The following is a 72,089-nucleotide window of genomic DNA, read 5'->3' on the forward strand; positions in this document are numbered from 1 at the left end:
GATCGTTAATCTTTTCTGGGACCTGAGTATCAAAAGCAAGAAATATCGACTTTCATTCGGTTTCAGTTCGTACCAAGTGGATGTGTATGCGGCTTCGCCGATAGCTTTCCCCTGCGAAAAAGTATTCGATCGAAAGTTCTATCGACAAATTCCGAAAGAGATGAAATCTTATTCGAGCCAAAAATAAGTGAGCTTAAAAGTAAAAAAGAAACAAATAAGTGTAGGGTCGAAATAATAAGAGAAAAGAAAACCTTTGAGGTGAGATATTCCCCAGCGAAACAAAGAACAAATGCTTCCAAATTGACCACAGTGTAATACGGTAAAGTCTTCGCCAATATTACCAATCCTTGATCAGAATCAAAGGACTATGAATAATAAAAATACCAAAATTATTTGTCTTAGTAATAAATTCACAAATTAGAACCTAATGTTATATTCACCGTTATTATCACAAATCCAGAAAAGCAAATGGCCAAAGTATTGGACAAAAATTGTAACAAAGCGATATAAGTGAATACATTTTCGATGTTGAGAGAAAAATTGACGATCCTTTCGTGAGAAACGATCAACGATTTCAAAGTATCCTTGCATGATTTTCCTTTGATTATTTTAAATGAGATGTCAGTGAGTCTTTGGCACATGATCTCTGCTTGTCCACCGAGATGTAGCATCTAAAACTATGCTCAATAATGTACACACCGTTGATGTAACACTGATGTAACACTTGATATTACTCGTAGTAAAAAATAATTTAATTTAAACTTACCAAGGTCACGATCAGGCCATTTAACAGGCCAGAAGTCGAGGCGAATAATAATTCTTGAAGAAATTGTAATATAGAAATGAACTCGTAAATAGGAGATCGCATCGCGTCGAAAGGTAATTCCATCTTTAATACTGGTACTCTTTCAGGTGCAAAAATTACCGACGCTGAGAAAAGGATAACCGTTGTTGAATATAACAAAATGGTACAACTTGCGAAACGTTGAGATAGCATAACTTTGCTGTACATTCTTTCGCGATCGTTTTCTTCCTCGTTGTTTTCATAATCTTCTGTTATCGTCATTAAAATTGCTTCGAGAATTCTGTCGAACGAGTTCATTACGCGATTTTTAATTGAATATTTTCATTATCAATCTTTCACCACTCTGACTTAAATCAATTTATCACTGAAAACGTACGCTTACCGATCATTGAACCAAAGTATGATGAGTTTAAAAAATAGAAGACCATTTGACAACGTAATGGTCAAGGAATCCATTAGATCAGGCAACTGATCCGTCTTGATATGCTTTATCACGTATACGCATTCAAAAAAGAGAACAAATATCATAGTGATCGTCCAAAAAATTCTATGAATCATCGCGTAAGCATAATTCGGCCAGAGACCTATCAAACGCAGCCCAAATTCGACAGGACTGCATATTGAATTTTCCCTCATCGTTAGAATCATGCTATCAAGCTTACGTTTTCTTTTTCTATATATGTTTGTTCCGATTCCCTTTTTATTCTCGGTTTCTTTTTCTCCGCTTACACTGCGAGAACGTTGATTACAAAATATACTAAGCAACAGACAGTTTTCTTTTCTCCATTGTCGTAAGAAAAATGTATTTTTCATGAAACATGAATAATTTCTTATTTTCGACGCAAGAATATATTGCATATACGTAAAAGGCTATCAAAAGTTCTCGAAAATAGATATCTTCAACTTCACCCCACCTACCTACCCCCACTCGGTCGATATCTCCAATGCAATCAAGAGTTGTTTTCTTTAAAAATTCAACGATCGCGGCCCTCAATACACGCGATCGTATGTGCGCAATAAAATATCAGCGAACGGTGAAAATTGCAACGATACAATATCACAAGGAAAACAAAATATTGAAAGCTTTTACAAAAATATGAGAGAGGAATCGGTCGAAAAAAGGTACACACGCATTACAATTCTCATTTTTTAAACGGTCATTCGCTAATTATACAACATTTTTTATACAAATTTGAATACCTTCACTTTGTTTAACTAATTATTTACAAATAATATCCACGCAGTTTGCAAAAATCGATATAAAAAAACAACGTTCACTCGTGAATAGAATACAGTCTATAGATTGTCCGTTCACATTCCGTTATAAGCTGGACCACCGCCACCCTCTGGTACAACCCAATTAATATTTTGACTGGGATCTTTGATATCGCAAGTTTTACAGTGAATGCAATTTTGTGCATTGATCTGTAATCTCTCGCCATCGCCACTTTCAATTGGAACAAACTCGTACACTCCTGCGAATGAGAACAAAACGTTTTTGTGTGATCAAAACCGTGGTAGAAAATAATAAATAAAAAAGAAAGAACATAATTACGATATCACATAAGCGTGAAATATATCAATTCAAATCATACTTCTTTTTACAGAGGATTTTCAAATTTGTAGTTTGTATCATCGAAAGAACATTTATTAAAATGTACCCAGAGAAAATCTCGACTATGAAAAATCATTCTAATCAGGAAATATAAATGTTTCAGGTGAAATTATTCATCGGAAGCGTGAAAAGGGATGGTTGGACGGATGGTTGGATAGAAGATGAACAAAGAATTCCGTATTCCGAGGTTGTTGGCCCAGCCTACGTGCAGTGTGACCCTCAATTTTGGTGGTTGTGCTTGGTCGGGGGTTGTCTAGCCGAGCGGGGGTGGTTGCCCGGGCGGTTCAGGTTCAAGGACGCTCCGGTCGATAAACTCCCGACGTTGGGGAGCTAGCAAGAGTAAGGGAAGAGAGGGAGAAAGCTCCTGCAAAGGAACTCAAGCCGGAAATGGAAGAGGTATGTAGTCGATCTATCAAAGAGGAAAGGAAAAAGATATGGATAGAAAGAGAAACTAGAGTTACTCGAGTTATTTAAGGATTCCACAGTTCTTACTATCCATAGACCATTTAAAACTCCAAATCTGCAATTACTTCGTATTTGTTGATAAAGTAAAACGAGTAGAAAAAAAGAAAAAAAAAAGAAAATTGCAGGTTTACAATATCGAAAGGAAGTATGCGTTTATAATGAACTGATAAATATCAGCTATAAATATTCGTGGACACATTTAAAATATAGCTATAAGAAAAATTTCTTCGTCAAATATCAAATAACAAAGGAAAATATATTAATATGCGGAGGAAAAAGAAAAAACAGAATAATCCCGGCTATGTCAAAATCCGCAATGCGGATTTCACAGAGTGAGCTTGGCGAATGGTGAATGGAGTTACAAGATAGATAGACTTTTTCTATAGATTTGTCAACGACACAGTACGATTTTGACTTCTTACACGAAAATATAAAAGGCTGAAGTAAACTTTGCATCTAATATTACTGTAAAATATATTTTTACATACCCGCGGGACAAAAACGACCTTCGGGGCCATCGTATATAGCCAAGTTTTTTTTTACTGGCACAGTGTCGTCTTGTAAAGTCAAGTGAGGTGGTTGGTCCCCTTCGTGATTTGTTCCAGTAAGAGCGACCGACGATAATAAATCGAATGATACCTCGTTATCCGGTTTTGGATATTCGATTGGTGTACACTTAGATGCAGGTTTTAATTTTGCATGATCAGGTCCTGATAATAAAATAACACATGATAAATACATCGTGATATCTCTAACAATTTTGATATTATATATTTTCTGAGAGAAGGGAAATATTAAATACCTCCATGAGAAAAGGTCCAAGGTTCTCTTCCACCGATCAACATAGAAAATCCAGAATACATAATTCCTCCATAAAGACCAAGAGTCGTGTGAAAACTTGGTCTCATATTTCTAACAGCCTTTAATTCTTTGTATATCCAACTATTCTTTATTTTTTCAGAATAAGTTTTTGGTTCAAGACCTTTGCTTGACGAAGGATTCGTTTCTGCTTCTATGATAGCTTCAACCACACTCTCTGCTGCTAACATACCACTCTTCATAGCATTGTGCGTACCTTTGATTTTAGGTACATTGAGAAAACCTGCCGTACAACCAACCAAACAACCACCAGGAAATTGAAGCTTTGGAAGGGATTGAAATCCACCTTCTACTAATGCTCTTGCACCATAAGCTATCCTATATTTATCATAATCAGGATCAAAAATCATATTCATAATTATTATATTCATACTATTACCTCTTTCCTCCTTCGAAAGTAGGCCTAATGCTAAGATGTTGTTTGAATCTTTGAAATTCTTTAAATGGATGCAAGTAAGGATTAGAATAATCTAATCCTACAACGAAACCTACTGCAACAAGCGGTGTTTCTTCGTTGAGATGATATAAAAATGATCCACCATATGTATTCTTATCTAATGGCCAACCAACCGTGTGTTCTACTGAACCAGGCTTATGTTTCTTAGGATCAATTTCCCATATCTGAATAATGAAATAAAAGTTATTAGAATTAGAAATTGTAGAGTAGTTTTACAAGATACGTACTTCTTTCAATCCTATACCATAGCTTTGCGGTTCACAGTCCTTCCTCAAATTAAGTTTCTTCGAAAGTTGTTTAGTAAGATGACCGTGACAACCTTCAGCAAAGATAGTACACTTTGCATGTAACTCCATACCTCTTTCAAAAGTTTCTTTTGGAGAACCATCTTTTGCAATTCCAACGTCATTTGTTGCTATTCCTTTCACGGAACCATCTTCGTGGTATAAAACTTCTGAGCCAGCATAACCAGGATATATTTCTACACCTGCAGCTTCAGCTTGTTCTCCAAGCCATGATACAACATGGCCTAATCTGTAAACAACCTACTTCTTTACAAATTTTTAAAGGATATAAGAAAATTCTATTTCCATATACAATGTAAAATGTATTTTTACCTAACTATATAATTCCCATGATTGTACATAGGCATACCCTTGAAAATAGGTATCGATATTCTTCCTTTTTCTGTAAGAAAAGCAAATTTATCTTCCGTCACTGGTGTATGTAACGGTGCACCTAATTCTTTCCAATTTGGAAAGAGTTCAACCAAGGCAATTGGATCTAAACATGCACCACTAAGAATGTGTCCTCCTACAGTAGAAGCTTTTTCCACTAAAGTAACCCTAAGTTCTTTTCCATGCTTCTCTGCTAATCTTCGAGCTTGTATAGCTGCTGACAATCCTGCTGGACCTCCACCAACAATTAATATATCTGTCTCGTCTACGAATCTTTCCATATTCACATCTAAAACATATACAGATATTTATATATGATATATCTGTAATAATAATTAATATTTAACTGATAATTTATAGTTAGAATAATACACCAACCTTTCCATCTTGGATCTGTTTCTCTCGGTACTATGGTATAATGAGTTGTAATTTTTGGATATTTGACATCCGAATAAGCACGATAAAAAATTTGTTGTAATCTCTGCTGCACTATCAAAAAAGTAATAAATAAATTAAATTCTCGTGATTAGATATACATAGTTATATACTATAACGAAAAGAAAAGATTTTCTAATTGCATAATCGTATTGAAAACAAAAAAACAACATTGCATAAGATTCATAAATCGCGCGCAAATATTTAATGCATTAGCATGCAGACCGCCATGTTGCATCAGCCAATCAGAAGGCAGTGTATGGTTGCCATATCAACTAGCAAGCTTCCTATTAGTCGATGCGCGTTCACGTCGAGATGTATCTACGTCGCATGCGTGTACGTCAGTAGTAAACAGACACGATGCAACAACGTTAACCTATACGAGAATTTCTCAGGACTCTTCGATAAATTAAACGATAAAATAGATTATATGTTATACTTGTCTATTTTATTTAGACCGATAAAATACTGTAATCAATTAGTTACATAAAAATTACGAATAGAACAACCTAATGATTGACGATAAATGTGTTTCGATCGATCAAATTGATTCTAATAATCGACCCTGATCAAAGTCCAACTTTCTTCTGTATTATTTTTCGATTTCGTCGCTTTCGAAAAAAACACAATATATTGAAACATGATTTTTTTTAAATATAGAAATATATTTTTAATTAAAACATCTAGTAGATATCAGCATGATAAGTGTAACAAATATTCTACATAGGAAACGATTTTATCACATAGGCATAATTTTTTATTTCTTTGCTTTTATTGCAACAATTTTATTAACAAAAAAAAAAACAATACCGACGATACAATAATCAACTTACCAATTTTTGAAGAGCGAGACACAGAGAAGGCCATGTCTGCACACTGGCAAAGCATGGATATCAAGGATTAGATATAAATAAATGAATAACTTTATTAAACAATACAAAGAGTCGTAATTAATTGTATATCACATAAATCCAAGTTCGTGCCTTGTAACAACAATATTATTTCTCTTTTACTGCAGTACATTTATTATCTGACAACAAGTGATATCTCATACGTATTAAAAAAACAACGAACGATTTCGAAAGTCAAAGAGTTCTATCGTCTTTGATTTATTTCACGAAAGAAATAGTCGTTGATTAACTTACCATCCTGAATACATACAAGTAACGACATCTACAATTGAGTAATAAATACTCTTAATTGCACACTTTATCAATTAATTATTTAATTAGTTATTAATAATTGAAAAATCGAAAACGTTTTTTCTCATTTCAAAGCAAAGCAATGAAATTTTCTATTGTTTTTTGTTTTCAATCAATTGCTGACTTTTTGTTTGTCCGTTTTTATCCGATCTTTCTAGCTCCAATATGATATCGGTTTTTTTTTTTAATCTAGTAAGTCTTTTTCTCTATACCTGTTCCAAAACAATCGTTCTTAACGAGTAAACTCCTTTAATTAATAATCAAAACAAAATATCTATATTAGAATTCTAATTATTGTTTGCTTTTAAATGTATATAGAATTTAATTACACATTCACTTTGTGTACACTACTTACTATTAAAAGTTACTAGGAGATAAGAAAGTTTAAAATTTATTAAAATTCTAGTAACATCGCTAAGCATCATATCGGTAATAGTAGTGATCTACCTTTATCTGATCGACAGTCGGTAATACGACTTACCGACCGAAAAGGTCTGATGATAGCTTACCATCAGATCTCGGCCGGTAAGACAAAGGTAGAGCACTACTATTACCGATATCGGCTTAGCAATGTTACTAGAATTGCAATATATTTTAAACTTTCTTATTTCCTAGTAACTTTTAATAGTAAGTAGTGTACACAAAGTAGTGAATGTGTAATTAAATTCTATATACATTTAAAAACAAACAACAATTAGAAATCTAATATAGATTGTCTTGGAACAGGTACAGAAAAAAGACTTACTAGATTAAAAAAGACACCGATATCATAATGGAGCTAAAATGACCGGAGAAAAACGGACAAACAAAAAGTCAGCAATTGATTGAAAACAAAAAACAAAAGAAAACTACATTGTTTTGCTTAGAAATGAGAAAAAACGTTTCCGATTTTTCAATTATTAATAACTAATTAAATGATTCATTAAAATAAAGTGAGCAATTATATAGATTTTGATTGAACAATTAGTGAGTAATTAAGGGCACTTATTCATTTTTCTGCTGTTGCGGTTCTATGCCAACTTTTTTGTGCTGCATGTTAGTTCTATCTGAAATGGCGAGCAGATTCTTGGAATAAAGTTTGGCAAAGGAACACGAGGGTGTAAAAAACGAAAGAAGAAGAAAAAGAAAAAGCAAGCAAGCAAGCAAGCAAGCAAGCAAGCAAGCAAGAAAGAAAGGAAGAAAGAAAGAAAGAAAGATCAGTAGTCTGCAATGGTAGGATCTCGGAAGGGCTAACGTCCTAATATTCAAAAACCGTCCCTCCCATTCATCCTGTCGTGAGATGCAACGGCAAAGGCAGACATTGCGCCCGTCGTCTAATAATAGAACACCGATTCCGTCGACATATTATACATATGCTCCCTAATATGCATTCGAGTATGTATAGGATGTGTATGTGTACGTTGTCGATGCGCCGCGTACCAAAAAAATAAACGCATCGTGCGTGGGGGTGGGAGGTTTAAAGAAGAAGAAGAAGAAGAGGAAGAATGTAAGGCTGCTTTCACGCCGGACACGTTGGTTGTAGTCCCATCGAATTTATATGTACATACTAAACGTCTTATTCTTTTTCTTAGAAGGACAAGAGAATTCGTTTGAAGATAATGAATGAACACGCGATTAATAAATAATTATGAATATATATAATGGTAACGCTAACACCTGTTCGCTCGCGTAAGTAACATTATTTAATTATATTTACATAAAAAAAGTGTTATAATAAAATCAATGAATTTTATATATACATATATAAACTTATAGAAATTGAATAAGTAATGAAGAAAGGGGGAAATGGGGGTAAAGAAGAAATGAAAGAAAATTCTGTTCGAAAGATGGATACCAAAAATTCTCTCCTCAGTCTTACTTTAGGTTATTCCACTCTTTGACTGTTTTTGAAAAGAATAAGAAGAAGGAGCTTATCGGTTAAACGCGATCCACATTGCCTGGTTCTCTTGAGCGGGCGAGGATACTCGGTGCATTGAGCCGGCTTAAATACGACGTTGCGCAGAGACAGAGGCGTGGGACAGACACTAAAAGAGAAAGAAAGAGAAAGAGAGAGAATGCATAAGATGAAGAAAGAAGAATATAGTAGTGGTTGTATAAGAGGGAGAAAGAGAAGAGGTTGGTGTACTACGCACGCATGCACGAAGTTGGTGAGCGAGCGCGTGTGGCGATTCCGCGGGTCCGTGGCTTTGGTACCAGCCGAGGGCTCCTCAGTCCGTCTCGCGAACTCGGCGCCGAGGGAATGCGGCTCCTCCTCGGAAGGCGCCCTCCCTGCATTACCAGCCTCTTCCGTGATCTACCTCTTAATAAGAACGACAACAATTATACAACTATAAGAACAAAAATAACAAGAGGAAGAAGTAAACCAACGAGTTCTATTCCCTTTTTTCTCTTTTTACGTCTTTTCATTATTTTCATTATATGTATATGTATATATATATATCTGTCCTTCTTCTCCTCTCTCATCATACAAATAGACACATACATACACATATTTGTATTATTTAGAGAAGAAAAAGAGATTGAAGTTTGGAAGAAGATTGAAAGAAAAACTATATATTATTAGTCTCTGAATCTATCTTACATTTTGATCATTTGTTATAGTAGTAGTAGTCTTTTTCTTTTTTTCTGTTACACACACAATTTTAAATTGAAAGAAGATAGTGATCCAGAAGAGGAAGAAAAAAAAGGTGAAGAGGAAGATAATGAAGATTGAAAGATAGACAAGAATTCTCTTTTACTCGTTCTTTTATTTCTATCTTATATTACATTATAAATGCACATTTGTACTTAGAAAAAGAGATAGAGAGAGAAGAGTAGTAGTCCAGAAGAGGAAGAAGAAGATTAGAAGATAGAAAGAAAGAGAGAGTGTATTCCGGCGCCACGATAAAAGCATCATCATCCCTCCTTCTCTTTCTGTTGCTCGTATCATCTCAGGGAAGCTAGCTGGCTAGCTCTGTGTGTTAGGCTGCCACCAACAGCAGTCCAATCGTGACCGTACGTCCGTCTGTCCGTCCGTTTGCCCGCGTGCGGGCGCGAGCGTGCGGGATGCGCGACGCGGCTTCTTCATAAAAAAATAATACTAACTTTTCATCGTATCCTTCTTCTTCTTCTTCTTATTTTTCTTTATCCTGATCTCTATGCATCCTGATTTGTTTCATACTTGTTTTTTATCATACCGATTTGAATTGCATCAAATCGTTGAGAGAGAGTTGTTTGATTAGTTAACGCGAGTGTTGATTAGAAAACAATAAAATAGTTGAAGAAGATTGCAAGGACGCGAAGAGGTGGGAGAAAGGATATTAGAAGAAAATGGGTTGCTCTGAGGCCGATGCCGAAGCTGCCAGCTCCAATGCTGTTGACTCGGATGGATCCGTCAGCTGGGAGGATTTCTTTGGTATGTTTATATATATATATATATACATAAATAAAATTTATCATTAATATCTTTTTGTGATTTTATTTTTCTAAGAAATTTGTGTGTTTCATAGTTTTGTACGCATCGATAAATCTTATTATAGCGAGCACGATGCAAATTTTTTAATCCAATCAAATGATTACGTTATATTATTATGCAATGGGGACTTTTATTTTCATGATATTTTTTTGAGGTGAATTATAACATAGTATTATAATTGTAATGAAAAATGTGCAGTCGGAAATCGGAAGTTCTTATCGTTTACGATTTAGAATCTAATTGATCCGATTAGAGTTTTATCCATTTAATCGATTGAATCATACTGAAAGGTTGACTCATAAATTACCGGCAATGTATTAGAAAATTCATTTTTTTTTTCTTTTTCATTTTGTTCTTTTAGATAAGAAATATTTCAACGTAGTTTGACATCGATTTAAAATTGTTAAAACAATTTTGTAACTATCGTTAACGGGAGACTTCCTTGACTCGTTAAAATATTCTAACTTCTTATCTCTAAGTATACGTATGTGTATTAGTTTTTGCATATCGCGTTAGAAATACCAAACGTTTCGTGCTCGTCCAATATTTCACTTTGGAAAGACATATTTCTCATATTTTGCAATGCACGAACGCGCGTATTGTTATTGAAAATATTATCAAAAAGGAAAAGAAGAAAAAAGAACAAAAAAAAAACAAAATAATAATCAAGGAGTAATTAAAATGTGCAGAAAAAAATTAATTTTTTTTTAATATAAAAACTTATAAATATTTCCAACATAAAAATGCATTCACAGTAATCGAGTATAAATCTAAGATTTCATTTCTCTTTAGAGAATTCTCTGTCTCTGAGGCCATGCACCACAGTCTTCTCTCCGTTTCTCTGCTTGCCACGTGTTGCACGCTCGGTGAGCACGTCTAAAAGATCTTTCAAGCATCTTCACCGAGAGAGGAATAAAAAGAAAAAAAGAGATAGATGCATTGATAGATAGATAGATAGATAAAGTTTATTACATAACACATCTCTCATTTGAAACGGTCATTAATAACAATGAATGTTAAGAATTTTCTTAAACCAGTACGTTCGCGACTTCCGATCGAATGAGATCTCTTTTTGCTACTTTTTTATTTATTTATTTATTTTCTATTTCGTTTGTATATTTTAAAATAGAAGAATAATCTGCGTATAAAATTTACGAGCAGAGATAAAACAAACTTCCGAAATATAAAAAGAATTTGTATTGTTCCTTTTTTCCAAATATTATACATTGATACTTTGAACACAAATAAAAGGGAAAGAATAGAAAAGAAGAAATGATGGGGGTCGGTGATGGGAAACTACAAGCGGCTTTTACTCGGAAAGCCTTTAAAACTTGTCTTTTTAAGCGGTATCTTTCTTCTAAAGAGGATAGACCTTCCACCAAGTCGACAACGACGACAACGGCCGATTATAAAGTGAACAAAAAGAGTGAATTGCTACCTGCTGAAGGAGAAGTTTGCTTTGATATTTTGACGAAATTATTTCACGTTAATACTCGGTGAGAAGAAGGGGCTGCTTGGGAGGGATTTTTTTTTTTTTCAAATTTTAACCCCTTTGTACTCGAACTTTTTCTACTACCTTTTTTTCTTTCAATCATAATGCCAACAACTCAAAATAATTTTAATAGAAAAATCATATTGACATATTATAATTAAATGATATAATGTTGCGCGTATTTCAAAGAAAAGTCATAGTTAATTATGTTGTAGACTAAATTATTGAATTTGCTTGAATTTTTGTTTTTGATTATTCCTATAGCAGAACCCTCGAGTGCAAAGAGGTGGTTAATAAGCTTCTTTTTTCCTTCATTTATATTCGCGTTGAAATAAATATGAGAAGCGAAAAAATGGGGGGAAACAATTTCGTTGAAGGTGGTTCGTTAAGAAAAAATTCTCAAGGCGCAAAGTAAGAATATATCTTTTAAATAGGAATGGCGCAAATAACAGATCCTTCGGCTCATAGAAAATGCTTGGCACGAGTATCGGGAGGATGTGAAAGAACGATTCACACTAATGACTTTCGTGTAGGTGCACTTCGTAGAGATTTACGCGTACACATTTATGCTCGTGATGGCACGTTGAGTTTAAACGGCGACGACGACTATGGCGACTATGGCGACGACGACGACGACGACGACGAAGAAGACGAAGAAAACGAAGACGGCAAAGTCCTTTTCTTTCTCGTCCTATTCGCCGACGAAGGTGCTTCTCGCAGGTGCCTATCCGACACCCTAAGAGAATAAATTATGATCGAGCGCCGCTGACAAGATTATCGAACCAACCTCAAAGCCTTTTCCTTCTTCTCTTCCTGAATTCTCCTCCTCCTCCCCCTTTTACCCATTGGACTTCGTGACTTATCTTACTTAATCAAAAATTTACAACTACGATAATAATAGTAATAATAATAATAATAATAATAATAATAATCTTGTGTTTCTAAAATAGGAAAGAGATAAAGGGGAAGGGGAAATAATACGATGTTTTAAAACAATTAAGAATTTCATCGGAATACTTCTAATTGAACGATTTAACAATGATCGATAGCAATCAATCCGTAAGTAATACTCGAATGAAATGAATTGTTCGACGAAATAACGGATATCTAAAGCACGATCGATAATGTTCCTATAACGGTTTACACACTCGTGATTCCAAAGTGAAATGAGGAATCGTAATAGAATTACTTTGCTAGTATACGTAAGTAAAGATAACGACGTCATTATTGCCACCATTTTGATTATTTTCGAAACCACTGTGCATTATAATCGCGTAAATTCATATATATATATCTTTCGAATAGACCGAATTAATACGAAAGATATGATATTTACGTTTAACAATGAATTTCTTAAAAGATTGATTTGGAAAAATTCATGTATAGCACATATATGTGTAAAGTATGTAGTAAATAAGATTAAATAAGATATACGCGGAGAATGATCGTGGCGTATTTCACGCCATGGAAGAGAAAACGTTTGCTAGGTTCCTTCTACCAATATAAAAATACTCGTAGGAGATACTTATATGTATATAGATAGCATACACATAAACGCGCGCGCACGCATATAAATTTATTTATATATACGAATATATGGGGTATAGATGTAGGATTCGATTCGTCCATAGTATCTTTTATTTTTCTCTTTGCAAGGCACGATTCGTGTGTACTGTGAAAGCGACATTACGTTTTATCCTTCCCTTATCTCGAAATTATCTCGAACACGCTCTCGACGATTCCTTCATTTTTCCTCTTCTCTTCCCTTTTTTTTCATACTTATATATACATATATATATACCATATATGTATATCTGTATCCTATGTGTTTGACGATCGCAAAATTGACGTTCCTTCGTTCTATCGTAGAACGTTTAAGTTTCCTTGATAAAATGTTCGATTAGAAAAGGAAAATGAAAATGATAATGATGAATGAAATTCCATGGAAAATTTGGGAACATAAACACGATAGTTTTCATTTTGGTTGTTGCAAGGAAACGACTGTGATTATAATTAATACAAAACGAGACGTAAACTCGCAAAGAAGGCAACGACTTTGAAGACACAAGTGCTGAACTTAAGGATGCTGGCTTCTAAACAAAAAACTCTCTGTCTTTCTCTCTCTCTCTCTTTCTTTGTGTCTCTGCCGGATGCAACTTATGTTAGAGAAAATGAGAGGAAGAGAGAGGGAATATTCTAAAGGGGAGACAGAGATCGTCTCGTTTCCGTTCCGTCTCTGAATTTCTCCTATCTGTATTTCTGTCTCTCTCTTTTATGTATGCACGTCACGTGAATATATTTCCACAACCTACCCTCCCCCCCCCCTTCCCCATATTACACCCCATACGAGTTTTGCAAGGTGCACAAATGTTTGTCACAAACCCATGTAACCCCTTAAAGTTAGATAAGAGTTCATTATTTCATCACCATTTGGCGATAAGACGTTCAGCATTTTAGTAAAAACATGATGGCTGTATTATAATCCACCTCGAAACACATTCCAAGATATTATTTAAACTCATTTTAAAATAATGAACGAAGAGAAAATATCGAGGAATTCGCTTAGAAAAAGAATAAATTCTCACGAGAAAGAATAAGAAGTAGTTTGTTGCGAGATACTAAAACGCAAAAAGCAAAAAACAAGGGGAAGAAGAAGAAGAAGAAGAAGAAGAAGAAGAAGTGTAGTTACTTGTTGAAGATTTCAGGCACAGGCAAAATGCGATTTCGAAGGGCCCGGCAAATTACTCTGAACGAAAAGAAGTCGGCGGCGAGGTTGTTACTTGTAAGATCGAATGTGCCTACACACCTTTTGTTGCCACCCGTAGGAATTGCCTACCCTCTCTTTCTCTCTCTCTCTCTCTCTCTCTCTCTTTTTCTCTGTTCCTCAGAGTTACACCGACGACCACTTGTGTGGCCTCTCTTTTCCTCGCGTCGGCTCGTTTCGATCGAATTCTTCGAAGAAATTGCCTTCTCCAACTTCCTGGAGAAAGAAACTAAACGAAAAATCCTAAATGGATAGTCTCTCGATGATATCATCTTTTAGTGCGGAAACTTTCAAACAGTTCAACAAGAAGAAACTAACAAAATTTACGTTTCTATTCTCACCACCCCCCCGTAGCGAGGATTTTGTCCCCTCTTTGATACATTATACTAACAATAAGCGAGAACATGAAAAATATTCACAAGTCGAGATTTTCATAGACCCATCGTGGGAAAAAAAAAAACTCGTGGAAAGGGGGAGGGGGAAGCGAAGGAATTTAGAATTTGAGAACAAGCAAGAAGAAAATGACAACAACTAAGGAGAACTACAGGCGTACAGTTTCGAAAAAGAAGAAGATACAATCTTCTTTTTTTAATTCTCAGAGCATTCCAGAAATAAAGGGAAGAGAAAAAAGAAAAGGAAGAAACCTGGTCAGCAGCATTCTGATCGTCGGAGTTCAGTCTCAAATGTGTCTCCCGTTTGTTCGCGTGGGTTTTAGTAAAGCGTAGGCGTATACCTCGGGCCAGCTGCATTTGTAACTCCCGCCGGTTGAATAGAAGTAGGGTATATATACTTGTACACGGTGCAGCCAGCATACAGCTAGCTAGCTAGCTAGTGTATGGTGTTTCAAAGACACGTGAAAGCATCGAGAGCAAGCCACAAATAAGAAGGAGAGAGAAAGGTATATGGAAAGAGAGTATTATCTATCCTTTTCTATATTTCTCTTTCTCTTTCTTGATTTTTTTTTGTCTTTCTTTATTTCTCTCTGTACTTAAGAACAGGTTGCTTTTGTTGAATTGCCTAGTCGTCGTTGTTGTTGGTTGTTGGGTTGTATAGAGGAAAACGTGTCTCGCGTGTGCTAAGAACTCTGATCTTCGTTCGACTTGGAACTTGACGCCATTGAACTTGATTTTCCGAGTGTTGCACGTGCGAAAACTTTAAAAGGAGATGAACGAGACTATCGACTACGTATTCCTCTATGTAAGACTGTCTGTCTATCTATTATGTATGTACAAAACGTAACGTATAAAAACTCGATTTGGCGTGATACATTTTCTTTCAAAAAATTCACGCTAAACGATTTGTGTTTGAAAAAAGAATTCAATTCAATAGTAGAACTGGGTCAACCTGTATAACATAGTTTATATATTTAACATGTGTGAATACGGAAAAGAAAATATCCTTTGGTGTTATCGAACCTGGTATAGTAATCTCGTCGAAAATCACGTTCGTTGCAGTTTACAATTTTTAATTTTATGAGAATGCACAACTTTACTACGAAGTATATACTCGTTAAACGTATTTCCTTTCTTTTCTTATTATTTCTTCCATATCTACTTATTGAACTACATAGCAATACGATAAGATTACGGAATGCATGTAAGAATTATATGTAAGAATCTTTATCGATTAGCTAAGGAGAACAAAAATATTCTTTTCTTTTATGCGAAAAAAAAGATTACTCGTTTGCTTATTGACGTCATCTGGAACACAGAAGAGAAACAGGAGCAAGGCAAGAGATGCGTTTTCAAAGACTTCTGTTATTTGAAAAGTATCTACATTGGAAAGAATTAACTTGAAAAGAGGAATCGATCGATTTTGAAAATAATTTAACTATTGTTTTACCATGTATGCACCGTATTGCACCGTTGTAATGTGAACTTTAGTGACGCAGTCAATGCGAAGGTAGGATGACGAACGAGAGTCGGGTTATCGTAATCGCTTTGAAAAATGTTATACCAGCGATAACATTTCTACGGATAACATTATTTTTTTTGTCTGCCAAACAATTATAACGTTCGGTGATAATAAACGAGTGCAATTATTGTAAGTATTTACCTTGATATTCTTCATCGTCAAACTTCCATTAATTCTTTGCAAATTTGCCAGATGTATAATGCCGAGTGTAGTTTATTTTTTCTTTTTTTCTTTCACATTTATTATTCTTCTCCTCGTTAGGTTTAAAAATTGAGTTAACACGAGAAAAGATAAGCAAGTGTGTGTACATCCTTTTCCTTTCGGTTCTCGCGTCGTCATAAATGGCGAAACATCAGCGATATCATCCACCCCACCCCGCCCCATAATGGCGAGGATGTTTATTGGCTTTGTTCTTCGTCACATTGGAGAGCTCGTATCTCGTGTGAACTTTTTGGTCGTTCGAGTCCACACCCACACAGTCCTGTCCCATTATAAAGGCCTTTCATCAAATCGTATATTATAATATAATAATCGTCGAGAGAGAGAAAGAGAGTCGACTGACACTAAATAATTAAAATTGATCAGGAATATTATGAAATATAACCTGACTAGAAGAAATAATTTTAATTCGCAAAGATGGCGAGCATTAGAACGAACTCCAGTGTCCCAAAAATCCAACCTATTTTTTTCCCCCAACTTTTTGATTATAATCAAAGTAAAGTTCCACGAAGAAAAAACGAAGAGTAAGAAGAAATATAAGAAGGAACACGCGAGTAAATGTCTCGAGCAAGAGTTCTTCTAGTCAGAATCGTCTATGCATTTATCGATTGAGAAAGGGGTCAGCACGAACTACGTTGGAAGGTTTCACAAAGTATGTTTCTATCGGTGATTTCCCTATTAGCAACGAGTTACCGGAAGAAAAGTTCCCTTAGATGAAAAAGAAAAAGAAAAAGAAAAAGAAGAAGAAGAATAAAGGAAAACAAAGAGGAGAGGATCTTAGGAACCTAATCGTGCTTTGGGGGTGGAAGGACTCGGAGGATCCTTTTTTCCCTCATTAACGAAATCACTCGCTAGAAATCGTGCTTAAAGCGAAATAAGAAAAAGAGAATAAGAATAAGAATAAGAATAAGAATAAGAAGATGCTTAAAGAGTTTTCGACGAAGATGGAACGTGTAAAAGGTTTATCTTCGATCCATGAGCTGGTGGTGCAAACACAACGAAAGAGAGAGAAGAAAATATATATATATATATATATACTCGGTGGTGTTACATATAAGGAAATCGTAACGAGTAACGACATTAGGCATCGTTGCTATCACGTACATGGCAGCCAAGAAGTCAGCTTAGACTCCCTCGGATCCGGTTTTCTTCGGCCATATTGGATACACGCGAGTCAATTGTGGAGAGTCTCGAAGAAGTCCACCGTATGTGGCCGGATCGGGATGTACTTTTTTCTGCTGTGCACTTTAAACTCCTCTCCTCTTTCTCTCTCTCTCTCTTTCTCTCTCTCTCTCTCTCTCTCTCTCATTTTAACAGTGTTTTACTCAGTCGGAACGTTCGTGCCTTACCAGGAATCTCAATGAACCCGGAATTCTCCTGATCTGAGTTGCTTTTCAATTCGTGCACGTGATTGTGTTAACTCGACGAGTAGGAACCAACAAACCCTCTTCCCTCTCTCTCTCTCTAGGTCGCGAGAATAGTTTTTAGCACGAACTATGCTGACGTGTTTGAAATGATATTCGAAAAAAGAACTCTTACGATTATTAGTCATAAAGGCCACCATAAGCGAGTGGGTTCTGGTATTATTGATATGGGAATAATATCCTAACTGTGTTACTTCGTAAACACACTTTATTCGCGAACGTGCCATAAAGAGAAAGAGGTGGGGAGGATTGAAAAGTTTTGAGTTTAACTTCAGCATTTACAGATCTTTTATTATTTGGATTTTCTTTTGTAGGAACGTTGAATGCATTGAATCGCAACCGATCAATAAAATTCGATTTTATCTTTGCCGCGATCGTTATTGGTTTATAATCGTTACTATATCGCGAATACGAATAAAATAAAAAAGAAAAATGTAAAAAAAGAGATATTAGTTCGCGACTTAACGCGTATTTCTATTCACTCGGTCTTGTTGAAAGAACACACCATGGAGACGTTAATGTGCATGTCGTTCCTAATATGTAACAGGAGTGTGAACGCACTCGTAAATCGTATTCCTCGTTTCTCTCTTTCTCTCTTTCTTTCTTTCTTTCTTTCTTTCTTTCGTATTCCCTTATGCCGCTTAGGCTCGTTCACGAGTAGGCGAACGAACGAACGAACGCGTTGTGGTAATCGGTGCAGCCAACGGTAATATCGTTACCAAGCTTTGTGACCAATCCATAGGATTTTCTTTCTTAAGCCTGCTTAGTTGCAGAAAAAAAAATGCATTCGAGCTAAACGAAAACCCCATAACGATAACGAACCTTCCTTCACCATTCAGTGATCGTACCGTGGTATACGTGAATAAGTAAGTACTTTAAGTACTATATCTGGAGCTTAGTTTGCAGTTCGTTTCTGCCCATTCAACTCCTCTCTCTCTCTCTCTCTCTCTCTCTCTCAAGTTTTATTTTATTTTGTTTTTTTTTATTTATTTACAATAGCACAAGACCGTAATTATAGTATAACATTTAACGTCCTATTGTATTAAATAATAATGATCGATAGATCATCGAGAGGGGAGGAGGATTTCCGATCGAGTCATTGAATAATTCTAAGAAATATTCTGGAGTCACGCATACATCGTGTTTTACACGTACGCCCAATAATTGTTACATACGAGGATTGATTTAGAACCAGTTGTTATAACCCAAGGCAGATTTACCTGTTGCTCCGTAGCGCTGTATCAGCGTTGTAAGTATGTGTATTCGAGTTACACGAATCATAATGCATTCTCATCGAAGGGAACACGGTAATTGGCCTGTCGTCGAGTACTTAACTGATTAATTCACTGACCGTGGTACACGTACGCTATTTTATTATCTAGCTCCGTTTTATTCTTTTCTTCTTCTTTTTTCTTCTTTTTTTTTATATCAGCCAAACAAATAACAATATTAAATGAATCAAATAATATGGAATAGAAATAAAAGATGTAGTAACGCTGTTATATAAACAGGGGGGTGTTCATAAAAAAAAAACCATTAAAAGTGGAAGATGGACACGTGGTGGACAATAATAAATCAATTATGATAATAACAAACAAAAATGCTTATATTTCAAAAAAAAAAAGGTTGACCATTCGACTTATGTGTATTATAGATTTTTTACTCATTACAGTGTAATCCTATATATATCATATAAATATTGAATGGTTCTTGAACACCTTGTATATATATATAATATGTCGATAGTTGAATCGATCAAGATAGTAAACATTTATGTAATAACGCGTGAGAGGTATAAATATTGTGTGTGTATACGGGGAGAAGAAATTTCTCTCTCCGTGCATTAGCGGCCGCTTTTGCGATGGAACGTTCATATTACCACCGTTATATCACGACTATGTTTCACGTAGTAGTATAAATAGCTTGCGTTACGTCTATCGATGCGCTATTTTCAACCGGTGTCACTGTCGCCACGACGAGTTACAAAGACTAATATAAATAAAAAAAGAAAAAAAAGAAAGAAAAAGAAAAAAAGAAAGTAATCTCCGTGTTATTATTATTATTATTCCGATTTTTATTCATTCTTAAGGGGCATACCTAGTGTGAAATTTGGAAAAAATTGATTTTTTTTGTGTGCATGTTTTGATAGTCTATATTTTTAAGAATAACATATGAAATTTCACATTTCAAATAGTTTTAAAGTTACAGTCTTCTAAATAGTAGCCACTCAGGGATTAGAAAACAATCATTTTATCTTTAAACGCGTTTTTCTCAAAACTACATTTTTCAAATTGGCTGCAGTTGTAACTCAAAGAAGAATCATCCGATCGCATTGATTTTTTTTCTGCTTATTTCGTATATGTTTCTCTATACAATGACCTAAAAGTTTTTCGATTGTATAAAAAGTGTAATTTTGGCGGGCCAAAAATCATCAAAATTTTGAGCAAAATTCGATTTTTTTTTAAAAAGTCTGCCATTTTGTTAAATTTCAATTTTTGTTCACAATTTTAGGTCATTGTATAGGCAATACCTTCTAGATTAACAGTATTTTTTTTTTTATTTCATCCACGGTGAAGGCCGGAATCACTGCAGTCGTTTAGGCCCTTTTTTTATAGTGACTTAAGAGATAGCGAATAACTCGCTGAAAATTACCTTTTTTCGTTTGAAAATTTTATTGAATATCCGTTATTATGTATAAATATATCCTCTAAATTTTAAAATATTTCATGAAGTAATTTTCTTTAAAAAAATTCTTAAAAATCACTTTTTTTTAGGCGGTCACACTAGGTGTGCTCCTTAAATCTATCTCACACATCAGTCGTGTGATTCCACAAATTTCGTCATTTTTTATTTCACATAATTCGTAAAATTTATTTTGTTCCGACTGATTACGCCGGGGGATCGCAGTGATTTCAATGACCGGATAAGAGAGGCTTTATTTTGTATCTTTATTTCGTTATAATATATTTCTTCATTTCTATCGAAATGAGACTTGGAAGTCTCTTTCTGAACAAACGAGCGGCCTGAAATCGTTAGAAATGCATTCGCGTGAGCATCGTCACGCGCGTGACCGACGACAGAGCGCGTTTGTTCCACGCCAAACGTTTATGTGTTTTTCCCTTTTTGAACCGACCGACCGACCCACCAGTCGTCGTTCTTGCTTTCTCCACCGGAACGAACTTATTTATTTCCGTCTCTCATACGTTACTAACCGACTAATATGTTTTAATTTCTATTATCATTCTGCTTATATTTTCTTTTCTTTAACGTTGGGATAAATAACACCGGCCAACATGATTTTCCTTGTCCAAGATATAATTTATTTTTTTCCATTAATTTTGTAGTGTTGATTACGAAATCAGACCTAATTTTATCGTATCACATCAGATTTTTAAATAAAATTAATATATTCGCTATTTTTGATTTTTCAGTAAAAAATAAATTAAATTATTGAATTTTAGCGTTTTTTCCTTGAATTAAGTTACCTCTCGTGAGAAAATATATTAGTTGGAACAGCGACACGCCCATTCGAAACGCGTTACATGGAAATAAGCCGTCATAGTTACTTTGTTTAGAAACATTTTTAGTGAAATCAGTGTGTTTATTTAAAAATATTATTTACGTTTTACTTGTAGTATTTAATATATTTAATTAATGATTTGTGGTTGAAAAACGTGTAAAAAACATAATGTTTTCAAGAAAGTGTCATAATAGTCCAGATACATTTTGTTACATTTGTGGAAACTTTATGACTTCAAAGCAAAAACTGAAAATTACTGAGTTTTTGGAAAATACGTATAATGCTTATTTTGGCTCCAAAATACAACTAAAATCATGGACTCCGCAGTTAGTTCGTTAAGGCATTGGATAAAGAAAATGATAGTTTTGAATACTTGAGTAGAAAATTTCCAAGATTATCAGATGCCAAAATACATTTGCATTTCCGGTCGAATCCAATGGAATTTACGCAAACTTTAATTTGTTTTTCAGATTAAATAACTACAAACTTAGAAAGTTTCGTTTCATTTTTCATCGAAATTATTTAATAATTCTTATTACAAACCTACGCGTCATCGTTTTATAACAGTTAAACGAATCACATTTTCGAATCGTATTCTTAATAAATTTTCCTCATCATCGTCTAACAATTTAACTTACCCCATAAGATTGAAGTCTCGAGATAGATATATCACTCGCAATTAGATCAATATATACTTAATCAAATGTATATAACCCATAAATTTTCATAATATAACCGTACAGACATTAAATTCTTCTTTCCTAGCCTCTTTCAATGAACTTTTCGATCCTCACCTTTGATCTTCTCGTTGAACTCTTTCTTCTCTTCTCTTTAAAGCACATTCCAAATTACATAATCGAACTTAACGCATAAAACACATATATATTTATATATATATATATAATCAAACGTGATTGAATTAACCAACGAAATGTTGGTAATCTTTATTTAATTTGTAATAAATTTAAAAAGAAAATATATAGAACCGTTTTATCGACAGAACGAGATCATTTATTTTTATAAATGATTTATTTACAATGATAGTAAAGTGTTCAAATAAATCATTGGGAGACTCGTGGGTAGTTAATAAGATCGAGCGGAAGCCGTGCCCTTTGAATCGTTTAGAAAGGGGGGGGGGAAGGAGCAGGAACCATGAACGCTGTCAAGAAAAAAAGAAAGAGAGAGAAAGAAAGGTAGGGGATGGGGAGGGATAAATAGATCTTTCACGTGGGAGATTAAACGACCAATTGGTTCTATCCTTTCGATATGGACGCGCACGTGACACACACTTCCAACTTTGCTAACTGGATCGATAGATCCCGATCTATACTTCTAACGTTCGAGAACGTTTCGTAACATATTTAGCCAATTAACGTATCCATTATAATTAACGAGTCATGCATTCGTTTCATGCATTCCTTCCATGTCAATTTAAAAAACACATTTTGTATTATTTACATTTTTATCCAAACATTTTATATATATCACGCGGATGAAAAATGTTATTATAGGTGAAAAAGTACGTGTGTGGTCTTCCACATTTTTGTGTTTTTCTTTTTTTTTTTTTTTTCCTTTTTCTTTGGTAGAATTTGAATGAATAAGAGAATTCAAAAGGGGACGGCCTTGAAAGCATTCGTGCGATTTTGCAGCCACACATCATGCTCGTTCGTTCCGCTTAGAAATTTGTTAAATGCGAGCGTATACCGTAGTCTGTATAGCCTTAACCTTGCAACCATGGATCGTATGTTTAAAACGTAAGAGAGACAAAACAAGCTTTTATACCCGAGGCTATTTCGTATATCATTCTAGTATACTTCTTATATGCACTCGTCTAATCTCAATCAGGCTCGATGTATTATCATAATTATTAACTATTATCGTGTTAAATCGATCTACTCTTAAAGAGAAATCTAATTAAATCTTTCCTCCGTATACGTATATGTCCTGTCCTACGTGTACGTGAATATGTATATGTGCATTAGATTTTATCTAATGTTGATCTTGATTATTATTTCATTACAATTTTTAATTTTTTCCTTTTTTTTTTCTTTTTTTTTTTTTAATTATCATCATAGATTTAATAAAACACACATAACGATTATCACCGTAATGGGAAAAGAAAATTAAATGATATAATTATTTTCGTTATATTTTTCTCTCTCTCTCTTTTATAATTGTCTTTAAATGTTATTTACGAAATATAGAAATAAATAGATAGATGATCATTTAGTTAATGATTCAATAAACAATTTATACTTGATGAAAGATTAATGATCTGCACTCGATTAGTTAGATGGCAAATAGGAATACGCAATTTGCAGGTTGCTAAAAGGGAAAGTAAAATACATTCCTATTACATACATGCATATACATAGACACACATATACATATATATATATATATATATATTTATATATTTAAGAAAAGTATATATACAAATATGTGCATGTACATTCGTACACATGCAGTTTATTATGCTCGTTTTGTGAACTTTCTCTTTGACTTAAATACGCGAAGAAAACTTCCGTTCTTTGAAAATTCGATCGATTCTTTGATTTTATTTATATAAACATATTTCCAATTATATATATATATATGTATTCTAAGAAGTCTTAAAAAATGTCAGAAGATTTCGAGCCCTCAAAGAAGAAACAAATCCCACGGGATGAAACGCGTTCGAGAATAAACGCTCTCGTTATATTTGTCTGTTCGAAGATACTTTTTCTTTTTTTTTTTTGTTTCATTAGAGAAAACGTTAGAATCCCCCACGTGTTTCTTTCATCTCACGAGAGAGAGGGAGAGAGAGACAGAGAAAAATAATATTCGGCGAGTAACGAATATACGAATTTACACTAAAGTAGAAATATTTACAAGAGGAAGAGTGGTACGCGCTTTTTTCTTTCTTTTTTCGAAGTATTTCTTCTCTTTTTTCATGCGAAACAAAAATAATCGGTTCAGTCTTTTAAACGATAGTAAATCTTCTAATGTTTTATGTCTGTTCTCTCTAATGTTTTCTTATTCACAGTTTATACGAACGATCTTTCTGGCAATTAAAATGTTGACTTAAAACATTAGAATTAATCAAATTTTATTTCTATAAACGATAACAAGTATTTTACCAATGATAAAATCAAGATAATCGAGACAGGAAGATTTATTGTACGAAAAATTCATTCAAATATTTTTTATATAAAACATATACACACCATGAGAATAAATTTTGTAGAATATAAGAAGATAGAACTTTTAATCATACAATCATCTCTCGTCTTTTTTTTAGTTTCAAAGAGAAAATGATTTTTGAATAATTCTTTTTCAATGCTCACGAGATACGTATAGTTCTAAACAAGGAAGCCAGCTTATGCCATTACAGTTTCTAACACACATGTACATAATACAAATATATGTATGTGGTACTCGTGTGTCTATGGGTAGATCACTTTTCCATAGATCATTTCTTCCGCGATCATCCTTATAAGAAATTATTTATGCATGTGTCTTCGGTAAGCTTAGAAAATAACACCAGGTATGTTGCAATCATACTATGTTTTAAAAAACTAGAATTATCGTATTCTACTATCTCTCGTATTTGTCTATTTATTTCTTCAAACATATGTTGAAATCAATTGATTTGTGTCTACTTACGTTGCGATTGAAATTTGCAATAAATTCGATCACACGTTAATATGATCATATTTATTCTAACGCAATATAAAATGTGTTATGTAATATATATATAAATTAGATAGACAGTGTTTGCACTTTACAGATAAACCGTGACTACGAATCTAAATTGCGAGCAGCTGGTCGCGATAAAATGCGTCGTACTCGGATGATTATTTCAGATACACATGCACGTTTGAAGTATCAACAATTTTAGATAAGCTAAGACAGTAGAAGACATTGTAATATAAAAAAAAAAAGACAAGGGATTAATTATTTAGACAACAATAAAATTATGATCATTTTCTGATAGATAAGAAAGGGGAAACCGTAATTGAAATTAAAAATAGAAAAGAGATACTACCTAGATCAAATTGATTTGCCGTATATCGGAACGCGAATGAACGTCCAAATATAAATATAAATATAAATATAAATATAAATATAAATATAAATATTGTGAATGACTATAAGTACGCACGCGCACATTCATTTCTGCGTAGAAGTTAAAAAGTACACGTGGGAGTTGAAATAAATGGTGTACTCCGTTGGTGGTGTATCAGTGGCGTAACAACGATAAACAAACTCTAGTCTAACGTTCGAGAATCTAGTTAACAACATTAATGTATTTGTTAGAAACCTGTTGTAGAGTTTTCCAAGTTAGTCTATCGATCTAACGATCGATCAATCGAGATCGATCCAGCTTTTATTTTTTCTATTTTACAATCGCCCACTTGTACGTTACTACCCACTTTTCGTCAGTTCTCTCGATCGTTCCTGTTCCTTTATATTCGATCGATAACAACGTTCGTACACTTAATTAACTCACTTGAGAACGAATACTTTTATCTTTCCTTATTACTTACATATTTTATATATTTCATTGGAACGATTGGAGGAAATGAAAGTATTTTACATTAGATCTAATAAAATTTTATCCTTCTATTAGAATTGCATCCCAATGTGTGTTTAAAAGAATTCGTACGATTTAATCGATGCAATATTTTGATATTTATCGTAATATTTTTGATAGGGTCATTTCTAACAAGCCGTTGAAATTCCATTTAATTTTCATTTGCTTATGAGGAGGAACAAGCAAATGCATCGTATGTCCTTGTAATAGTCGGGATACGGGTTACGGCACTGCGTGATGCAACTTTGTGGGTGCAATGACAGGAAAGCAAGCAAGCAAGAGAGCAAACAAGTAAGCAGGAGCAGCAGCTGATCGTAGTATAGTTGTCGCGAAGAGAGAACTATCGTTTCTCTCGTAGTCCGTTGTGTGTTGCCGTTGCTGTCAGAGACCCGTCGATCTGCGGACTCGTTTCAGACCGGTTCTCTTCTTTCCAAAGAGAAAGAGAAAGAGAAAGAGAAAGAGAAAGAGAAAGAAAGATAGATAGAAAAGAAGGGCCGTGGCAAAACGAGACCGCACCCCGTTGGTCCCCGTTGGTTATTTCCGTCCTAAACGTGAATCTTCCCAACTACGATGATCTAAATTGTATAGATCTTTCAGTGTTTCAACATCCCTCAACCATTTCGTTCAACCTTTTAAGATGATTCCATTGAAATAGGGATGAACATCTAGTGCGGTAATTATTCTTCTATTTCTTTTTTTTTTTTTTGGTTACTGTTGTATTATTTGATAATTTTATTTCTGACATTTGTCCGATGCATTTGTTTGTGACACCAATTGGACGACATAGTGTTTAATAATGTAAAATATTAATCAGCGTTATTTCGTTAATTTACGTACGTATAGCAGCAGTGGTGCTGTCCAATTGGCGAGCCCCGAAGCAAGGTAAATTTTTTTTAAATACAAATTTAAATAAACATTCATCGATTTGCAAGTGAATAATAATTAATCGCATCGAAGATATGTCGAGACAAGATGCCGTGGGCGTTGTCTCAAGGCTTGAAAATAAGAAAAAGTACAAAACGAACAACGCAATCTTCCGATATTGTTCTCCGTTACATCGGTTATTATTATTACGATCACGAATGTGCATGTCCTTGTTCAATATTCATTGTTTCTCTCTCTCTCTTATTTTTTTCTTTTTTTTTCATCAACCGTAATCCACATGTGTAATATGCATGATCGTAATCGTATTATACGTGTAATCCACGAGCATAATCGTATAAATTATAATAATATCAAAGTATCGTTAAGTATTATACTCTCGTTAATTTTACAATTCGTGTAATATACGTGGGAAAGAAAATCTAGAAAATGGAGAACAACAAAAAAAATAATGGAAGTTGTTGGCTCGGAATATGAAATTTGATTTCAAAGGTTTGTAAGTTCTGTGATACTTACAAACCCTTATCGTTCATGGCGCCTGGCACGATCATTAATCAGGGATAATGATAAGGAAAACATCATAGACGATTTAACTTCGACTATAATTAGTTCACATATACCAGCAATAGTTCAATGCATCAGGGATTTATCGAAGATTTTATTTCTTTTCTTTTTTTCTTTTTTTTGGATTCATGAGTAAAAAATTATCTCACAATAATATAATTAGAAACAGAGTGTTAATAAGGATTAAAAATATCGAGCTTATCATTTTCCCATGGGATCCTCAATTCATTCTTCGTAAATTCCAATAACACGAATCGTGCGTAAAATTTTCATGGTGAAAAATAAAGTAAGAATAAAACAAACGTCGTCTCACGAAAACGTGTGCGCGTGTATCTGGAATTTCTCCGAGAGGCTAAAAAAAAAATATATAAAAAGGAAAAGAACGAGCCAACGCATTGAAATTTCGTCAAGTTTTCTCTTTTTTCTGGTTAGAACGAAGTGTTCTTTCGAAAATTTGATTTCGTCATCGATGTTGAGAAGAAGAAGAAGAAGAAAAAAAAAAGAACACGCGTAAGATGAGAAGTACTGATCGCACCTGAAATTTGTAGAAAACTTAAGACTTTTTTCTCTCTCTCTCTCTTTTTTTTTTTCTCTAGTCGTAATATAGGATAGATGATTAGGATTAGATGATTACTAAACTCAAACGTACTTTTTCACACACACTCTTAAAGAAAGATGAAAATGACAACTTTCACGTATCATAACTGAAATAAAAAAGGGAGAGAAAGAAAGAAAGGAAGATAGCTTTCTGTGTGTAAAAGTATGACGATTAGATTGTGTCTTTCGCAAGCGTTTGATAGACGAGAGATCAGTTATGTTGAATCATAGAAAATATAAAATCAATCTATTCGATACCATGATTCTCCTTTCAAAAGAACGATCATTTATCAATCTTAAATATTCTCCCATTTATGGGTGTTAAATTTATTCGAGTTAACACTACAGATACATATCTCTGCAACTTTCGTTCAACCAAATAAACTAAAAAAAATCCAAACGAGGAACGGTGTAAAACATGTAATAAATGTACTTCGAAAAAGTATAGTTGGAGAAAATTGCTATGGAAATAGTAAGAAGGAATAGAAGAAAAAGTATCTCAAACGTTAGCGCTCAGTCATTCTGCTATACTAAGCTCGTACAGTTTGAACACTAGTCTGCTTATGTAGGTTCGATGTACTATGGCATTAGAGTTAAACCGTATGCAATTATCGGCATTGCCTAGCATGTTCTCATCCTTGTTTCTTGTCGCCGTTTTGTAAAAAAGAAGAAAAGAAGAAGAAAAAATAAAAAAGTAGGAGCTTCTCGAGACATCTTTTATCTAGACTCGATACGTATATTTATCGAGTCAATCATTATTTTTTTCTTTTTCAATATTTTTAATCATTATAATATTCGAAATAAGTGATCACAACAACATTTATAATAGAATATCGGTATGTAATAGCACGATTAAATTAACTTAAACAATATTAATAACAAAATGATATTTTTCCCATATCATATATTCATACACCTATAAAGAAAATTTAATTTACAAAATGTGTTTGTTATAGATTGTGATATATTAAAATACTATATAATATTTGATTTAATTTTATCTTGAAATTCGAATATTTTGCATCGATTTTTGTGCATCATCCTTTCCCTATCTCTTTGATTATTTCAATTTTAATGGTGTACGAAGGTAAAAGATATTAGCTAAGCCAAGTTACAGCGAGTACATATATGGAGGTGAAACAGCTCGGTCACAAAGGACATTCCATTCCATCTTACGTTGGCTGCATTAGCTTTGTCCCGCTACTACTGTGCCTTCTCTCTCTTTCTCTCTCTCTCTCTTTCTCTCTCTCTCTCTTTCTCATCTTCTCCTCGTTGTCGGGTCAGAGGCAAAGGGACCTAAGTCCTGGACTAAAATATTCTCGAGCATGCTATCCTCTCTCTGCAAGAGTCCAATCCTCCACCACCGCCACCTCCTCCTCCTCTTCCTCCTCTTTCTCTTCTAAATTTCAGAGTTTTCAATAGTGTGCGAAGAAAAAAATGTTTCCTATTGAATTTTGTTGTAAATTTCGCGTCACGAATTTCATTAGATATTTCTAATATTATTTTATTAGATATGGATAAAGGTGATCAAGTAAAATGTATAATCGATCGATGCGAAATTTTAATAGGACACATGGGGAAACACAAAAAGCTATTCTATTCTCTCATGTCTGTAATCGTTATCGTTATCTAACATCCGCAGAAGATAAGATAATACTTTACTCGTAAATGTTCGTGGAATAAGTGGACGCGTCAGGTGAGAAGAACAAAAAAAAAATAGGGAGCAGACGGCCTCGTGCAAATGCATATTCCCTCACACATTCGTAAAAACGTACAAATAGTAAAACACACGTATGTAGATAGACATAATATAGAGACACATAAACCTGTAACACTTACAGAATACGTGGAAGTAGTACACGCATGCACCACATACACGAAAACGTACACGCGTATATAAGATAAATGTCATAGTTAGTAATAAAATACAATATTAAACGTTGTTAGAGGTTGATTCATTTATGAAAATATCTGTATTACATAAAAAAAGATAAAAAAAAAAGTAAAACATGCAAGTCTTGCAATGTGCAGTTGAAGCACATTTTATTTTTTATTTTGTTTATTTATCGACGACCCAATTTGGAACAACAACAACGTCATCGTTTCTTTCTTCTCTCTTTTTTTCCAGTTTCATATTACGCAAAATGCCATTTTCTTCTTCTTTTTTCCATTTTTCTTTTTTTATTTTTCGAGGTTACTCCATGGTAACCTTGAAGATTAATTACTCATTGATAGAAAGAGAAGCTTTCTCGAGTTATTCCGAGTTGTTTTTGAAGTTATGCTTCTTTTGACGCGCGTTTGGAAAAAAAAAAAAGAAAAATGATGAGAGTGAATTTTTACGATGCGTGCGTTTAAAAAAAAGGGCTAAAGTAAATACGAAAAGAGTGGGAACAGCTGCATTTGATTCACGCGGCAAACTCGGCGTTCTAATTGCTACAATTGGTTGTCATTGTTCATAAAGAGACATGTGTGCGTTTAAGCGTGTTTACATGTGTCGATAATTCTTATGTGTAAAATGTCTGGTAGTAAAGTATAGGGTTAACGTCGTGAGTGTCACCGTCCTCAATACAGTTACTCGAATTTTCCTTCCCTTTTTCTTTTTCTCTGTTTCATTATGACATCAAATTGTCTTTATGGTGTTGTTAGACGTTTATACAATGTAGCCTCGAATTTGATATTACCAAGAAAATCCTCGTCAAATTTATCCTGCTGCAAATATATATATATACCGTACGTAAAAACATTTAAAAAAAAAGTATTACGAAGAATAATCCACACCATTATGGGAATTCGAAATAAAAGTAAGAACAAAAAATAATAGAAGGAAAGTTTCTAATAAAGATATCGAAAGATATCACTTAATGACGAAGACAACGACGATGTTAATGATAATGACAATGATAAATGGCAATAATAATGATCGTGATAATGATAATGACGATTATAGATTTGCCCCTTTTCTTATAAAAAAAAAAAAAAAAAAAAGGAAAAAATAAAAATATTAAAAAATACAAAAAATCTGGGCAAGAGATATCGGAAAGGCAAACATTGGCAACATTTCTTAAGAACATTTAATGAGTATTATTAAAAGAAAAGTATAGTTATGTAGGTGTATATGTGTGTGTGTGTGTGTGTGCGTTTGTATATGCATTTGTGGAATGGACCGTACGAGAGTTTGCCATTGAAAATGAAGAATCCGGTTAAATGTTCTCTCTCTTTCTCTCTCTCTTTCTCTTTAATGATCTCACTCACGATCGGTCACAGATTTCTCGTACGATTTTATCGGCTCTAATTCTATATGGCGAAACGTTCAAATATTATCTGCTTATACAATCTATAACGAGTTTTCTGATTAGAAAGTACGAACACACAACGGGAATACTACTACACATAACACGCATTCACGCACGCACATATACATATAATACACACATACACACAAACACATAGACACAGGTAGGAGGAACTAGCCCGTTACTACAATCGTTATGGTATTACCCTGCTTGGATAATTATGGGCACGCGACCATAACACAACCTTTTCTCGTCCCATCATTTAATATCCATTGTCGTTTCTCGAATTATACCTATGGTTGGGTTAACAATCGTTGTTGAAAATTAATGATTAACGATAGTAGGCGCGATGACCGTCATCGTGGTCTTTAATTAAGCTATTTAATTTGTCTTCGGAAAAGATTATTTGTTTATTTGTTTGTTTATTCAAACCACGATTTAAAAATTGATGGGAATTATTCAGTTTTACGTAACCAGAATAAATATTATAAGATAAAGATAATATAAATATAATACTGATAAATAAAATAATATAAATATATATAAATAAATCATATATATATAGAAATTATATAACAATAAATAAAAGGACTATATAAATATATTTACAAAATTAATGAAGATTTAAATAAATTTCGTTAATCATGAAATCATTTTTACGTGATTCAATATACAAGAAATTAAATTGAGAAAAAGCAGTGCTCTATAAAACATATAATATAATATAATATAATATTATCTAATAATATTTTATTAGATGATAATTATCAAATCAAAATTATTACTGGCCGGGAACGTTGACAAAAAATGTATTGTTAGTTTAAACAATCTTAAATATTAATAGAATACATTAGAGTATTGAACATACCTTAAAAAATTGTTAATTAATAGAAGGAAATGTATATTGTTGTTTAAAAGCACGTGGTATTGTTCGGTGCACTGTCCTCTTCGAAATCCACCGTCAGACTGACACGTTATCCTCTATGAAAATACTTTTGTTAAATGTTTTGTTTACATGAATTTCTAAATAAAAAAGGAAATGTTACTTTACGAATATTATTTTTGTCATACATACACATATGTAGCCTTCAGAAAGTAATTTAAACAATAATCGATAAAAACACTTCAAATGTCTTTATTAGCAACAAAGGAACAACGAATTAGTTTACCGTTGGATTCGAGGATCGGATAAATTGGTCAAAGTTTAAATATTTCGTTTACTCTGTTTTACGAATCGATTCGTCGAAAAGAAAATAAGAGAGAGAGAGAGAGAGAGAGAGAAAGAAAGAGAAAGAGAGATATTGTAGAGACGTTAATAACTTCTCGGTATTTCATTAAAAACACGGTCATTAAAAGTGACGTACAATTTATTAAAAGGGCCCCCTTTCTCTGAACATTATGAATAATCATGATCGCGTTTATTTCCCATAGATTTCTTCGTGGAATTCGTTCATTCGCATATAATTCGTTCCATGCGCAGTTCGTCCCTTTTCGATTTACATAGAATCGATTGCACGATTAATACGATACTATAAAACGATTTCCTCGACGTTCGAGATTCTCTCCCTCTTTCTATCCTTTTTTTTTTATATATACTATAAATATTTATTTTATTTGCATGAAAGTGCACCTGCTTTAAGAAATGTATTTAACTTATACATTAATTATGTATATTAAACACGTATATGTACACGTAAGTTCGTTGTATCGAGAAGAGGAGGAGGAAGAGGAGGACCGGTATTCGAGTAGAAAGGGATGGCCGGCTTTTAAAATCGTCAGGTTCAGTCCTTTTTTGGAAACTTCTTGCAGTAGGTAGGATGAAACTTTTATACGAGTCTCGTGGTGTCGTCGTTCCTACGTGATCGAAGGAATCATATTTTGCAATTGGTTGAAAATGAAGTTGGAGTAACGTTGTTTGTTGGTTCAATCGGATCTTTGTTTTACTCAACAGAGAGGAATTATAATAATAGATAATAATAATAATATAATAATAGAGGATATGCATTATATATTTTATAGTATATATATATATATAGAAATGTAGGGTTTGATTATATCAAAGGTGAATTTTATTCTACGTAAGATTTCTCCAAGAAAATCGTGCGTCACCTGCCGTCTCGATATCGATTATCGATTCGCCGAGCTGTCGTTCGTCGATCTCCTTGGTCTCGGTTCGATTAAATCGCTGAAGGAGGAACGAAAGAACGATCTGGCACACCTTCGGAAGAAGAGAGTACGTTAACACGAAAACAAGCTTATCGGGTTTATCGACTCGTTGTTTGATCGTCTACGCGATCGACAAATCAAATGATTCATCATCCCATCCAATGATTTTCTCTTATTTAAACCCTGACCATTTATTAACGTACCTCTATTATATATTTCGTCAAAATCTCTATAAAAATCACTTTAATTATTATTTCCTCGCAACTTGTTGTTTTCCCTTTTTCGTCATAATTCATTCGTAATATTGTCCCCCTAAACCAAACAAAAAAATCTCCTCTCGTTTACTGCGTTCTATAAAAATGATCTATAAAAATAACACGAAGATCTCTTCATCCCCCAACTTTAAAGCAACCCAAAAGAAAAGAAAAAAAGAGAGACAGCTACAATACGTTAATCTGAAAGTTCCTAAAACTGATCTATAAAAAAAGCCTAGATCTTGGTAACTTCATAGATCATTGGCTCGAAACGAGACCAACTCGACTGAAAAAAAAAAAAAAAAGAAAAGCAAGATGACAAAAAGTAAAGGGACGACATGTATAAATACATAAATCTAGATGATTCGTAAAAGTGAGATCCCCGGGTTTGGCTGGAACACGTGCCCTTTTGGTCGTAACGCCGATAAAAATATATTGAATGATTTTTCATCGATTGGACACAAGGACTAAAGCAAGCAAGTGATTGTGAGAGATCTTGGATCGCGAGTAGCGGTCACGAGGCGCCGTTCCTCCAAGAAAAACGATCCGCCGAGCCAGACATCCGAGACAGCCGCCTTTCTTTCTCTTATAAGGCCCCCTTCTACCACCCTACCCTACCCTACCCTTCCCTTCCCTTTCTTGCTTGCCCTCTCTCTTTCTTTCCTTCTCTCTCACACTTCTACTCTTCTTCCAATCGGTCGACGGTCCCCTTTCGTTGCCCCCCTATCTTTCTCTCTCTTTCTTTCTTTCTTTCTTTCTTTCTCTTTCTCTTTCTTTAGAAAGAGGAGGAGAAAGAGAGAAGAAAAAGGGTGTGGGGTAGGGCAGAGGGGCACAGGGCGTCTCGTATTGGCGCCATCCTGCTGCCACTGCACGCATTATTCCGTACGCATTTTTATCATATCGATGTGGACGCGCGTATGTGTGTGTTTGTTGTGTTACTTACTTACGTTCTCCGCGTTTCACTCTAAATAGGCTTGTTTGATTTCTCATCGAAAGTTCTTCGGAATTTTTAAGGGATTTTCTTTATTTCTTTCTTTCTTTTTCTTTTTTTATGATAAGCAAACGTTCTTGAAACTTCGTAGTTATTGTATTTACAGGAAAAATAATCAATAATATCAGAGATATCTAATGAAATATAAAATAAAGATATTTTCTAATCATTCTAAGTCTTCTTTTAGAAAGAGAGAGAGAGAGAGAGAAAAGGGTGAGGGACGGAGAGAAATTAAAAATGTATGAGTTTCGGTGTTCCCGATTTCACTTTTTCATCTTTTCATTTTCGACCATAAATTTTGATGGGATATAAAAGATAAAGAAATAAAACGGTAAAAAGAAAAAGAAAAAGAAAAAGAAAAATTTGTAATATAAGAGCGTGTGTATATGCATTCTCAGGTATTATGAACTTATAACATGGGTGTAGAAAGAGAGAGAAATAGAGAGAGAAAGAAAGAAAGACCTTCCAGTGGGTTCTAATTTAAGCATAAGATACGCACGCGATACTTAGAATGCATGTTTCTAAATATATGTGAGAGTTTAAGCGAAAGATTGCTCCTAGCTCGCGTGAACTTCTACGATGACGGAATATAAACTGAAATCCCCCCCTCTCCCTTGTGAAAAAGAGAGAGAGAGAGAGAGAGAAATAGAGAAGAAAGAAAGAGAGAGAGAGAGAACGACATCGCGATCGGATTTCTCTTTCCATCGGCTAATAACAGCTTAGACTCTATCTTAATTACCTAGACGCATATCGCGACTTATTAATTTGAGATCATTTATAAATACGTTTCATTTTTTGCCAACAACAAATTCAGTCTTATCCTTAATAAGCGCGTTTATTTGCAAACGTAACACGATTTTTTTTTTAATACGATCAATATACGATCAAAATCATTTTAAAATTGCTTTCTAATATTTTTTGCTTCCTAATGATTAATATAATACTTTGAATTATCTATCGAATATTATTCATTATTTTATATTTATTGGAATAAATTTTAATTAATTTTTTATCTTATACGCGTTGTGTGTGTGTCTCTCCTATAATTCGAACATTCAAAATCAAAGGGGGTGTCGAGAGAATGGAAAATAATTTGCGATGCAAATTGGGATGGCAAACGAGAATTTAAAAATTCGATTAAAATTTATCTGACAAAGTAATCCGATGCGATATGAAGTAAAACCTTTACTCAACTGTCGATACGAAAAGATGACTAAATCAGTAGTTATAGTATATACCAAAGAGATTCCTTTGAAGGAAGGAATGCGAAAAACGAAGGGACTCGTGTCACGCTAGTGGAAAGGGAAGATTGAAGGAGTAGTCCTGTGGTAGAAGGGGGGGATATGAATGAGAGGAAGAAGGGGAAACATCACACAGGATGTACCAAAAATTCCAGGTCTCTCTCTCTCTCTCTCTCTCCTCTTCTCCACTTAATCGCGACCTGTTCTGAGGTATCCTTCGCACACGCGCACACAAAGATACACACAGACACGCACCTATACGAATATCCATAACGTGCAATCTTCTTTTCAAATATGTACATTCGTTGCATACAAATATATAAATGCATACCAATATAGAATATACATGCAGTACGCAATTTTCTTCTCTCAGATACATTTGTTCTATAGAAATATATTTACATGGCGTGAGGGGGGGGGGTGGATATTTTCTTAACGCACATATTCCTTGTATACAAATCTATACCATGCATACAATTACATGCAATCTTTTTTTTTTTTTTCAATACACTTCTTGGAGATATACATATATTTATAAATAAATAAATACACAAATGCACATGAACTTGCATGTATGCAAGTATGAATTTCTCTTAAAATATAGAAATATATGTATATATAAGTATATAGATGGGATTCTTATGAAAGCAACGTCCAGTTTCCGATCGACAACGATAATAACAGGACTCTAACTACGGTGTATATTTATATGTATAGGTAAAAGCAAAGGAACACATGGATATATCGACTTTATGCTCGTAATTATTCGCGAAGTCGGGCAAACTAATTCGCGAGAGAGGATTACTCGGTGAGAACGCGTATACGGTAAGCTCTCTGTTACTATATATAGACATTTCTAATGCATTCTCTCTATGTATTAGAGAGAAGGTTTTGTTGCAACAAAGAGAGAGAGAGAGAGAGAGTTCTATTTATATTAGAATAATAATATTCCTCTCTCTCTATCTCTCTATATTTCTATTTAGAAGTGTAACGCACGATTATGCAACGTCGATTGATTTTATATTCCTACACATTGAAATCATTAATTAAAACAAAATTAAACTTTTTATATATTAGAAACACACAAACGTAGAGACAGAGATAAATTAAATAGAAACAGAAAAAAATGATAGAAGGATAGAACTAGTTAAGGAGAGGAAAAAAAATAGAAAGGGAATAAGTAATAAAAAAAGATCATAAAAAAAGAATGATAGATAAAAAATTAGAGAAAAAGAGAGAGTGAGTGAGAAAGGGAATGAGAGGAAGAGATAATAACAGTTTGAGCACGTAGAGCGTATATGTATATGTATATATATATATATATATAGTCTTCCATACATCTCATTTGCAAGACGATGATTATTTCTTGCGGCGTTCACGATTTACACGCACGGCATATATTCTTCTCTCTCTCTCTCTTTTTTAACACGCGATACGTATAAAACATCTTACATGCATTCTTTGATGCATTTTCATTCCCTGATCGAGAAAGTTTCTAAACTGTTGTCACGTTCAGTGAACCCCTTCCGTCTACTTTTCGAATGATATTAAACGAACACACTCTCTTCGACACTTCGTGTAATTAGTATTTACTAGGATGTGTATTAGACCAGTTATGTTCTTAGAATACGCGTGTGTACCGCGTGTGTATGTGTATGTGTGTATGCGGCAAGGAAAGATGGAAAACGAGGACGAGACTTGAACAATTGGCAAATCGTGTTTTTCCGTCATCTTCTATATATAGATCGTCTCGATCATTTATCTAGGTCAAACAGATTATCTCGAAAATTCATGTTCGTTGTCAATGTTAAAAGAATAATCCCGTAATACTATGATTATTAATATTCTTATCATTAGATCGATATTTTTTGAATTATTTCAGAGATAACTGAATATAAGGATAAATAATCAGATATATATTTTCTTATTTCATCTTGTGCGCGTGGAATTTTAATTCTAATAATATAATCTCCGATTCTCTTGATTAAAAGAAAAGAACAAAAAAACGAGACATCATCTTTATAGTTTCATTATATACATTTTTCTCATTCTTCTAATATACGCCATAGTCTTTTATAAATTCTATGCCTAATAATATAATCTCTATCTATCTTTCTTATACAACTATTTATTAAAAAAATACGAAAAAAGAAAAAATACAAGATTGTCATTATAATATAGCTTGATTTTATGTCTACATTCTTCATATTCCTTTCAGTATATACTCTACACGCATCTTCTATTCATATAAATTCTCATTCTAATTCTAATAATAATCAACGATTTCTATAAATACCAATCGACAACTATCGAGTTTCACCATAGATTCTTTATAATTATCAACCTATCGACTAACAGAAATAAACTAATAATCAAAGACTATATAGTGAAGCTCTCCTTATGCTATCCTAGCGTCCATACATACAAATGCATACATACAAATGCATACACACAAATGCATACACATTTTATATACTATGACTCATGATAGGAAAATCCAAAGAACATCGAAGATCGTAGCAATGTATAACTAAACACATCAACGATTCCCATGATCAAACATTTACAAGAGTGGATGTGCATGCGTGTGTGTGTGTATGTATGCATGCATGCATGCATGCATACGTGTTGGAGGATTCCCATCCTCGGAGCAAGCAGACACGACGCACGCATCGATCTTCCTGTTAGACATTGGCACGCGTGAGATCACGATCGTTTTGCAAATATCATTTCTTTATCGATTCTCAAGTGTGAAAGGTGTATGAATAAAAGATGATTATTATATTGATTCTATATACACGGTGTTTCTCGGAATAATAATCAAATGTTTTAGAAATTATTTGAAAATATCCAAACGATAAAGAAAATTCATAAAAATCCAATTAATGAGGCGTGGCGGGGGCGAAGTAGGGGGGAAGGGGGGAGGGATTTAAAATAATTTCTCATACAATTAAAAAATATAAAACAATGTTGAATGTTAGGTGATACATCTGTTGGAACTTTCGTCGATTATTTTATCTATTGAAAATAATATTCAACATTTTCTTGACTAATTTCGAGACACTTAGTAGGTGTTGGTAGTAAATATGTTAAATATCGAGAGAGAGAGAGAGAGAGAGAGAGAGAGAGAGAGAGAGAGAGAGATAGAGAGAGAAACTTCTCGCATCGATCTCTCACGCTTAAGAGAACAGAACTTCCGTGCTGAGAATAATTGGCACGGTATGCGAGTGAGAGGGCGTTGATCGTAGAAAGAAAAAGGAGAAAAGGGAAGAGAGAAGAGAGAAGGAGGAGGAAATAGAAATCATTGCTTGCTCGTGCCAACCATAAGAGAATTAAGATGCTTACACGCGAGGAAAGAATTAGGATGATTTCTTGTTCGTTTAGGATTAAATAAATAGGATTAAATACATTTTTCGCGACATAGTTATTTGCTATTTGGTTGGCAAGGGTTTCATGAAACCCCTCCCATCCCCCTTCTCCTCCTTTTAAAAATAGTTTTAAAAATAAATATAAATTATAATAGAAAAAAAGAGAGAAAGATCTTTTTACGACATAGGCTTTGACCTCGAATGAATACAAGTAATGGCAACGAAAGAGAGTCACGTTACGTGTGACAAGTCAGCACATATAACTGCTACTAGTACTTCTACTTATTATACTGTCTCATAAGTATCACCATACGATTCAATGCTTATCGAGGATTAACGGTCAGGAGTGGAACTCGGCAACAGCAGCAACTAAAAGTGTGAGAAAAGAACACCATGGACGAACGCCATTAGTAGTATCGTATCGGATTACTCTTCTTCTCCTTTCGATGATTATTATCATCTTTCTGACACTTATATTTGGTGTTAATGACGTTTGGAAAAAGAGTCAATGTATGTATGACCTCTCTCTCTCTCTCTTTCTCTCTCTCTCTCTCTCTCTTTCTCTCTCTCTCTCTTTCTCTCTCTCTCTCTCTCTCTTTCTCTCTCTCTCTTTGAAATATCTTACGTGAAAGTATTTTGAGAAAGAAAGAATGCGAGTCATTTCTCACATACGTAAAATACTTATAAATATTGGTTGTATACGAAAGAAGTACTCGGAAGTCATTGAAATCTCCATTACCCTGATTCAAGATGGCGTAGCCCGTTGGATAAAATCTCTCGTGAAAAATGTATGCCCCTTAACCCCAACAACATAAATCACTGGGATTTAACGGGCTTCCGAGATACTATTATTATACTTATTATTATAAATAGAATTTATTGTTCGAAAAGTTCAAATTCAATCGACTTGCAAATTCTCAGTCGAACCGAGAATTTCGATTTATTTACAATCATTTACATATGTAACATATATCTGCGCACGCACGCACAACTTTGACGCAACATTATACTAAAAGAGCTTTCATAATTTCGTTCAACTATCGATGATCAATTGTGAATAAAACTGCAAGGACAAACTATACAAAAAATGATTTAAAACAAATGATCTACGAACTTTTAACTTATCTAAGAATTTATGATTACCTTCTTATTATGTGTGTGTGAAGTTATTCGATGTGTTCTTTGATATTTCGAGTAAGAGGACTCTGTTGTTTGAATCGAAATTCCTCGTCAACAGAATAGCGTGGCTGGAAGAAAAGCTTTTATCAGGGTGACTCTTTCTCTGTTGTCGGTGCAACGGTGGCTAAAGCCACCGAGTGCTCTGGTGAGTCACTCTCAGTGACTGGCTCGTTGTAATTCATTGCGATGATTGAAATTCCCCCTCTCTCTTTTTCTCTTTTATTCTTTATTTCTTTTTCTCTCTTTCTCTCTCTCTCTCTCTCTCTCTTTTTCTCCCACTCTGTTAGAGAAACGTCAAAGGAGCATGCTCACAAGCTAAGACTTTGTTCACACCGAACACGAGTTGCTGCCATTGTCAAGACAATTCTTTTGTTATGATTTCAGATCCGTTGATTTGAAATTTCGCGTTATAATTACTTAATAAATTATTTACTAAATTTTATTTAAGGTATTTAACAAATGTTGATACATTTAAATTATTTATTTATAAAGTAAGCAGAGGAGTTATATATTATGATATTTTATTCTTTCAACTGAGAAAACATTGAGAAAGGTGTAATATATAAAAGAAAAAAAAATGATTGCCTAATGAAAATCATTTTTTCTATTAATTTGTAATTGCAAAGTTTGGAATAATAAGTAGATAATATCGCATGAAGCAAGTTTATCGGGGTTGTTAGGGAAGATTTTTTGTATCTAATGATGAAATATATTAGCGGCCAAGTCGATCTTTTTCAATCGTCGAAGTCGACCTATTTATTGTGAGTAATCAATATATCGATATATATATCGACATATCATTACGATCTGTACGGTTAACCTTTCCCCTAGAAGGTATTAACAAGATTTGCATAACCTGTATGTGTATGCATAAATGCATACATGCCTTTAACATGTATTACTCGCATTCATACATTATTCTTTCAATTTACTCGTTCGATCGCGTATCGGAAAATAATAAAATTGGCGTTAATGAAAAATCTTTCCTTTTGCAATTGTAAGTAATAGAATTTATATATATGTATACGTTTGAAAAATGAATTGAAATGAAATATCATAAGTTGGGGTTACTGATAGAAAGTTTAAGATAAGATTGATCATGCAGGTATAACATAATCTGTCCAGGTATACAGGATGATTCAAAAAAATATTCTAGATCATTTTTAAAATCACTCGCACATATTTCTCCAAATCTATCTCGTCCTATTCGTAATTATTAGTAATATTTTTATTAATTGGAAACATTTTATTTCCATCCGAATGAAGAAATAGTGCAAGAAAGTGTGACTCGAAAAAAAAATAAAAATGCGATAGAAATATTATCGCAAAATCTATTAAATGATTTAGTTGGCGCGTTCGCGCTTGTTCGATACTTCCTGGAAACATGATACGAGAGAAACGATTACTCTCGATCGGTTAGGCTAGTGCGAATGGAAAATTACGAGCGGAAGGATGTAAAACGAGAGGAGGAGAAAATAGAAAAGAATTAGATGGAGAAAGAAGAAAGAGAAAGACTCGGAAAAGAAAGCCCTGCAAAAGATATATCTTACTTCGTTCCTTTACAAAATTATAAACACAAAATAAATATTGTAATAATTAGGGGAAATACCATAAAAAATGAACTATCTGTATATATATATATCTCTTTCTTTCTTTCTTTCATTCATTCTTTCTCTCTCTCTCTCTCTCTCTCTTTCTTACTGGTACGAATTTATCAATGAGTACGAGCTCTAAGAATCGAGCACCGAGAGTCCAATATTATTAATGGCCCAGGACTTGATACGTCGAATTAACATATTTCAAAATGAAGTACCACCTTCCCCTGCTTCTGTTACGATAGTTGATTCCGTCACACAGATACGGATAGATAGCAGCTTAATGATTTCTGACACCGATAGAATGTATCTATCCTTTTTCTTTGAATACACGCGCGTTTATGTGCTACTAGAAATAATATATAGAAAGATAATACACATAGTTCTCTCTAATCTCACGTTAACGTCATAAGTAGTAAACAGGCAGGCTGCTGTTGCTGTTGCTGCTGCTGTTGCTGCTAAGAGAACCAGCACGAAATTTTATCTAGATCTTGTTCACCTCCAACCATAGATCTCGATCGTGTATGCGTGTTCCATTTCTTTCATCCTTGCACAACACGTTCAACTGCATTTTTTTTTCTCTTTCATATTTTTTTTCGCGTTAGAATTCATAAACCCATCTAGGAACATTTGGAATTTCTTTTTTGTACCGCCCAGAAACTTCAATATATCGACACACACACTACAGATATTTATTATATTTATAATTTTTATTTTAATATAATATTTTTTTTTTTTTTTTAAGATAAGATAGAGTATGTTTTTTTACTAGTATGAGTAATAAATAATTTCCTAATTGTGGGATCTCAAAATGAAATGGAATAGAAATAAATCTATTGGACAGTTGTTAGAGCCTGAGTGTCGTTCATTGTGAACGAACTTTAACGAGACTACCAATAGCTGCTGCGTTCGTTCCTCCACATTCGGATTCGTCCATCCGGAGTGGCACGCTCGTTCCATTCCCATCCTCGACTCACATTCAGTATCTACCTGTTGCTCGAACAGTAAAGTCTACACGTTCTCGGGTTTACCTGTTTACTACTCTACACAGCAGCCAAGAGTTACGCGTGCGTGGGTTTCCCGAAAGAAAATCCTTTTCTTTCTTTCCCTCTTTCTTTCTTTCTTTTTCTTTATATATATATATATATTTTTTTTTTAACATAAATGCACGTATTATTCTCGTACCTTTCTATATTAAAAAAAAAAAAAGAAAAAAATAGGTTCACACTTTATTTGTATCGCCCTTTTAAGAACTTATAAACAAACGTGTCAGATTAAAAAAAAAGTTAAAAAATGAATCTTAATGATTATTCTCATCATTCGACGTTATTAAAAAATATCAACGAATCTTACAAACTTGTTGTGATCATCGAATACATGCTTTCAATGTATTACCGTTTCTGTTGGTGCTATTTATCGTTCGCGATCGATACCAAACGTGACAATTAAAATAAATGTTTAATTATTCGGAAAGAAGGGATAAAAAGTGCCCGCGTATTTTTGGATCAATCAGAAGAATCGGCCGGAAGATAAGAAGTAAGCATTTTATATCTTTTTTTTCTTTTTCTTCTTCTTTTTTCTTATCAAATATCGAGAGATACTGTTCTATTTGTATTTTGATTAATCGAAAATGTATTTCGTAATATTCGGTTGAAATTTAAAATCCTGAGAATAATTTAGAAAGAGACAAAAAATCGTAGTGTTTAAAAAATGAAAAGTGAATTTTATAAGACACCGCGACAAATGTGGAACGATTTCTATCTTCCTTGTTGGATGTGTGTGTGTTGTATGTGTATGCATGTGTGTGTTCTTATTCATTGTTCCCCCTCGAGTGTAATTTAAGTGGCAAATTAACGTACGATCCTAGTCTCTCTCTCTCTCTCTCTTTTCTAATGTTCAAAGTCCCCCTTTGCTTTTAACGATTTAGAATTTTACTATGCAATACGAGTCCTTAGTAATAATACAACATTTTTATATGTTCCTATAATGATTTAAGATAAAAATCGATAAATTGTTATTAGTTATGAGAAAATATTATTCGCGTTCATTCATTTGGAACAATTAGTTAGCCGATAAGACAAGTCGGTTGCGTTACGCAACCTTTCTTTTCTTGAATACCTTGAAAATACGAATCATCATCGTAAATTATCTCTCTCTCTCTCTCTTTCTCTATCTTTCTTTGTCGATTACGTTAAATATTATGCGATTTTTTTTTGCGTAATACTTAATGAAATTTATGCAAGAATTTTCTTCGAATTACAGAGTATGAAATAAATCGAATGATAAAAGGAAACATATATATATATAAATTGTTTTAATAAATATACAAGAAATAAATAATTGTATTATATATATAGGTAATAACATAGAGTAATTTCGTGTTAATCGCATTGACAAGTGATAAGAATAATAAGAATCGTATTGTGATACGATTCCATGAAAAGATTATGTAAGTTAATGAACGTTCTATTATCTCTCAGAATGAAAATTGTCCAATGGCAAAATGATCGCAAGGCTTTCATTAGCTATCATTATACGTCTGGTATACGGATGCATACGTGCATAGAGATATATATAAATGATGTATACACGTAGAATAAGATTATGCGAATATTCAGAGTGTATAGAAAGTCATGAGATTATTAAAGCTTAGCACAAACTCGTCTTCTAAGCGTAAATTCCTGTATGGTGGTGGTGATGGTGGTGGAGGGTCTTAATAGAGCCGCTTCTCGTTCTCGCGTGGGTTGCATTGCCGATCTTTGCTCCTAAAGGCAAGAAAGAGACAACTAATAGAAACGAGAGAGAGAGAGAGAGAGAGAGAGAGAGAGAGAGAAAGAGAGAGATGGAAATACCTTGTCGAATGCCAAAGTAGAAGCGTCACGGGTTTAATCGATGTTAACCACTTTATCAAGGTTTCCTGAATTTCTAATGTTGCTCCTTCCAAGATTATCTTATCTAGTTGATCTATAGCTAAATTATTCGCTTGTCCGATCTATAGATCTCTCTTTCTTCCTCTCGTATGCAATTTACGAACTATCTCGGATGATTTAGAACGTTTTGATATACCGTAATTATGTCATATCGACAGCTTGATATCTTCCTAAGATTAATTAGAACGTTTTGTCGTGTCATCAATTATCTTATATTTAACTACTATTTGTTTATATTGTATTGTTTTATTTCTGATTAATCCCTAATATGTTTTATCTTTTTTTTAATATTTACTTACAGATATCGTTAGAACAAATTTAAACAATGTAAACGGAATATAAACTTTAGACCCTCTCTCCAAAGTAATCAAATATTTTATTATCTCTACGATAATAATTTGAATTTAAAAAAACTATTAACGTAATATGTTTCGAAATATGAATTATAGAAATTTTTCGACCGAACCATAAAGATCTAAAAAAGAGAACAATAGAGTTCATGAGTAAACCATGATATAGAGAAGAGTCAACGTTTCTCCTCCTCGTGTGGAGCCGAATGAAATCATTCTTCCGAGAATGAATCATTGTGTTCCGTTCAATATTCTTTCACAATTTACTACGACTCATTCTTAGATATGTCCTATACTAACAGAACTCGAACATGACCCATAATAATAATAAAAAATAAAAACAAAATATTTTTACGTTTCTTTATGTATTTACATTTAAACGATAAATTAAGAATTATTTGGAAGTTTATTTTACCCTTAGCAACAACAACAACCACAAAAATTAGAAAAGGTAAAAATGTTAGAATCGAGTTCATTGTATTTTGTATTTATTCCTCGTCACGTAATCGTTCAGCAGACTAGGAAGAAGAAGAAGAAGAAGAAGAAGGAGGAAAAGGAGGAATAGGAGGACATAAAGACTAGGTTGGAAGGATGAAAAAGCAGAAAACTAGTAAATGTATATCAGAAAAGGATAGACAGTAAGCGAAAAAAAAAATAGAATATTCCGATCACGTATATGGCAGAGTAAAGCGACAAGTACAAGGATCACGTTGCTCGAACGTGAGACTCCTTCGCTCTGGAATTCCTCGAGTAGCCTTTTGTAAGGCTCCTCTTATCTTTTACCGGAGATGCACCCGGAAACAAGTAGACTCTACCGAGCAAGTAAGCTCAAGTGCATTCCAACCTTTGTACGATCCTTTCTCTTTCCTTTTTCTTTCCTTTTTCTTTCCTCTTTCTTCTCCTTATGGTTAGTCATCTTCTTCTTCTTCGTACCTATGTCACATTCGTCTTTCCCTTTCTAGACTAATTTTCACTTCAATGATACTTTGATAACAACTCTAAAGGAAATTTTTCAAAACATTGCAACCCCCTTCTCGATACATTTACTCCCACTTATAAACTTTTGAATGATCCTATCTTGCGATACCTCATTTTAAAAATAGTATTATTTCTAATTCTACATTAAACGAATAAATGTTGTAATCATTTCGTTCGACAACTCTAAAAGAAATTTTTCAAAACGTTACAACCCTCTTCTCGATACATTTACTCCCACTTATAAACTTTTGAATGATCCTATCTTGCTATACCTCATTTTAATGGCAATGTTGTTTCTAACTCTACGTTAAACGAATAAATGTTGTAATCATTTTGTTCGTACTGCTTTTTTTTCTTTGTCTCTTTCTTTTCCCTTGCAAGCCCTCGAAATGTCGATTAGCTTAAATCCATTGGTAGGGGAGGAGAGTGAATAACGGTTATAGCAAACGCACGTTTCGACGAACATAAAGTGTCTCGTTATCGTTTTACTCTTTTCTTACCAACCATTGCGCCATTCGATGACGTTCCACCGACGACGTTCCATCGACGACTACTATAAGCACGCGGCTTATGTGCACTCAACCAACCAACCATACTTCGGATATTCAAAGAGAAAGAGAGTAGTAGTTTCGATCGACAGCTCGATTGTACTATTTCGTTTAACGTTGAAATACGAGAGTACGTCGTCGTGTTCCAAGCGAGAATGCACTTTTCTTCTTAAACTTTCCTTTCTTAATATTCTTTTTCTTTTCTTTTTCTGTTTCTTTTTTTTCTTCTCTTAGGATAAACGTATCTCAACGAGAGATCAATTATTTTATTTAGCTAGCTTCGTAAGATAATTTATCCAGAGAAAAAAAAAGAACGGATGTTAAATGATTGATAGATCCTTGGAGAAATTATCTGGATCATTATCGATCTCTTTTATTCTAATCCGTGTCATAGATTTTTTTTCGTTACCTCATTAAGAGATTATTTTATTTCGAAAGATCATCATCGTCATTATGTTTAATTATTAATGAACGGATAATAAGAGATCGATGAATCTTTGGATATATTATTTAGAGATCGTTTTTTTTTCTTTTTTGGAAACTTTAATAATGACAAATATTTTTCTAATAGAAAAACTATATCTAATAAGTTTTCTTTTGATCCGGATTCGATAAAACGACGCGTTAAGTGTTCGAATAAGGATCTCAGGCCACTCGAAAAAAAAATGTCAAACCTACTTAGTGGTTTGTGAGTTTATGACGTGAGCTAGTGAAATATCCGAAGAATTTACGGCCACTTATAGAGTGCACGCCTTTGAGGTAGGTGTCCCTTCAAGCAGAATAAGAAGCCTTCAGTGGGTCCTTCTTCGAGGGCTCTTGAAAAAACTTTGCCTTTGCCTTTGCTTTTTTTGATTCACCGAGATACATCATTTGACAAAAGCGTAGAATTCATTTTATTATTTAATTATCCTATTTAGCATTACTTCATTTACTTTATTTTTTAAATATTCAACCACAAGTATAGATATTTTGAAACGCAATGGAGGTGTTTTCTATTCGAACCATTGATTGAATTTTTTCTCTGTTTTCGAATCATTGATACTTCGATTGAAATAAATAATTTTCATCTCCTCATTTTCTCGTTTGACTTCTCTCGCATGAAGAAACTTAGTTAGAAAGCAAAGCATAGTGAAGTCGAGCCACGAAAGATCGTGTACTCGAGATTCTTGGTAGATAAGAAGGTACGCGAGAGAAAGAAGGGTCTTTCTCATAAAATTCCCCCCTCCTCATTCCCCCATAAAGACACCTAAGTGTTATTCGCTTGCATAACCTTTCGATTACATAACACCGAAGTCGTTCGCGAGGTAACGCGCGCGAGATTAAAACGCGACTGGCCAATTAATCGATGTAAATTATTGTATGCTTCGAAGAAATCGAAGTGTTGTAAACTCCAAAAGAAGAAAAAGAAAGAGAATTAAAAAAACAAAAAAACAAAACAAAAAAACGAAAATGACTATATCAAAGAGAAGTAAAGCAGTTAATTAGAAATATAATTAAGCAATTGCGCGCACACGCGCAAACAGGTTTCAATATTTATATATACATTTAAATATAATTTGTATATAATTTCGTGCGTATAAGAAAAAAAATACTCTGACGAAAGAATAATTTTATAAATATACTGAAAGGAGAGAGAGAATATATATTCTAATGGATGTATCAGAATTTTTTTGACTGAATAATATGACGCTTAAGAGAAGATAAGACCCCCAATAATAATCGTTGGAATTCGAGTGGATTGAGAGAAAGGATAAATTTATTGCTCGATCTTTCTCTTCGTTCGGGTCAACGACGGCAAACTGAGATGTAACGGTAAACTGATTGTGAGTCAGTCAGTCAGACAATGCTACTTCACTACACAAACAGTAGTCGGTAATAGAAAACAGCTCAAATTTGTGACGTTTTACTATTATTCGATTTAATACTATCAGTCAAAACTACGGTCATCTAAATGTTTTGTATTCGAGAAAAAAGAAGAATCTCGATCGATCGATCGATCAATCAATCAATCAATCAATCAATCAAAATCAATCATTCAAAAATGATTCTTTCATAGTGTAGTAATACTCTCGGTCATTGACGAGTAAACTGGCGCCTTGGGATGATGCCGAATGGATGGACCAAAAGAAGAAGAAGAAGAAGAGGGGGAGAGATGAGGGAGGAGGGGATTGGGGATTTACGATGAGAGTAAAAATAGCCAAGAAAGAGAGAAAAAGAGAAGAGGAGGAGGAGGAGGAGGAGGAGGAGGAATACGTCCGTTCATTGACGAAAAGCAATACGGTCGTCGGCTTTGGTCCAAATGAAAGAAAGAGAAAGACTGTAGGGGGAATGGGAAGGGGGACAAGGGGGGGGGGTGATTCAAGTGGCCACAAACGTCGGCCGTTCCACCCGCAGTTTCGAACTCACGCACACATAATATAAAACGTATGATGATACACTAAACAAACGGGATGCCTGTTACGCTTGACTGAAAAAGAAACTGAAACTAATATCTTTGTCGCTTTTAATAATACGACACAATATGTGTCATAGGAAAAAGTTACGTGTTATATTCCACACATTATTTTAGAAATAGTTTACAAGAGTTCAGTTATCAAAATTTGTGTTTTCATATAGATCGTTTTATTTGGAATATCAATTTAGAAAAGATTTCTAATTTTTCCGTTTAGAAACGAAAACACGACGAAAGTTTTGGTCCTCTCGTACTATTATTAGAGTAGCTCCAGCCAAGTGCATCGACTGCACGTTCTAAACCGGTGACTGTTAGCTGCATTCAACCTTAGGAATAAGGAAAATAAGAGATAGAGAGAAAGAGAGAGAGATAGATAGATAGATAGATAGATAGAAAGAGAAAGAGAAAGATGATAAATTTATGAATCTTCTAAATCTCCTCAAGATATTATAATCAAGCTATTAAATATAAGAACCCTTTCCTAAAGAATAAAATCGTATTCGCACGAGACACAAATATATTTATATCAATTCACAATTGTGGAAGAAAAAAAGGAAGAAATAAATAAAAAAAAAAAGATATTTTATATAAATAATTATTATATATACGTATCTCACAAAAGATGGATTACGATCGCATGAATAAATATAATCGTGGTGTGTAACACGCGGAAAACTAGCCGCGCATAAAACGCAGAAATGCATCGAAGACGTTTGTGTTGCACTTCTACAGATAGTTTCGCTTCACGTCATTAAATCGTAGCCGGTTTCTTTGCTAATACATGCCGGTGAAACTAAGTCTCTTAGGTGTATACAACGAAGAACGATACGTACGATATTTATACGTATACATGTAGAGTACGTACTCTAACATACGAAAGCGTCCAATTAAATCAAGGCCATCTTGATAACGTCGTTTAGAAGACTCGATCGAGCAAATGCACGGACATCCGTGTTTGGCGCCTTCGATCAATTTTTCTTTTTTTTCTTTTTTTTTATACTATTATTTTTTTATTTATTTTTTTTTCTCTACATTGGCATCATCATCAACGCAGCAGCAGCAGCAGCATCTTCTTCCTCCTCCTCTTTCTCCCCCGCTTCTTCTTTTTCTTCGTTTTCTTCTTTTGATAGAGCGTAAAATATTGCAACGCATGACCGAACGTTTAGAACGATACTCGTTGTCGGTTTTGCATCGCTAAATTTGACGTTAGATTTTCTAATTCTATCTCTAGAAGTTTAAAGAGAAATATACTATTTCACGATGTAGAAATATATACTCATTTGAACACTATATAAATGAATTTTATATAATATTGAAATAACAAACACTATTTAACGATGATTCATTTTTTGATCGTGAAAATTACACATTGAATTAAATTTTCATTTCAAGTAATGTTGTGTGAAACAACTGATATAAATTTATTTTATTTTTTTTTTTTATTTTTTTTTTCAATTTTGACTTAGACCACTTTCATAATTATGGGCAAATATATTTACTAAAGTTTCAATATATCAAGGGAAGATCTATTCTAACACGCGAATAACTGAAGATCGAGGCCGTTAACCAGAACGAAGAGAAGAGAAGAGAAGAGAAAGAAAGTCCATGAGGAGGAGATCGTTCGTTCGTGCACTCGTATATATATATATGTAACGTTCTGCATCAGAAATAGATCTACGTGGTAGTTTCTTAACTACACCTCTAATCAATTTCAAACAAAAAACTCATCGTAAATCTGAAAACGCATAGTTTATATAGGAAACAGCCCGTATAAAGTTCTCCTCCCGTTCACCGTAAATAGTAAAAGAAGAAAAGTAGTCTATTACAAATATGGCGGAGAGTGATTTAATTTCAAATAAATCAATCTCGACGTACTCTTAACACAACAATTAACATTAAATAAAAGCATAAGAAAGAAAGAAAGAACAAAAAAAAAAATGCGCAGCTGTTGCAAATAATATATCGATTAAATGGGAATAAATAATTTTGATAAAAGATCAAAATCTGATAAATAGTTTAGGAAAACAGGAGGAGGGTGCTACTGCTGCTGCTGTATGAAGCTCGTTCTTCGTAAGTAGTAAAAGAAATAAGGTTGTTATCGCAAATATGGCGGGTATAGTAGTATATATGTATATCTAACACATTAGAGAGGAAAGAAGGATACTTGGGAACGCAAGAAAAACGCATCGATGCAAGTCGTTGCCGCCGCCAAGTTGGAGAACGTTGATTTCACGTCTGCCGCCAAGGAAATTGGAAACCATCATCCTGCTCGTTTGTTTGTCCAACCAACTCTCCGAACGATCGTCGTGGCCGCAGACGAGAGAGAATCAGCCAAGCGTGTGCGCGTTCTCTTTCTCTCTCTCTCTCTCTCTCTCTTAAGCGCATATCGAAAGACGATGCAATACGAATTATATATTCAACGGCAATGTTTTAGCGCCGATAAAGGACTACCGTGTTAATTGGCCGGTGATCGTATTAGCGATTAAACCTCACTTTTCATATCTTCCTTTTTCTTATCGTAGAGTAATTTGTCTTATCTTTCTTATATTATTGGTTTATCGTTTGATATACATACGATTCGTTTTCTCCTTATATCGCGCTCGTTAATATTGACATTATAAATTCATTTAATTAATAAACTATTATAAAGAGAGAATTTTTGTTTTCGGTATGATGATATATGTTTTGTAATAAACTGAACTTAACTACAAAAACAATATATAATATAGTATAAAAATTGAGACAAAAGAAGCTCGCAAAACTATTGTATACTTAAACTAGCCTAAGAAAAATAATATTTAAACGAATCGAATATAAAATGAAATGAAATGAAATGAAGTAATGATAAAAATGAAATTTCAGGCACGAGTACGGACCTGGTGCCACAATTATTGGGCATGTTCGACGAGCTTGCACGTCGTGGCAACGGTTACGATCACGATCACGTAGTCCTCTCAGCATCGTGTAATATACCAGCGGCTTTGCAGAAGCGATTGAGCTTGGTACCGCACTCCCAACGAGGTTCCATATTCGGTCAGCTTTGTGGCGAGGCAACTAAGAAAGGTAGTAGCGGTAGTGGTAGTGGTACCAGTAATAGTAATAGTCATCGAGAAAAGAGTGACGAGATGTGTGAGAGAACGGAAGAAACGGACACAACAAGTACGATAGACGTTGTGGTCACTCAGCATCGAGTAGACAACAACAACGAAGATGACGACGAAGAGGAGGATGAGGAGGTCAAGGTGGACAAAGAAAAAGATGGAAGTAGATTGTCGATCAACGTTCTCGAGCAAGACGATAAGAAGAATTCATATGTACAAGAAACAAACGCCAATGGCAATGGACTGAATCAACTTAGGTACAAAAGAAGATGCAGAAGTGGAAGACCATTGTCTGGTAGTTCAATAGCCTCTAGTACATCGTCCAGTGGTTGCAGCAATCAGGGAAACACATGTGCAACTAATCCATACTTAGCTTCCGTCGAATCCTTAGCTGACACTTGTGCCAGTTCTCAAGGTACTAGTTTGAATTTACTGAAACTTTAATAAAACAATTTATCATGTTTTTAACTCGAGTGATTATTTGTAGGCTCAGGTGATAGCGGAGTTGCTACGGTATCCGAAGCTAGCTGTCGTATTGGTAATGGTACCAATGGTCAAAGAAGAGACAGCACCGAAGGAAACGCGCCCTGTCATCGTCCACGTTATTGCGATCCTCATCGTAATCCTGTTGAAAGAGTACTTCTCGAAATCATTGATACCGAAGCAATATATGTCGAACACTTGCGACAAGTCATACAGGTAAGATTGTTGAAGATTTGTTTGAAATTTGTCTTCAACGATCTATACAAATCTGGGTATATTTTGTAATCAGGGCTATCTCATCTTTTGGCGAGACAATCCCACGTCTTTTGTACATCAATTACAACTGAGTGATTTATTCAGCAACATCGAGGATATTTTCGAATTCAACAGGTACATTATTTGTTAGAAAAACCTAACACAGATTATTGAGAAAATACGAATACTAAATATATAATATTTCATTTCAGAGAATTTCTCAAAGAAATCGAAAAATGTTCTTTTGATCCGGTTCGTCTCGCGAACACTTTCATCAAGCACAATTCAGGATTTAAAGTCTATACCGAATACTGTACAAATTATCCCAGGTAAAAACGCTCTCACCAATTGATTCCATCGCAAATCCTTAATGGCAAAAATTCCAAAGAAACTATAAGATATGCTAAAATTGTAGAACTGTCTCTGTGTTAACCGACTTGATGGGACAAGAGGAGACAGCCAAAGCTTTTAGAGAAAGACAGGCAGCTTTAGATCATGCTTTACCTCTGGGATCATTTTTGTTGAAGCCTGTTCAAAGGATTCTCAAGTATCACCTGTTGCTAGAGGTAAAAAAAAGTCGATCAATCGATCGATCGATTCGCATGATTGGACAATCCTGATGAATAACAATTGTCGATGCAATTTTTAGAATTTATCGAAAGAGTATGGCGCAGATTGTGACGCTCGAGAAAATGAAACTGAAGGAAGAAATGCGATCGAGGGTGCACTCGCAGCGATGACTGGAATAGCAAAACACATTAACGCGATGAAGAGAAGACACGAACACGCTGTAAGAGTCCAAGAAATTCAATCGCTTCTTTATGGATGGTCAGGACCCGATTTAACTACCAGTGGTGAACTTATCGCCGAAGGTCGCTTCAGAATGAGAGGAGCCAAAGCACCGAGACATGCATTTCTCTTTGACAGGATGTTACTCCTGACGAAGAAGAAGGAGGATGGTTTATTGGTCTACAAAGCTCATATCATGGTCGGTTTTGATGTCTTATATTTCTTTTAAATAAACCTATTGATCACAAGCCAATATTTTGCAAAATTTCATACTAGTATTAAAATATTATTTCAGTGTTCCAACTTGATGTTGATCGAGAGCATCCCGGGAGAACCATTAAGTTTCCATGTAATACCCTTTGACAATCCAAGGTTGCAATACACATTGCAGGTAAAAAATAAAACTAAAAAATATATTAAACGCAAAATATATGATCAATATAAAATAAAGAAATTAATATAATTTCTTTTGTTTTCTTTCTTCAGGCACGCAACCTGGAACAAAAGAGGGAGTGGACATTGCAAATAAAAAGGGTAATCCTTGAGAATTACAATGCTGTTATACCTTCTCACGCCAGGCAGCTGTTTCTACAACTTGGTCAGACTCAACACGAAGGTAATGGTTATTGAAAAATATTAGACGCGAAAGATTTTAATTAGCGGTTTATTAATTTGTACTAATTGAAATTAATTAAGCAGACGATTCTCCGACCGACAAAAGTTCGGCGAAAAAGTTGTACTCGGCTCCACCGGAATATTTAGAGAAACGTAAGCAAGAAAGAGAAAGAAGAAGATCAGAAACTGGTATCAGACATAAGTTCAAAAAGGGTACAAGAAAACCCGAGTCACCTGCTATCACTACTGAGGTAAAAATTAATTTTCTTAACATTAACACTTTAAATCTGAGACAACAAAGTAAATGTAGATGTTAATTCTTCAGAATTCACCGGCATCTTTACGGAAAAATCCTAGTCACGAGACTGAGGTACACGACTCGAGAGATCAGAATCTTAACAGATGTTCCGATGGACGTACTCTGAAAGTTAAGGTATACCATGGATGTTTTTTAGAATGATAAATACTATAGAATAAAAACTAATACTATTAAAATATTTAATACTCGAATCTCTCATTTTTCATAGGATCGTTTTACTGGATGGCGAAGAAAATCAGAGCCAGGATTTCAATCTTACGTTTGCCTGAATCAATCAGACGAGGATCAAAAAGAGGACATGGTTGATATAGGAACAACTCAGGTGGAATCTGATCGTACGATCAATGCTTCTAGCAACGAGGAGAGCAAACCAACGAATTCTCAACAAGTTGAAACCAAAGAGAACAATGAACAACAGACTGCAACGACGCCAGTAGCCCAAACGGTTGAGGAAATAGTTGGTCATATTCTGATGCAGAATCAAGAGTTCCAAAAGTTGTTAGAAAAGCAGAGAACTAGTAGCAGCATAAACGTTAGACAACAGCAAAGATTCATCAAGAGAATTTCAGCTGACACTTCGGACGAAAGCGATTGCGAGAATGCTAATTACGTTGGCGGAACATCAAACAATCGCGTACGTTCATCTCATCGCGAAAGCCAAAGATTGGTGAGAACAAACAACGCATGGAATACGTTTTCTTCGTCCAGTGCACGTGACACGCCTCAGCCAGCTCTCAGGCTACTCTATGATAACTTCAAATCTTCGGATAGTAAGACTAGTGTACACGAAACGAGTAGTACAAAGAACAACGTAAATAGAGTACACGAGAAGAGGGCTCTTTTCGAAGCTTTTAAAAGACAAAGTATCGTGACTGAGAGTAAAATCATAAAGACTGCTCTGAGAATTCGAGAGAACTCAACATCTACCAACGATGATCCGAATGAAACTCCTCCTGTATTAGGTAACGATCAGGATTATTCGGAGAAGGCTAACGAAGTTCAAGTATGTTCGGAAGGAAAAGATAAAACTGATGATAATCAACAGGAGAACGTCAAGGAAACTGACGAATCCAAAGGTTTCGGTAACTACGATAATCTTCAACATGTTTGGGAAGGTCTTCAAGAGGAACAAGATGTTAATGGAAGTGACAGTCCAACCAGGCCGGCTATTTGGTTGACCAAACTCTGTGAAGGTTTACCAACTTCTCCGCAAAAGTGTGGATCGTTGCCTCGTAGCTTTCAGATCAATCCAAATTCTCCTCAACCTAGCGTGACCAAATCTCGATTTCTTCAAAGGGATGGAAAACCAATGACTGAAAGACCTTTTACGATAGCCTCGGACAAACCTGCTGAGATTAATCTCGAGGACATGGAAAGATATGCTTCAAGTTGTCAACCCGAAGGTAGGATTGCTAAATTTCCAACATCTGTTTCGACGTCAACCTCAACATTTTTCTGCTCGCTCGATGATACTTTGAATGACGCTTACTCTGAAATTCACATGGTTTCACCTACGACCACCAACATTCATCCTGATCATAAAATTTATAGAGCCAATGGTAGTACCATGTTCAAAAATGTATTATCCAAAGCTGGGAGTCGTTTGCAAGGTCTCAGAAATACTCTTAGTACTGAAACCCTCGAATGCAGCGAAGAGATAGAAAGAACAAAATACTTCCGTTCATTAAGTAATGTAAAATCAAAGAGAAAAGGCAAATCTAAACATTCTAGGGAAAGTTCTTCGGACGTTGAGGAACTGGTTGGATGTGTATCAGCTGGTGGACCTTCAGATTATAGAATACCATCGTTGTATTACAAACAAGGAAGTTCTAGTTTGGGTGCTCGTATAGCTCAATCCGATTATGCAGACCCTACTGTACTTTTTGCTGAAAGCAAACGCAATGGTCAACAAGCATCCAACGTTCCCGAAGAGACAACGAAAAAAGACGAGAATTCGAAAGAATATGGAAGGAATAAGGAAGAAGAAGAGGAAGAAGACGAGGAGGAATCTCCCAGAAGAGAAACTAATCGACGGGAAAGCGAAACTGATAGTTTCTACGAAAGATCCTTTGAGATCATTGAAAATTATGTTGACGTTGATGTTGACGAAGTTTTTCGGGACAGTGCAATATTCAGTGATGCCGATGATGTCCTCCTAATGCGTTCAGACTTCAGAGAAGCTGGTACGTCGTCTGGTAATAAACAAAAAGTGGCACCTCCAGTTCCTGCAAAAAAAAGATCAGAATATTCGTCGGTGTCATCAACAGTGTCATCGACGGTGTCAAATATTGTTCAAGAAAGTACGATTGGCAGACCTTACGTAGCACAAAAACCTGATTACCTGAAAATCAAGTCAATGTTCTTGCGAACACAGAGTAATAATAGTCCAGAAAGTAAAACTTCATCTGTTAGGTCATCCTTCATGAAAAGAGATGTTGAACGAAAGTGCATAATGAATGACGAAGCTCAAAATGAAGGACCTGATGATGTTCCCAGTAATGATAACGATGATGTATCTGCTGGACAAAGTCAGGCCGGTTGGGTTAAAAAAATAGTTTGTCAATTGCAAGGGCACGTTGAGACATAATTTAATAGCATAAGAATAATCCTTTTTTTCTATCCCCTGTCTTTCAAAATTCCAAGACGTAATCGACGATCTAGTGTTGTTTTTTTATTTAAATGAAATTTTATCTCAATTATTTTTTGTTCTTTTATTTCTTTTTAAGTTGGAAAAATCGTTCGATTCGTTTGAAATTTCATGGATTGATCTCTATTACGTACGAATGATATTTCGTGCTTAATTATAATTCATGTTTAATTTTATTTTATGTATTATCGAAAACGAAAACAAGTACTGCCTATTTTTACTTACTTCGTGTAAAAAGTACAATTGTTAATTTAACAAGAGATGTAAACGTGACGTTCTTTATTTTATTTAATTCTAATATCTTTAATATTCGAAATTATTTTGTATTATCTGAATCTAATAATAACGCGATACTCTAATATTGTTGGACGAAATTAAATTAAATAATGAATGTTTTTTTTCTCAGAAATATCAATTAATTTTCTCATCTAATTGTAAGAGTGAACCTGATCCAAGAACGAGTATCAATTTTGTTCGTTGTTTGAAGAAAGAAAGAAAGAAAGAAATTGTGTTCAACTAGTAAGGTACAACGTAAGCGTTATCTATTCAAAATCAAAGAAATAATATTGTATCTATGAAGGAAGTAACTGATGTTACGTCGCATGTGTTTCAGGATAGATTATGTTATTTTGTATAAAGCTAAGAATTAAAGAGAGAGAGGACTCTATACATTGTTGTATCGTAATGTGCTGTTAATGTACATAGTAATATAATTTTTTTGTAAAATTTCAACTGCGATCAGCTCCAATCATTTATCCTTTTTTTGTTTTATCTTTTCCCCTTTCGTTACAGCATGCTCGTTCCTTATAAATTCGTTCGTACATGAAAAATATATATATATGTTATGCACATATATTATTTCAGGTAGGTTTTATTATGAGAATGTCTATGTACAGTAGAGGTTTAGAACTAGTCGTGCTTAAAAATATAAGTTGTAAATTATACATAAGAAATCATAAATTATATTTTCACAATACTGTATTTATATAAAAACTTCTAAAATCAAAGCTTCATAAGTCGAAGATAAAATTCGTTATACACATTATGTACAACTGCAGTAATTACGCTTTTAATTACTACTTCTTCCATTAACGCTCAGTCCTATATATTTTTTTTTGTTCTTATTAATTTTCTTTTTGTTTATTTTTTTTTGTTTTAATATATTTCTTGGAGAGTCGTTCCTCTTCCTTGTCTCGCAATTCGAATATAAAGAATAAAATAACATTCATTTGTCGTCTATATGATTTAAGGAATCCTCCTCCTCCTCTGTAATCGACGTTGTACAGATGATTCATATTTATTATTGTTTTATAATTACATTTGTTATTTTATGCATCGTGATTAATGTTGTAATAGTTAATGTGAAATAATGAATCTTCGGTATGCAACATCGTTTATTATCGGAGGATGATACTCCTTAAAAAAATCTACTTTCTCTTTTTTTATCGAGTTACATTATCGTACCATACTTTTATCTAGAATAATTATATTCCATCATGAAAGAATATTCGTATCCGTTGCTATATGCATGTGTCACTAAAGCTTTGGTTAACAACATATCGACGAATAAATTTATGTATGTATATAGAATTTCTTTATCCTTAATCTCACGAGCTAACGAAGTTCTTGAGAGAATACTTTTTTTTCTTTTTCTCGTTTTACACAAAATCACGTATATTATTTATCTCTTTTATCTTTTATAATTACTTTTCCCCCTCTTCGAAGCTGCTTTGCATTATTTAAATATAGATATATATATATATATATATATATATTTATATATATACACACACACACATTTATTTACACACGTGTGTATGTATGCATATACATATATACTTAATCTTTCTTTCTCTTTTTCTTCTTCTTCTTTTTCGTCTTTTTCATTTTTTCTAATTTATTTTTCAAAATATTCGAATGTCTTTTATACTTTTTAATACATTATACGTTCGTCTCTTTCTCTCCTTAAAAATTAATACAAATTAGAACAAAAATTCAAATTGTTACAACTTCTCTTCGTTATAAAAAAGAAATCTATTCCGGGTAATATGTACGTAAATAAAAAACTTGAAATCAATGTTTCTACATTATACACCATAGAGACAAAGTCATCAATCAATCAATCAATCAATCAATCAATCTATCTATCTATCTATCTATCAATCAATCTGGTCGATGTGGACAGGTACACAATTATCGCTGTAATACCACTACATGAACCTAATTTTTCTGTTCTTCTTTTTCTCTTTCTCTCTTCTTCTCTACAAATAGATTTAATATAAATCACTATTTCGTTAACTATTTTCACTATAAAATGAGATACAATAAATACATATATATAGTCAAGTATATACAGATTTTGAACTTAAAATTCAATTTTTTGCAAATTAAATTCCTCCTTTGCAAAAGAGTTGAATTTGAACCGCAAAACCTGTATTATATATAATATATATATATGTATTAAATATATATATATATCAGGACGTTCTAAAACTCGTGGTCGTGAGCAGAATATAGATATGTGTTGATCTGCGTATGTATAGGTTTATGGACACTTTCTTTCTCATTGTCAGTTACAATTAAACGTTTCGTGTCTTTGTGTTGGTTTGTTTGTTTAATATGCGATTTGTTTTATCTTTTAAAGGGGGGAATTATTATATTTTTGTTGTTGTTGTCTTTTTTCTTTCGTCTTTTCGTTACTTCGTCGTATCGCGTTTGGTCTATTCATTATAATTATTATTTTAATAAGTGTCAAAGCTCTCGCTCTCTATTTTTATTTTCTCAATGAATTATTTCGTCGTTGAAATGTTCTTTTTTTTAAATCCTACATGCTCGTACACGTATATACAATTAAACTAACAGAAAATTTTACGTTATTTTCCTTTCGTTTGGATTAATATCTTTTTTTTAAATTTTCTCTGCGTTTTAATATATTTTTTTTATTGTTTTTATTCTTGTCACGCAATACGCTCGCATGCCGATCATCTATGAACATCTATATATTTTCTTTTTTAAAATATTATTAATTGAAAATTGTATTAGAATCGTGTTTTTAGAAATTATTGTCATTATAATAATAACATCGAAAACTCTTGTGGACCGACACGTTCCTACGAAGAAAAATATTTTACGAGACACACACGTACCATAAGCATGCTTGCGTGTTTACGTCTAATTAATTTATTTTTTTTATCTTTTCTTCTGTTTTTTTTTTTTGTTTTAGCACGAATATCGTAATGTTTACAATGCAATTTTGATGCCTGGAACGATGCAGCACGCATAGAATCTCATCAAATATTTATATTTAATATATATGTATATCGATTTCTTTTTCTATATTCTTTCTATTTTTTTATTTTTATTAGTTAATAAATAAAAGCAAAAGTTACTTAATCGCGTTCCTTGTTAAGAAAGGAACTTTTATTTTCCCATTTTTTTTTCTTTCACGAGCGTACGCGTGCTACATTTATTATATTTTTTTTTTACTTTTCCCTTTAATTTTCAATTTTTTTTGTCATATTTTTCCTTCTTATATTTTTGGTTTATTTTTTTACGAAATTATTTCTAATTACACAACATATACGTACATCAGTCAATCATTTAATCCGTCATATAACACAATAATTATTACGATCTGTGCTACAACAATGTCTTATCAAACTTTTTTTTATATTAAATTCATTAATTTATTTATTTTAATAATTAATTACGGATCTCTGACGCTTGTACTCTTCGTTAAAGTTAGAAAGAAGATGCATCGTAAAATATTTTACACATATTTTTATGTATATATGTATGTGTTTCTACGTCGTATATGTATTTATGTATGTATTTGCTCGTGTGTGAGTGTGTATTAAAATGCAGAGCATACGACCATAAAACGTACCTAAATATATGACTAAATTTTTTTATTTAAATACGATTAATAGGGAAGACATTGTTGTATCTATTTTCCTTTTTTAATTCTTCCTATCCTCCACCACCATCTCATTATCATTATCATCCTCATCATCATTATCGTCGTTTAATTTATACCGTTAAGTATGCATGTTTGTTCATTTCTTCCCCCATCTCCAAAAAATAATGAATGAATTACCGAAAACTTTGATTGAATAATTCGATTTGGTGTTTGATTGCAACATAGCAACGATTATAATATATTACAGGCTTAATTATCAAACATGTCTTCCCACAAACGGGTAAGATCGTTTCCTTTCTAATATATTTTTTATTTACACTTCGCATTTAAATTCGGCATTCGGCTCGCTAAGGCAACGCATGAGAGGAAATAATATAGCAAATGATTGATTTTTAAATCTCTATCTTGTCATCATTTTTAAATGCAATTATTTACGTGCACGCATTTACATAAATTTCTTTTCCTTTCCTTTACTTTCGTAAAACAAATCCAACATCGTGAAGTAATATATGCATACATATTATTATATATATATATATACGTGCATATATTATTTCAAATCACAGCATAGGTGGTGTAAAAGAAATAATCGTATCAACGATGCATAAAAAACAAAGAAAATGTATAGTAAAAAGGATATAAGAAATATGATCTTAAAAAAGTGTCGCTATAAATCTCTATAATATATACTAACATTATACAATAATAAAATAATTATTATTACAATGATATTTTACAATGAAACATAAGTGGAGAAAAAGTAATGAATGAATCATACTTTTCTTTTTTTTAATTGTGAACAAATTAACGATAATTATACCACCCATGCTCCGCCATGATGAACGAGCGCGAGTATAGGAAGCTTTTATATTTTGCATCTCGTCTCACTAATATTATGACAATAATAATAATAATAATAATAATAATAATAATAAATTTTGTTGATAATATGTAATACTTTCTTCAGTCATCTATATCCTATGTACAGAGCAAAATTTTATATAAAATACCGAAATACTTCAACATTTCCAAGAGAAGTTTTCTCCATCTCCATCTTCTTCTTCTTTACGCATTCGACGATACTTTTTATATACGTTCCTCCTTCTTTTTTTTAATTACTAATTCATTATTGCGTATGCCTGTCTTTCTCTCTTTCATTCTCTTTCTATCATAACTTGTAATTATTAATAATGCATACACAATAATTGAAAAAATGAAAAAAAATAAAGTAGAGAGGTGGAAAAGTGCCAGACTTTATTGACGAAAGATCGTATATATTCGATCTTCGAAAATTTTCCATGTTTGATCTATCTGATATCTTCGATTTTTTATAACGCAGATAAAATAAATAATACGTGCACTTAAATATGTTCACGGAAATGTGTGTATATGTTATGTGTGTGTTACGTTATCCACTATTAATCTCATATTTGCGCAAGCGATATAGGATTTTAAAAAAATCAAAATTAAAAAAGCAAAGTAAATAAAACGTAATATTATATTGACTTAAATTTATGCCAGTTTATACCATGCTCAAACTAAATGATGATCAATATAAATTTATTCATTCCAACTACCTCCTGATACAATTAACCCTCTATAATCTAATTTATTTTTTGTTTTTGAGAATGCCTATAGGAAATATTTATTTAATATAAAACTTATAGTATAATTTTTAATATATTATACTAATTGCAAGTATATATATACACACTTTGTTACAGTGAAACTAAGCAGATACATTAGTGTGCGTCAAAATAACATAGCGTTATAAAGGGTTAAAGTATGCTAAATAAAAAACTAAACAATTATTACCGATGACTTGTGACAATGAAAAAATGAATAAAGTTGATAGCTTAATTGTAATAGTTACGCGTATTAAATTTTCATATTCACTTTGTGCTAGTTGCCTTTAAAATGCTGATAACTTATTTGTTCTATTTTTTTATTTTGTGGAGGCCATAGTCTGTCTAGTCGTCAATTTAGTCATCTTAAAATAGTGATCTATAGTGAGTGTCACTTAAAATTGTACACCATTATGCTTAGTAAACCAATAGTTTTCAAACAAAAATCTAGTAAGCGTAATGGTGTATGATTTTAAGTAACACTCGCTGTAAATTTGTTTTTTGTTTAAAAATTAAATTCCGTTGATGTGTTTTTTTTCTTCTATGCAACTTCCTATAATTAAATATCTTCCTTTCCTTTCTCTCTCTTTAAATTTGAATTCAGCAAATAAGCGAAATGGATAAGATGATTCTTAAACTACGATTTTATACAATGTAATATCATGTGTTACGTATATTATATTAGTTAGATTTAAATCGACAGTAGACTAGACTCAGGCTCTACAAATTCTAAAAACTGTTCTCGAACAAATCGGAGTCAACATGAACTGGTTGGAGAAAAAAAAAAAAAGAAAAAGAAATCTTCATGCAATTAGCTTAACGATAAGTTTTCAAATTACTTTACTTTTGACGAAGTTCTATTAAATCCAGCACTCTTCCTTCTTGCAAGACCATAGTCTCTCCTCTCTTATACAATATACCACAAACGAGAAACTTCATTTCTTCCAGTCTTCAAGCCAATCACAAGAGAATTCATTTAGTTGTTTTTCTTTTCCTAAATATTTTCAAGCGTGATACTTATTAATATCACATTATAATAATTATGAACATAAAACTTATATTTATCTGATCGAATATCCGGCTGACATTTATTATTAATCGTTAATTATCGAGCAATATTGATTTCATCTTTAATTTTTCCTTTTTTAAAATCACATTGCATTTAAGGCTATTCGCAAATATTAAATAATAAACTGTTGATAATATTATCCTGCATAATTATCAACAGAATATTTTCTCTTAAACTTAAATATACATATATATATATATAAACTGGATCAATTATTTGAACATATATCATTCGAAGATAAAATAATTTCTGATTACTTTCATCAACATTAATTATTTTTTTTATATGAAATGTGCATTGTTATTATTGTAATTATTAAAAAATGATAGAGCATTGGACATGATTTTATCCAATGTTCGTATAATAAAATTAGACATTTTCAAAATAGCCCTATGCCTACCAAGTCAAAACTTATACTGAAAAAGGGAAGAAGATATTGCGCTTTATATTATTTCATTTATAATAATAAAACTTTAATAAAAAGAGAGGTTTGTACTAATGATTATTTCAATGTTAAAATTTTAACGTTATATAATTATTGTGTTATTGAAAATAACGTTATATAGTTCCTGCCAGAAAAATATACATATATACTATATGTTGTGTTACTTTATTTTTATTTTTTAGAATCGATGAACTATACCATTTATTATTCACTTAATATTTCGTATCTAAATCGTTGTATTTTCTTTCATCTATAATTAGTTAAATTATTTAATTATATATATATACGCGTGTGTATGTATGTGTGTATGCTATTGTAAACTACATCGAATAAGTAAGAATTATTAGACGTTAGAGAATATTATTTGTAATATGGCAAGCTTGCTTGTAAATAGACATTGCATATAATTCTCATAAAATCTTTGAAAAAAAGTATTGTTCTCTTTTTTGAAAAATATAAGCTAACACTTGTTTTTCCATCCCTATATTCGTACCTACTCTCTAAATAAATAAATACTAATTCTTTTTAATTATAAATACTATTAAAGAAAAAAAATATACAAAAAGTAAAACAAAAAGAAAGACATTTAAATAATATAAGCTTTGTTTTGTCAGGCAAAAGGGCACATTTGGACATATATATATATATGTTTTCTTATTGTTGTTTTTAAATTGCGACATGCTTTTTTAATCTAACTTGGTATTTCGTTCAATTATCGACACTTATTGAAAAGAATACTTAATTTTTAAAAATTGTTTTGGCCAATGTACTAGTCTCTACGTAACATCAACTATATTCAAAGATAGATAGTATTGAGTAAATTATGTACAATTGGTGTACATGTTTCTGTAATTATACTATATCCGTCACCTTTCTCATGACTCTTAATCAGGAGGAAAAATTAATTATAATCTTTTTACCTTACCAATTTATCCAACAATCTATTTTCGATTAAATCATTGCATCCGTATGTAATCGACGGTGAATCATTAACATTCACTTGCGACGTGAGAGGCTTGTTTTTTTTATTTACATATTAAGATGTAAGAGAGTTGTCGCTCAATAACTGGCCTCATGCCCTGCAAGTATATATAAATCTGCTCCTTCAGTCTCTGTCAATGTTCCCGTGTGAACCAAATGACTTTCCAACATTACAACCCTATTGCATAAAGAACATTGATTAATATTCCACGTAAAATTTAATTTTAAGATGATCTAATAAATTTTAATCACTATGTACTTACTTATCAGAGCCAAGTAACCTATAGGTTCTGCTGGGATCACTTATTTCCTGCGTAACTTCGCCATTCTTAAAACTTCTACCTTGCATACCATGTTTATGGAATGCCAATACACTATCCGGTAGACAAACTAATAAAAAATATAAAATAATAATTAATACAACTATTATACGTATGTAAGAATAATTGATTATTATACTTGTCTCATATAATACTTACTAATTGATTCTATCTGAAAATTAAAATGCAGTTCCGACATCTGCTTCTTGCTTACCCTGAGTTTTCCTTGTAATGTAACAACCTTAACTACATCTAAATGAAAAATATCACGTTGAGAAGAATTATGTTACAGATAAATTATTATAATTACTTGTAATATTAATGGCTTACTTTCATAACATACAAGTATTGCATCCTTCTCGAGTTGCGTCACGTTAATGACATGAAGATTTTCTCTCCTTGGTATCACAGTTGCTAAAACAATATTAATTGTTAGTTTATTTTTAATATAACAATGATTTAAAAAAATGTGAAGTAAAGAATCACCTGAGCCATCCATATCTTCTAACTCGTCACTATGGAACCAGCTTGCTCCAGAGTTCATATTAATTAAATCCAATTTTAATTTATTTTGTTGATATGGTTGCTTGACCGATACACATACCATCGGATATTCCATTTCAGGTGTAATAATCATTTCAAACACGTTTAAAGGTGACGGAAGAGCGCAATCAAAGTGCTTTAAAAGCATAAATTTGTTTAAAGGATCGTACCACTGCATCAAAAATATTCCAGCTGGCATTGCTCCGCAAAGGTACTTGTATCTGTATTTATAATTTGTTTTAAATAGTTAAATATTTACATTATATGTTATACATGAACAAAACTTCAACTCACCCATTGTACGGATTTCTTCCAACGCAACACTTAGTGCAACCTTTAGTATCTGGTACTTTAGTAGTGAGTGCAAATTTTCTAGGTACTAATCTCTCTGGTATTTTGTTCATATGCAATGAAAACCTATGAGTCTGTTTGCTTTGCATTGCTAATAAATCATGTCTGTATAATTGAGGTGTTTTCCCTACAAAATACAATCAATTTAATACAATATTATTCATTTTGATATTTTCAAATATATAACCAAAGCAATGTTTAAAAATCTTTTAGAAAGGCAAATAAAAATTTTACCAGATAAGGACATAAGGACATCCTTGATAACATACATCCAAATTGTACGTCTAGGATATAGTTGATCTATTGCGGTTTCATGGAGTTCATTTAAGTTTAAATTATAAATCCCTTCCTCTGCAGCGATAAGTAAGTGTTGGTCTCTTGTGTCGGGATGTATCCAACTAGCAGTACAATGTATTCTCAAAGGACAACCATTAAATACCTAAAAATTATATCAAAAAATTATTTATAAAGATAACGTATGTCTAATATATTTTTATATTAAACAAAAAATTAAATTCTACCTTTGAAAAACATGCTCCCATATGAACCTTAGGAGTTGGAGGCAACCCATTACTTATGGGTCTTGGTGGTGTATGCCTTTTTCTGTCCCTCCTTCTCGGTGGTACAGGTGGTGTATCCGATAGGAGATCTGGACTAATATTTTCTCTTTCTCCGTCTCTTGATATTTCATTATCTCCTGAAAAATGTAATTTTATCAATAAAATATATTTTTATACATCTTAGAGAGTATATTTTATTTATAGGAACACATGCTACTACCATTAGATTGTGGGGATTCTTCTCTAGGGCCACTATCTGAAAGAGATCTTTGACGTTGTCCATTTACAGCTGTTAAAGAATGGGAACTGTTCACCAGACCAAATAATTCATCTACAGAACTGTGACGTCTAGGACTTGCTTGAGACCCTATATATATATATATTTAAATATAATAATTTCTTTAGACTAATTTCTAAATTCTAAATTTTTCATTTACTTACCAGATACATTATTGTAATATCCGCAATGTACCTCACACTCGTTCGAAGACTCTCCAAGAGGAAGCGTGGCCCTACAAATATATAATTGTTAATTAATATTTTTACTATTATTATTATATAAAACAATAATTCTTGAAAATAAACTAGTGCAATGAATATATTTTCTGTTAATAGGTTGCATATGATATACATTCAATGAAAATATATATTAGTACCTGACACTTCAAATTATTAAACAAGCATTTAACATTTTCAACAAATTTTGCATAAAATAAATATATCATTTGCATAAGAAAAAATAATAATAATATAATTGTATAAATAAAAAAAATGCAGCAATGTGTTAAGAGCCAAATAAAGCAGTGTGTATTTTGAACATATTTTAACGACGCTTCATAAAAAAGAAAACTTAAATGAAAATTGAAAAATAAGAATTTCTGCAAGCACAAATATCAATTTTATGTTAATGATATAAAATATATTAAAAAGTCCTACGATCCATGATAAATGTAAATTCATATTGGAACAATGATATTAACACAAATATTTTCTTTTGGTTATACAAATGATTATAAATAATAATTTACTTAACAATCTTACCCCATTCATTGATTTGATCTACTCAATACCTCTATGTTAGTAATTAATGAAATATTTTTAAAAATATGATACGTATGTGTGATATATTCTTCTTCAGGCATGATTTTACAAATATTTCTATTTACTTTCGATCAGTTTTAATCGTTGAAATTCCTCTACATTAGTATTTATATTCATATAAATAAAAATGTAAGAAACTAGATGTAAGAAAAAATAAAACATTTTACAATAATTTATCATTGTTGGTTTACTTACTGCAGGGAGTATAGCTGATCGCAATGCCCACCAACCATCGACATTGCATTTCCCCTGCACATATGAAACTATGGTCATATACTACAAAATAATTGCAAATACAATAAACAAATTTTGTATTTCTGTAAAATTGTTTTCTCCATCGTTATTCATAATAATTAAAATAATTTATAATTTTCTTTTTTAAAAGTAAAATCAAATGTAGATCTGAATATTTTGCTTGTTAATCGAATAACTTGATTTTTATAAATATGAACCAATTAGTTACAATTAGATTATAAATCAAATTGGGGATAATTATTTTACATCGTGTGTATATCATTTTGATAAGCACATAACATTTTTGCAATAAATATACAAACTTCCACCACCAATATGGTTAATGCCAAGGTTCAAAGCAAAAGCATAAATAACGAAAATTGTCATGCAACTAATAATCAGATATATATTTACAGATATATATCTGATAAAAATGAAAATAGAAATTATTTTATAAGTGTAAGTAATATATGAGTCATATTTCGTATGTACAATATTTCATTAACAAGATCTATCATCGTTTTTTCCATTTAATCCTTTCGTTACAGCATGGGTCGGTCGTTCATACGAAACATTTGCATGGATGATCCTCATTATATGTGGATCGGTAGTATAACGAAAGAATTAATAAAAATATTGAAAAAAATATTATATTAAACCGTCACCAAACATAAGGAAAATCTATGTGTGAAAATCTATCTGTGTATAAATGTATAATATAATCTACAGAAAGAACAAGAGTATATTCTATTAATCTAATCTATCATTAAATATATAATGATGCACAATTATTAATTAATATATGTATAAGGAAAGAGAGAAATAAGTGCAAGGTGCAAGGTGCAAGGGAAAAGGGTTACCTGCCAATACCTTAGCAACAACTCCTCATCAATGTACTGCAATAGACTCCTGTAGGGAGAAATTATTAAAATTACAAACTGATCAGAAAAATTAATACTACAAAAAATATATAATCTGACTAAATGACAAAACTATAATACATTGTTACGTATACCAGAAAGAAGAGATAATGATTGTCATATAATAAATCTAACAATATGTTTATTACTATTATAAAATAATATTTCCTCGATCAAAAATATCTTCTAAACAGTACAGCGAATCGTACCGTTCTAATTATTTACATTCTTCGTTAAATAATTTAACGTTGTAGTTTCAAAAATGTGTTTGTAAATGAATAAGTGAATAAATAAATCTCGACGAGTGATATAAGTATGATCAAATTATATGTACAAATGTGAAATAAAGGTGATTATACTTACTGAAACAAAATTTATAACAGAAATCATTTCTTAAATTGACAATCATTAACATGCAATCAAAATGCAATATCATACAGCATAAACTATTATCGTACATCACATGCATTAGTCTTTTACTAATATTAAAAAACTTGTACTCTCATTCTAAACAGTGATATATTATCAAAAGATTTAAATATTTCTCGTCTCTATATTAGATTATGGATATAATCATTTAAATGCGACTAAAAACTTTGCTTATATATGTGTAAGACCATTATTTGTTCGTATTATTTGTTCAACATTTAGTAGTTAATTTAACATCCATCCCATATATTAATATATGGAATCAAAATCTTCAAAGAATGAAAAAGATTTAAATATTACTTATTATAAATAATTAATATTTAAAAGCTTATTTTTTTTTTATTTTTTATATACAAAAACTTTAATATTCTTATGATAATATTTTTGTTAATTACATATTCTAATAAAATAAATTTGGAATAATGTCAAGTTATGACATAGGTTCACACCAAGCCAATTTTTGTATTTAGTATTTTTTTTACCTTAAACTCATATGAAATAACTCTGTGCCAGTTTTGCTTCGACGTGATCGTCTGTTACCTTCGGTAACATTTGCGCCAAGTGTACTAATACAGAATACACAGATAAATATTGTATCACTTTTGAAAAAAGAAAGAAAATCATATATAATTGATCCTGTTATTAATATTTTTTTTATCAAAAGTAAGTTATGAAATGTGAGAAATAAATAATATTCATCATTGCTCTTACACAATGCGAAGCATAAGCAAACGTGCTATGTGCAACTATAAACGAATATTAGCATCAGCCACAGAGTAGCTAAAATTTCTGTTATATTTAAATAAAATTGCTGTTTTGTTCAATTAATTTCAACATATAACATGGATGTTAACAAAATTAGGAATGCATGCCTAAATAGATTTTCTACTAATCGAAGTACTTACTCGTGAAGATTAGCAGATGTATGTGAAAAACTGTATTTAATAATAAACAAAAGAACATTAAACTATCAAATTTTAATAGAAAAATTTGACATACAATGCAAGAATAACTAGATCAAAAATTCAAACAAAACAGCATTTACCATATTAGTGGAAGTGATTGATAAGCTGTAACCCTTTCCACATCTTGTGACAGTAAATATATTATATATATAGATATGTATAAATTAGAGTATATAATGAAAGAAAGAGAAAAAGAGAAAAAAAAGAAATATTACAAATAACTTACTTTTCTTGTACATCTTCAAACGCAGTGCCAATTCCACAGTCTGGATGAACATCACAGTTATGTACAGCCTAAATGTAATCATAATTTGCAATCATTATACACATCTATAAAAATATATTGTTTTTTATTAATCCAAACTATATGCCAATTATTTACCTTTACGTTATTCATAATGTCCATAATATCCCACGCCGGATTAGTATCAACTGAAGGAGTTATAGAATCTCTTTGTAATGTGTTGCCATCCAGGTTAATTAGATCTATAATTTACATTTATAATAAACAACGCTATAATTAATATCGATTAATTTAATATACTCCTGATAAATATTTACCATCACTATCTAATTGCGATATGGGGCTTTTTGGCCTTGGTCTTGCTGTATGCCTCGAAGCAATTCTTTGTGGTACATTAGGTACTGCTCCATCTTCGTCAGCTTCTAAATCAGTGAACATATGACTAGGATTCGATACCTTTTGTAGTAATTCCAAAGCCAATCGTTTATTCATTTCTCCTTGAAAAAATGCATGCTGCAAAAGAAAATAAATTATTTGATAAATTTAACATAAACATGCATTTATATTACATTTAAAGATGGGATATTAACCTGCAATAATTTTTCTGCAGTTGGTCTCTTTTTAGGGTTTTTAGTTAAAGCAACTTTAACAAAATTATGAAATGTTGGACTCCATTTGTCACGATCTTTTAATGTCGGAGGTTTGAAACCAGATTTGGACATCAAGAATAAAGCTCTCATTGGATGTAAATCGAACATGGGAGGTTGCAACTCTGCTAATTCTATTGCAGTTATACCGCATGCCCAAATATCACATAACTGATTGTACCCACCCTTTCTCTCTACTGCTGCAACCTAATGAGAATGAAACGAAAGAAAAACAATTATA

General features: G+C 32.9%; 3 protein-coding genes across 13 annotated transcripts in view; 1 reads left to right on the forward strand and 2 right to left on the reverse strand.

The window, feature by feature from the left end:
* Positions 1–1,938: 1,938 nt before the first annotated feature.
* LOC106787675 (electron transfer flavoprotein-ubiquinone oxidoreductase, mitochondrial) lies at positions 1,939–6,443 on the reverse strand. The gene is made up of 8 exons (XM_014750244.1): positions 6,167–6,443; positions 5,277–5,387; positions 4,839–5,187; positions 4,449–4,755; positions 4,144–4,385; positions 3,688–4,082; positions 3,374–3,595; positions 1,939–2,280 (listed from the first exon to the last, which is right to left on the reverse strand). The coding sequence occupies exons 1-8, from the start codon at positions 6,219–6,221 to the stop codon at positions 2,117–2,119; spliced, it is 1,845 nt and encodes a 614-aa protein (XP_014605730.1). The 5' UTR covers positions 6,222–6,443; the 3' UTR covers positions 1,939–2,116.
* A 2,352-nt stretch (positions 6,444–8,795) lies between these two features.
* LOC106787664 lies at positions 8,796–59,290 on the forward strand. 5 transcript variants are annotated; one of them, XM_014750217.1, is made up of 13 exons: positions 8,796–8,892; positions 9,777–9,929; positions 52,149–52,802; positions 52,875–53,086; positions 53,160–53,260; positions 53,338–53,454; positions 53,541–53,691; positions 53,775–54,113; positions 54,210–54,305; positions 54,401–54,530; positions 54,614–54,780; positions 54,855–54,962; positions 55,057–59,290. In XM_014750217.1, the coding sequence occupies exons 2-13, from the start codon at positions 9,845–9,847 to the stop codon at positions 57,433–57,435; spliced, it is 4,539 nt and encodes a 1,512-aa protein (XP_014605703.1). In that variant the 5' UTR covers positions 8,796–8,892; positions 9,777–9,844; the 3' UTR covers positions 57,436–59,290. The 5 variants fall into 5 exon arrangements, with proteins under 5 accessions (XP_014605703.1, XP_014605702.1, XP_014605705.1 ...); XM_014750216.1 differs by lacking the exon at positions 8,796–8,892 and having other exon boundaries at positions 9,220–9,929; XM_014750219.1 differs by lacking the exons at positions 8,796–8,892; positions 9,777–9,929 and adding an exon at positions 42,966–43,564.
* A 3,037-nt stretch (positions 59,291–62,327) lies between these two features.
* Positions 62,328–72,089, reverse strand: part of LOC106787665 (mitogen-activated protein kinase kinase kinase kinase 5) — a 10,997-nt gene continuing 1,235 nt past the window's right edge. Inside the window, exons 5-21 of one of the 7 annotated variants that reach the window (XM_014750222.1) lie at positions 71,792–72,055; positions 71,519–71,714; positions 71,340–71,443; positions 71,184–71,251; positions 70,898–70,927; positions 69,514–69,552; positions 68,605–68,658; positions 67,750–67,820; positions 67,529–67,675; positions 67,270–67,445; positions 66,983–67,187; positions 66,692–66,875; positions 66,341–66,618; positions 66,185–66,268; positions 66,014–66,106; positions 65,798–65,924; positions 62,328–65,712 (exon numbers count right to left, since the gene is read on the reverse strand). In XM_014750222.1, coding sequence (XP_014605708.1) covers positions 65,613–65,712; positions 65,798–65,924; positions 66,014–66,106; positions 66,185–66,268; positions 66,341–66,618; positions 66,692–66,875; positions 66,983–67,187; positions 67,270–67,445; positions 67,529–67,675; positions 67,750–67,820; positions 68,605–68,658; positions 69,514–69,552; positions 70,898–70,927; positions 71,184–71,251; positions 71,340–71,443; positions 71,519–71,714; positions 71,792–72,055 — 2,220 coding nt within the window. In that variant the 3' untranslated portion in view covers positions 62,328–65,612. The remainder of the gene's footprint in view (positions 65,713–65,797; positions 65,925–66,013; positions 66,107–66,184; positions 66,269–66,340; positions 66,619–66,691; positions 66,876–66,982; positions 67,188–67,269; positions 67,446–67,528; positions 67,676–67,749; positions 67,821–68,604; positions 68,659–69,513; positions 69,553–70,897; positions 70,928–71,183; positions 71,252–71,339; positions 71,444–71,518; positions 71,715–71,791; positions 72,056–72,089) is intronic. The other 6 variants (XM_014750223.1, XM_014750224.1, XM_014750225.1 and 3 more) reach the window with 6 other exon arrangements.

Source organism: Polistes canadensis, unplaced genomic scaffold, assembly GCF_001313835.1.
Source record: "Polistes canadensis isolate GaletaPanama2010 unplaced genomic scaffold, ASM131383v1 scaffold_109, whole genome shotgun sequence".
NCBI classification, from domain to species: domain Eukaryota; kingdom Metazoa; phylum Arthropoda; class Insecta; order Hymenoptera; family Vespidae; genus Polistes; species Polistes canadensis.

What these genes read in the sequence shown, in the direction of transcription:
- LOC106787675 (XM_014750244.1), bottom strand. Translation starts at nt 6,221, where the DNA reads ATGCTTTGCCAGTGTGCAGACATGGCCTTCTCTGTGTCTCGCTCTTCA. An exon ending in AACAGATCCAAGATGGAAAG is followed by an intron (nt 5,188 to 5,276) that starts GTTGGTGTATTA and finishes TATATGTTTTAG; the next exon opens with ATGTGAATATGGAAAGATTC. An exon ending in ACTTTCGAAGGAGGAAAGAG is followed by an intron (nt 4,083 to 4,143) that starts GTAATAGTATGA and finishes TGATAAATATAG; the next exon opens with GATAGCTTATGGTGCAAGAG.
- LOC106787664 (XM_014750217.1), top strand. Translation starts at nt 9,845, where the DNA reads ATGGGTTGCTCTGAGGCCGATGCCGAAGCTGCCAGCTCCAATGCTGTT. An exon ending in AGTATCACCTGTTGCTAGAG is followed by an intron (nt 53,692 to 53,774) that starts GTAAAAAAAAGT and finishes TGCAATTTTTAG; the next exon opens with AATTTATCGAAAGAGTATGG. An exon ending in CACCTGCTATCACTACTGAG is followed by an intron (nt 54,781 to 54,854) that starts GTAAAAATTAAT and finishes TTAATTCTTCAG; the next exon opens with AATTCACCGGCATCTTTACG.